The sequence below is a fragment of the Periplaneta americana genome, chromosome 7 (genome assembly GCF_040183065.1).
Source record: "Periplaneta americana isolate PAMFEO1 chromosome 7, P.americana_PAMFEO1_priV1, whole genome shotgun sequence".
NCBI lineage: Eukaryota > Metazoa > Arthropoda > Insecta > Blattodea > Blattidae > Periplaneta > Periplaneta americana.
Genome location: NC_091123.1, coordinates 117,568,690 through 117,632,815, shown reverse-complemented (window position 1 = coordinate 117,632,815; position 64,126 = coordinate 117,568,690). Strand labels below are relative to the sequence as shown.

The window sequence follows — 64,126 nt, the reverse complement described above, 5'->3', positions numbered from 1 at the left end:
TGTGAGCAAAACATATGTGACATATGTGTATCTTATCTGTCGCCTTCCATACAAGATAAGACATGGCGGTGAGCTGACCTTTACCGTGCTTCTATTTATTACGAGCGTATCACGGTCGAACTTATCTCACTCGAGGGTGCGACATTCGACCGAGATCAAGCGAGCGATTTAACTCCAATGCAGCACTCTGGTGGATATTCTTATCAAGGGAAAGAAAGAATGTTTGCCTCTAGCTTAGAAATTTGTCGGTACAGAACTAGGACGGTGATTTTGGACTCCAGACTAGATAATCGTTGCATCATTTGCATCGTTTGCGTGTCAGCCGCCGCAACCATGCCCACGCACGCCATCACCATCGATAGCTTAATGCTTTGGGTAAGACTTCAACGTGCATGTAGTAGCGACTACATATTTTTCCGATCTCTGACCTAAACTAACTCTTTGATCTGTTACCAAGTTATGTAACTCGTCGAGTATACCAATAGATCGGGATATTTCGCTCTCGTATAGAACATCTGATATTATGATTACGTCGGCACGTAAACGTGATCTGAGTATGGATGCTAATCTTAGGTTCGACTCCCTGTAGGAAGACGTTGATCGATCCCTTCCCCAAAGAGACTGGTTCGTGTCTCGTCCTGCATTAGGCCTACTTTGTAATATCTCATACGGAGCTCTTGATCGCGAGGGACGTCTTTTAAGTGATTTAAAATATAAAACAATGATTATAAAACATGCCTGAAAAGAAGAATAAATTAGAGTCATGGAGATGACACATGCTTTATTATTATATAGGTTGTCAAATAGATTGATCCTTTCGGATGCAACTAATTTAATAAAAACAAATATTTTCTTGCTTATATTTTATTTTATATTGAAGGGTACTGGTCAGAGTGCTACATTGGGGTTAAATCGCTCGCTTGAACTCGGCCGAATGTCGCACCCTCGAGTGAGATAAGATCGGTCGTGATACGCTCGTAATAAATAGAAGCACAGTACAAGGTCAGCTCACCGACATGTCTTATCTTGTATGGAAGGCGACAGATAAGATACACATGTTTTGCTCACACGGTAAAAATAAGGCTTTATTTTCTGCGTTTATGACAAACGTTTAATGGAACGTACCAAAACAGTATGAAAAACTTCGATATACAGTTATTACGGTTAATTCATAATTATTCAATATGTGATTTACCACATATATAATATGATAGTTCCATACAGAGTGTTCCGCCTATATACTGCGACAATGTAGAAACGTTTTACAAAATATTATTGATATAGCAGTAGATTAATAACAATATTAGTACAGAGATAACGTCACAGAAAATATAATAAAAACAATAATCATGTTGCACAACTGTTACAGGCGCAAAGATTGATACACTAATTATTAGAGATTATTATTATTACTAGAAAACTTGATACGGTTCTTGCATTATCGTGATTGTGTTCCTCGTTTATAATAATTACATTTACACCCAATAACATCTATCAGATGTGGCAAAAACAAAATCACTCCTGTTGGGGGGGGGGGAAACATTTACCTACAAAATTTGTATTACATTTGAAATGAATTTTTGTAGTAGTTGTACTACGGAGAGGTTAGTTAAACACTGCAAAGTTTTGAAATGATAAACATCTATGATGTTATTATACAGTTCATCACTGTAACAAGAACGAATGTCTAACGCTCGGCTTATACCGTTCGAGGATTTATCGCTCGCGACAATTTTACCCATCATGCATGTGCGCTACCTATCGTATTATGCTATGAACTACCTGGCGCTCGAACGAAAACGTCCCATGGAGACCTCTGGTACTGGTTTACAAAGATGTAAAAACTACCATACGAGCTACAAGTAAAATAGTTTTCATATTTTTATTTTTCCATATTTAACAGCTACCAAATACCTTACTACAATAATACCGGGCAGCTGTAGTTATACTAGTAGCATTGACGAGAGTGTGAAATCTCGCGGAGCTGACATCTAAAGGAGCGGTGTGAAATTACGCCCATATACAGGGTGTATCAAAAGCTCAGGTCAATCCTTAAAGAGATGATTCAGGACCTTATTTGCAACAAAAATCCTAATACACTTTTTCAATATTCATCCCAGTTTCCGAGTTACATGAATATCACTTACCGTATCTATCCCCATTTGATTCCACACCTAACGGACATGATGCTTGAGAGAAGGTAGGCTAATTGTCAGTTGTCTAGAGCAGATGCTCAAAATGTCCCCCTCTCGCAAGAACACACGCTTCAGCACGTCGTCTGACCTCTCGCTCCACATTATCCAATCCATACTGGTGTATCTCCATTGCAGAAACTACGGTATCAACTAGACTGTGCTCCAGCACATTTCAGACTTCCAGTACGCCAATGGTTAGATCACCATTTTCCAGGTAGATGGATTGGAAGGGTCATCCCATTGCCTGGCCAGCGCAGTCCCCAGACCTAACATCATTGGACGTCTTTCTCTGTGGCTTGCATGAAGGAGAAAGTGTACCAGACGGAGACAGCAAGCAGAGAAAAGTTCGTTGCAAAGAAAATTCTGACTTAGGCAGCATTACGAACAGTTCGATTCCTGATTTTGTTGGAATCTGAGTGGCGTGCTGTTCAGTAGATTTATGAATTCAAGCTATAAGCTTTCAGGATTTTCTATCGGCTGTAAGCCAAAATAATTTCAAAAAATTTCAATTCCTTGTCAATTGTCATTGTTTCTCTAATCTTACCAGTGAATTCTGCTGTAGGTATTGAAGTAGAGTCTTATATTTGATAATAAGATTTTCTTATCACTCTTCAAGATAGTTTATAGTCAAAGAAAGTGAAGTTTTCTGTGTTCTACATGATAATGGCACATTTCAAATTTATCCATAAATGCTCTTAGCTAGTCGATCATATTCGTGCACTTCTGTAACTCCCACGTGCTAACGATATTTGATATCAGTCTCACCTTGTTGATATCCCATTATTACATTTAGCTGTTCAGAAGCAGATCTAGAAAATACTCCTTTACTCAAATCTTCACTGTGTTTATTTGTAACATAAAATGTCTTGCATAACAAAGTGTAATAGAACATAATAGAAGCTTTATCTCTCTCCTTAATAAAAAATCTTTCTCTTCCGACCCATCTTTAAATGGAAATGATCTGGAGATTATATTGTTTTTCACTTAAAACGAGCCGCCACTTACAGCAGACGCGAGCAAACTTGCGTCTTGCAAGAACCGCATGCAGACACTACAGCTAGTACACAGTTCGTTCTACCTGCACTGAGATTGTGTTGACACTTTGAGAGCACGAGTTGCCCACCCATGGGCATGACTAACTCTTACAGGAAGCAACTCCCAATTCAAAAGTTGCTCGTCTATCCACGTAAGCCAGTAATGGATATTCAAGCCTGTACGGGCAAGCTCACGCCACTGACAGATTGCTCTGCCCGCGGTCATTTCTCTTCCCCTACGACAGTGATGTCAAAGCAAGCGCATTTTTCTGACCTTAACGTCGTGCGCGGGCAGCAAGCGCAAAGAATGGAAAGAGGAAGGGTTGTGTATATGAATAAGCAGCCTGTTGGATTAAGAAAACAGTGGTGCACAAACTTCAAACGGAACGTGAAATTTTATGTCGTTATTTTTATATGGCTGCTTTCTGTTTGATATTATCTATATTGTCTGTAAAACAAAAGTACTAACACTGATTTCTTAATATTGCACTTGTGTTTTAAATGTTAATAACATAATAGAGAGTTAAGAAGTAGGGTAAGGTGGTACATTATGGATCACTAAAGACAGATTTTATTGTTCCAACCAAAATGCATGTCCGTGCATTATGATTTTATGTTTATATAATCTTTGGACATTTTCTGATATGATAGAAGTGTTTAAACAAAATTATTACACTTAAGTTAAGCACTGAAAAATAAATTACATTTAACAAAAAATGATCCATAATGTACCTCAGTGGGTACAATTCGGATCCCTACATAGTACATATAGAATCACTGACATTTGCCATAAATAAACTGTTTTTTACCTTTTATACCTACGTACACAGATTTCATGATAACACATTTGGCACCCTTGACAACAAATCCAGTCTCCTTTCCTTATGGATTTCGGACTATAATAATTCAGCAAACATAATCTACATACATCTTTTCTTTTTGGTGATTCCTTGATGACATCAACACACTTCCTTTTAGCACTGTTGCCCTTCTCGCCTTGGATTTTGGTTTTATTTGTGGTTTCATTGCCACATATCTTAACACGAGTGGTGTCAATGTTTTGTGGGAAAGGAAGGTGGACAGAGGTCTGCAGTTTCCGTTTTCGGCACGACTCCTTTCTAGGTAGAAAAGGCAATAATTTTTTTTATTGTATCCTCTGGTGACGAAAAACAACTTTTATGACTTGAGAAGTTGCCGCTAGTTTTGGTGGATGATCCAGTTTCTGAAACTATAGGCTTGGTCGCATTTGTGTGCCTGCTTGAGGGCTCTCCAGAGGTTTGGGGCCTACTAGTGCTAGCGGTTGCATGACCAGCATTATTTTCGGTATCATTATTTGATTATATAGACGTAACTGCACGTTCAAATTTTTCCTCCGGAACAATGTCATCGTTGAATGGGAACATCCCAGTACATTGAAACGTTTTAACAGTTGCACCTACGGAATTCGTGCTGTTCCAAGCCATGCTGAATATGGGACAGAATCTTTTCTTCGACAGATTTTCATTTGGATGAATCCATTCAATTGCATTCTTATGGTCTTTGGTCTTCAGTGACTTAAACATTGTTCTGTCTAATGGTTGTAAGACATGAGTGTTAAGTGGTGGTAACCCTAAAAATTCATCTCATTCATCTGAAAATATTCCAAGGCTTGCAAACTTACATGGCTTGAATGATTTCCCAGAACTATCAAGACTCTGCCTGGGGTTTTGTATGTATTGAAGTGATTCAACCAGGCCAAGAGAGATTTTCATTTATGTACCCTGACTCGATCATTGCCACTATCGAGCCTGGAGGCAAGCTGTCCTGAAATTCTGGGTGTTTCCTAATACTTTCAAAAATGACTATTGGAGGGATGAATCCACCGGATGTATTACAACATGCAACGATGGTTACATTTTCCTCTCTTTCTGCGTTGGTAATAGCAACAAATTTTCATTTCCCCTTTTGATATACTATCTTAGAAGGCCTATTATTAAGTGGAAAACCACATTCATCCATAAAGGACACATTATAAGGCTTGTCACACAATTCAAATTGGTCCGTAACTTCTTTCAAGTTGCCGAAAGAATGCGCAACTGATTGCCTATATAATCCTTGAGCTCTGGCACGTGACGACACTCGGGTTCCCTTACACTCGAATTTGAATGCCTCGTTAGAAATGCGAGAAACCTATCAATCCTTGCAACTCTGTTCTCCGTATTCCACCTGACTTCCCTCTGCAAAGTTAAATGCGGCTTGCCTCACCTGAAGATGTGTTAAACCAAGACTATTGCGTCTATTGCGTCTCCTACACGAAGCTTTCACCCAGTAGCTCTGTGTTCTTCAAGCTTCAGTTTTCTATGGAATGCAGTAAAAGTAACTCGAAAGCCTCACATATAAAGAAATACCCTTCCTTGACGCTCTTAATTGCAGTGTTCATTACTGATGGCTTCCACTTTCGTCTGCATTTAGGTTCTGTTTTTACCCTTGACATCTACCCATGAACATGTAAGAAAAAAATATTAAAATCAACAACAAAACGAAAAAAAAAAATTGTAATATATAAAATATACGCGTAGGACTACAATATATATCAAAATAATTACAACAAAAAGTAATCGTCTAACTTCTCCCGATCCCATTTGTACTACTATAGGCTATATCCATATTGTAGCTAGACTACTGATCCATATTGTACCTAGACTACTGATCCATATTGTACTTCAGTAATGTTAAATGTATGGGGCTCATTCATTGTTACAATGCAACAATAGGTGACAGCACTTGCACCTACAGTCGTCTATTTCATGGCATCATAAGACTGTATAAAAAGGAAAATGATTCTGCTATGTTTGAAGCTACACCAGGAACTTAAATACTGTGCAGTTTTATAAATTGAATATTTTCCATGTGCAAGTATTTACCTTCCTATGCAAAATAAATTGTAGAGCTCCAATGAAAGGCACAGCTGTACTGAAACTCACACCATAAACACAACAAGGATCCTCCTTTTTGATGCACTGCTCAAAACAGTTCTACCAACAATAGTCTTGTAGAAAATTACGCTAATCTTAGCGTGATCCGTATTGTACCTATATCCATAATGTACCTTACCCTAATATTCACTTAAATTCCATAGTAGTATAACTATACTGTACTTTATTAATTGAATGAAACACATCATTCATAAAGAAAGTGATATTCCAAAGAAAGAGACTGAGTATGACATGAAAAGTTAGAATTGATATTGATGGTATCTTTAGCGTTACAACAGTAATCAATAAGCTAATCAAAACAATATTACAGTACAAAGCAAAGTTACCTAGGTACTGTATCTGTTTTAAGTACGTGTATAACTAATACGTACATAACAAAACTCTTACCGCATTATGCTTTTAAGGTGATATTAATTGTGAGCAACTTCCTATCATCAGAATATTAAATTATTTTCTCGAAATCTGCTGAAGCTAAAGAGCTGACATTTTTACAACACATGGGCACGCATCTTCTGCTTATGATGTAGGCCTAACAGTAGTTGCTTTGTTAATTGATATCCCTACAAACAATTTCCATGCGAATATTTTCAAAATTTTCAATACACTATCTTCAGTAATACGTATATACGGTATATTAGATTTACGAAAACAATCTGTAGGGCTACTAAATAAATAGGCCTATAACTGAAAATTTCACTTTTCTATAAGAAAAGTTGAGAAAATGCTTCTTTTCAATAAAAAAAATCAAACTTGTGAAAAATAAGCATTAAAATTAAAACTTACATTCTTATAATGCACTTATACTTCTCAGACAAATCTAAAAACTAACATGGATATAGTTTAAATAAGTTCTCTCCCTTTTATCTATTGAATCAGTGCTGGCCATCCCTGAATATAGCTCGACCAAGCGGCATATTCTATCTCTTTCGTCTGTCTCTTTCCTTTCCGCTGCAAAGCCCTCAGGCTCTCCTGAGCACTTAAGCGCGCGCTTGCTCCTATGGGCATCAATTGACATGCCTTCCCTACGGGGACGCACCGAAAGAGGAGAAGGGAAACGATGCAAGGGTTGTCCATGCACAAGTCAGATAGAGCAGGACAATTGCGTGCAGAATTGTAGCTGGAAATAATTGATATTTCACGTACTACACTATTGAAATGGACGTATAATGACGAAATGTATCCGAAGATTCTTAAATTTGCAGCAAAAATTAAAGTACCACGATTTTCAGCAGGACAAACGTAGGCATACGTGTAGGTGAAGCATATGAAAGCCAAGAGTAAGGGTGAAGCTGTTCGATTATGCTATGCGCGTGTGCTTACGTAAACTTACTTCTTCAAACACTATTTTACGAGACGTAAAGGCTAGTGTCAGACGGTAATCGAAGAAGTCATTCTGGCGAAATTACGTCTTAAAATGTTTATTCTCGCATAACAGTATCGTTATTATATTGGCAATTATATTATACTTCAGCAGTTAGAGGAATTTTATAATGTAACTCGATTTTATTTAAAGTTCATTTTGTTCACGCTTGTCCTTTAGTCACTGCTATGTGTACAGCACTATATAGGGACATTTCACGATAAAGCGGACATAAATATACAAAATTTAAGTCTTCGGCCCATCAACTGAAAATTATTAATAATAAAATATGTTACTAGAGCTTCATTAATCTGATAATACCGCATAAAAGAAACACACTGTGACGCTTCATTCCTCTAGGAGAGTGGCGTGAGTTATGAGTACGTTTAGCACCGTAACTAATAACCTTTCTAACTGCAAGATAAAAATCACACGACTTGATCGTTGCTGCAAAACTATGCCCTTTACTGCTAGCACAGGTATTGTAATTTGTGGTTGTACTTGAATACTGCTCTGAATCAGTAAGTACTTGTAACATGTTGAATACAAACTAAATCTTGGGTGTTACGTTAGTCACAAAAATGAAATATTTTTCAGTTCTTGAAACATGTATAACATTTATCGAACTAAAATTCTACATTCTCTTAGTACTACATATACTGTGTGCCATCAGCCATAAATTAATTTTAAATTTAAAAACAGTTTTTAAGTATTAGTGTGACTAACGTAACATTCAATTGCGACTAACGCAACATTAAAATGTTGTTACGTTAGTCACGCCTCATGTTGAAAAGTTATAAGCTAATAGACGTACTCTTCCTGTGAAAGTCTTGCTGTCGTTAAGTACTTTATTTAATAGAGGGTTCTAGAGCATAGCAAATACTTCCAAGGGAAGAAAACAAAACAGTCGTGCACTCAGGACTGCAGATAAAATAGCCGAAGAAAGGCAAAAAGCGAAGGAAGTATGAGACGATACAGAGAAAGAGGAAGAAATAATGAGTTAAAGAAGGAGGAAGCAGATGTAGGAAAAATCTGTATGCGTAGTATGAGAGAGAAGAAAGCTAATTAAAGAGCATATATCCATAGCTCTTCATTTCCTATACAAATCACCACAAACATTAGGGAAAACTCTAAGCGGAGTTCACACTTCACTTCCAGCAAGACCATGCAAGAGAAAAGTTGTTCTGAAAAAGCTTGTGTGGAAAATGAGGAACAAACAAAAACTAAGAGAGTTGCCTCCATAACAGAAGACGTTAAAAATTGGTACAAGACTTTTATCAACATGTTTATACAGGGACATCATTTTATTTTTACTTCAATTTTTATTGTACCTGAGTTTTTGAATGTACTTCACTCCCATCCTTTCTACTAATGAAGTTTAACCGTCCTCCACACAGATACAAGACCCCATATACAGTAATAGCAGCCTTACGGTCATAGTAAACAGTACGTTCCAAAAATATGTTCGCATTTTCCAGTGACGAAAGAGCTTTCAACATTGCATCATTTTCGCACAGATACTGTCGTCCATTTGCCAACGTCGCATTCCGGTTTCCCCCACCTACTTCTATTCGCCTCTCTGTAAAGGCTAGTGGCTGGGCTGCCTTAGTTCTTTTCTGAGAACATTAATTTCTGTTAGGAAATGGACGTCTACGTAATATTATACCCATAAAACTGTTTAAAATAACTTAAATAAAAGGGCCTCGTTAAGTAATTAACTGTCACGTGATTTCCCCCCTTTCTACGATCCTGCGACATAACCACTTGGACAGACAGTAGATAGCATGTCTGAGTAATTTCATCTTTTCGGATCGAGCAGATTGCGAAGATTGAATTTACAGTACGTAAAGTACTCTTTTATAGAGTAGATACAGAATTATTTCAACATGAGTTACTAGTACGAAGGACGAAACTGGTAATTGAAATTACACACATTAGAACTGAATGTCTGTATCGAAATGAACGGCCACCATTTTGAAAAATGTGTTTAACTTCATTCTCTATAGTGTACGCTAATGTGCTGTAGACTGTATAATATAGGCCAACACTGCATAATGAATACGTCCGCATGGACAGCTCAGTTCGTGAGTAAAAACACCCATTGTCAATACTGTACTGTAGTTTGATTAAACAAAAACCTAATCAAAATAATTATCAAACTCAAAAGCGTGATATTTCCTAGTTTACGTAAATGGATGAACTACTTTTCTTCCCTCCTATACCTAGTAAAGTGATTTGTTTGTATATTACGCCAGTATCATTGAACTCCAGTCGTGGAAGGGGGTAGCAAACGGTGTTTCCGGTTCTCAACCGTTGATCCAAAAGTATAGCCAGGTTAATATTAGAAATGTTAGTAAAAATAAAATGATGTCCCTGTATATCACGTCAGTGTCCTGGCAAGAAAGACTATAAAATTGTAACAAATAGAAAAAAAAATGTAGTTAAAGATTAAAAAAAAAGGGTCTTGATGTTAAATTAAGTCAGAGTATCCCCATATACAAAATAGCTTCAGAAACTTTCAGGAATTAAAACCACTACATGTAGAACTGTCATGTAATTATCAATCTGTATGCTGCTGTCCCTATTGTGAGAATTTATCATTCCTGTTAAAAAGTTCTGCTTTCAAAATCAAACGCTATAAGCATTAGAGAATTAATTTGTATGGTTGTTGTTCTAGTCAAAGTAATCCAGAATGCACGCTGACACGGACTTGTCAGGGCTGTAGTAATAAACTTGACGATATTATTTCAGTTGCTATAAAGAACAGAGACGATTGCAATGAAGCCATTGACATTTATCAGTGGGTTGGAAGAATAAGATGTTGAAGAAACATATATTAAAAATTCTGGATCACAATTTTCACACAAAATGACAAGTACTCGAACTGAGAAAACAAAAATAAAACTGGAAGCATGTGGCAACAAGACAAAATTGTCTTGAGAGATTTTACCGAAAAGTACCATATTAAGCACCAGATTGAAGTTATGGTTGCCCATTGAACAATAAATCAACATAAATGAATTACAATTTACACTGATGATATATATTACAAGACCGATGAGAATGACGATTTACAAATTGGTAAGTTGGTCCTCAGTATTTGGGTAGTTGGAAGCCACTCCTTTGAATTCGAAACACAACTATCTGCTAAAGAAAATTTTAAAGACATATTTTACTTTGTTAAGGAAAAATTACATTATTTTAAAGATATTTTATTTTCTGTCTGTAGAAAATACACCTAATATAACATTGACAAGTATCAGCCTTATTTCACTATCTTAAAATGATGGTGTATTACGTTTTTGTTTTACATAATTTTTCATTTCATATATTGTTGCAGTGAATAACAAACCACATTTTCAAATTTTCAAAGGAGAATGATTACTTTTGCTACAAAACACAGCCTTACATCTAGAAAATCTTCGTTGAACTTCTGCAGAAACAATCATATATTTGAAATATTTTACACAGACATTATCTATCTCAAAATCTGTATCATCATTAATAAATTTTCTCATTTGAAATTAAGTAGCAAATTTTACATAGAGCTAAATATCCATAATGTTTTTATCCAGTATTTTTTCATCTTGTTTGCTACATTTTTTCTTATTTCGTGTTCCAACTATTCAGTTTCACCATAATGTCACTGACTACATGTTATTTTCTGTCTGTAGAAAATACACCTAATATAACATTGGCAAATATCAGCCTTATTATTTCACTATGTTAATATGGTGGTGTATTACGTTTTTGTTTTACATCATTTTTCATTTTAGTGAATAACAAACCACATTTTCCAATTATCAAAGGAGAATGATTGCCTGTTACTAGAAAACACAGCCTTATATCTAGAGAAACTTCGTTCCACTACTGCAGAAACAATGACAGAATATTTTAAATATTTTACACAAGCATTATTTATTTCAATATCTGTATCATTGTTACAAATTTCCTCATTTTAAATTAAGTCACAAATTTCGTCGTCGGCATCTCGCTACAGTGTTATTCATCTTTACAACACCTTGAATGTTCTTTTTTAGTAGGTTATTTTACGACGCTGTATCAACATCTCTGGTTATTTAGCGTTTGAATGAAATGAAGGTGATAATGTCGGTGAAATGAGTCCGGGGTCCAGCATCGATAGTTACCCAGCATTTGCCCCTGTTAGGTTGAGGGAAAACTCCAGAAAAAACCTCAACCAGGTGACTTGCCCCGACCGGGATTCAAACAAGGGCCACCTGGTTTCGCGACCAGACTCGCTAACGTTACTCCACAGGTGTAGACCGTTGAATGTTGCCTGTTACGAATAGCAGTAATCGGTCGTAATGTAACCGATCAACTAAAGTTTACTGCTGAACGAAACACACTGAAATCCCCCACCTCAACGCAAGCGCAATGTAACGGCATACAATTCTTAGCCCTAGTTATATGTGTAGGCAGAGTTAGCGTTAAGTCGTGGGTTAAAAAAAAAAAAAAACCTCGTGTCATGACGTAGGTACTATTTCATGTTATGCGCTTGAGCCTCTTTGTTAAGGGGACTTGGTAGTCTGATCGATGGCTGGCTGTTGTGTATAAGTGAAACAAGTGGAGTAATTTTACTGTTACTCTCAACTTTTGAATAAATTGATTTACAAATTTTACAGCATACACACAATATTTAGAGGTAGGGTATATATATTAGATTATCTTTCTACCTCGTATATTTGATTTTATAAAAAATTTTAAACCTGAAAAATATTAATTGAATTTAAGTTAAAAACATGGATATTTTAGGAACATTTTTCTTAGAAACTACAGGGGCCAGAATGCTGAAATTTTGCATACTCCTATTTCATATTTTAGTGAAGAAGAACAAGTACCTTCATATGGTTATCAAAATTATTATGTAATTTACAGCCACAAAAGTACGAAAAAATATGAACATTTTTAAATAAGTTTTTCTCAGGCTGGAAAATAGCTTTTTTTTTCTATTGAACGAATACTCATAATATGATGCAAATGGCGGTAAATCTAGTCAACTGCATTGGAAATATTCTTAAATTTTTAGGAAGCTGTAGTGCAAAGATTTCCTTAGCAAAATGTTCCTAAATACTTATGTTTTTAACTTAAATGTAATTAATATTTTTTTTAGTTTAAACATTTTGATAAAACGAATTATATGACGTAGAATGATATTTTAAATCCAAATTATATCCGCAAATATAGTATGTATATTGCAAAAATGGTAATCACACTACCCAGCCTTTTAATAGCAATAGTAACGTAGGAGCTTGCATAGTTACTAAGAACTGCTATGACTATGTATGCAAATGTTCGTATTCCAACACTATATCAATTTGATATTGTATTCTACACTGGTCAAAAAAAGTTAAGCATAATTAGGCATATAACTGTTTTATTAATTAAAATGAAATAGATAAATTATAATTGGGTTTCTTGGTTCCACAGAATAAACTTAAAAGTAGAAATACACTATTTGTTAACAATGGACTCAATATGAAATGAAAAAGTTGCATTGTTTGGAAACAACGGAAAAGATAAGGGAAGTTGAAATTCGTACATCATCAAAGAAAAGGAGATGGTGCTTTCAGTACCCTGTTTAATAACGTGTTGTTCCTCCACGAACCCTGAGGCACTCTTGTATGCGACGGGGCATACTCAGTACCAATGCATCTAAGCTCTCCTGAGGCAAATTGTCCCATTCTTCCAAGGCAGCATTCCTGAGTTCTTGAATCGTTAATGGGTGATGTGGACGATTGGAAATGGCTCTCCTGAGAAAGCTCCATGCATGCTCTATGCAGTTCATATCCGGTGAGCATGCTAACCAATCCATTCTTCGGATCCCATGTTCTACAAGATACCGCTGCACACTATGAGCACGATGAGGCCGAGCATTATCGTCCTGTGGAGTGAACCCTTCTCCTACAGTCTCTGCAAAACCACTTACTATGGGTTGGAGGATGTTGTTCTCATACACGGCAGCAGTCATGTTTCCCTCTATTGAAACCAGTGGTGTGCGGCGGCCAAACATGACACCTGCCCAAAACAAGATTGAACCACCAAACTGTTGGTGACGTTCCACGGTTATTGAGGGATGATTTCGTTCCCCTGTTCGTCTCCATACGCGAATAGAGTTGTTGTCAGGGTGTAGGCCCATTCTCACTTCGTCTGAGAATAAAGTTCTGGTCCATTGGTCTTGTGTCCAATTCTCATGTGCTCTAGCCCATCTTGCACGAGCACCCCTGTGATGTGGACGGAGTGCTGGAGTCTTGAGTGGTCTTCGAGCATACAACCCTATGTCATGAAGTCTATTGCGCACAGTTTGGCTACTTACAACAACACAGTGGCTTCGCGCAGGTCATGGCGCAGAGTTGTAGCTGAGGCTATAGGGTTCCTACGTGCAGATAACCTTACATACCGGTCCTTACCTGGTGTTGTTTTGCGTGGACGGCCTTCGCGAGGTCGATCTGCTATTGAATGGGTTTCCTGGAACTATCCCCACAGTCTGGAGACAATACAGATTCACATGAAGGATGTTAGCAACATCAACTTGTCTCATGTTTTGTTCCATCAAAGTGATGATTTTGATGCGGTCTGCCATTGTAAGGGCGTTCCGAGCCATTGTACTGCACTATGAAGCACTATGAAGCAAAACGACACTGATTGAACTTTGCTCGAATTACAGACTTTGTTTACTGCACTATGAAACACTATGAAGCAAAATGACACTGACTGAACTTTGCTCGAATTACAGGCTTTTCTTTACTAGCCGTGATTTGGACGTTACCTAGTGATGCAGACTAAAACAAATGAAAGAGTTTGAACTGGTAAACATAACACGTGCCACATAAAACCAAAAGAAACATAAATATCAGGTATTATTGGGTAAACTGGAAATATGCTTAACTTTTTTTGACCAGTGTATATTATTTGATATATGTTGCCAGTTATACAATGCCTTTGAATGTTTAGGCTCACTAATTATTTAATTTCTGTAATTTATTCTGCTATTATCTTCATTTACATAGTGCAAAATTACTAGAACATTTTGGATTGCACTATGCAGACCAGTGGTCATCAGCACAGAGCATCCTCTGGCTAGCGTCTCTTACCCGCGGATAAGAGACTGCACTATGGTGCATCCGTGACTGCTGGCAGCCATGCTCTTTCCCTCTCTGCCTGCTGCACGACGGGTATATGATGTTGCACCGAATACCCTTTACTCATTTCAGCGAGTGCTGACGACCACTGATATAGACCATTAAAATTATTGTTGACAAATTATAGTAGAGGAGAAAAGACCTGTTCTGTGACCTTGACAACGCGCAGTGGTTATATCGCCAGTGGATATGAAGGGAGAAAATAAGTTTTCTGTCTGAATTGAACTTCCTAGTCGTTAGATTCGTGTAATATTAACCAAACCGAAACAAACTTTGTTTCTGATCTCCCACCTTTTCCCTTTTCGCGTAACTTACATGTCAGGTTTCACGTCTCGATCTGTAGCAAGATATGTTCAGACTACACATTTGTAAATGGACGTAATAAATTACATATCCCACACATTTCAAGTAACTCAAATTAAAAAAAAAGAGACATATCACTAGTAAAATTCCTAACATATTAGATATGGTACTCTTGCATTTAATAATATAATATGTTATTGTTGAATCAGATTTAGGAAAGAGTTGGGTAGTATCGGACATCGGGTAATATCGGACATTACGTATCTTTCATCTACCACCAGATGATAGTACCTGAATGACATGGTTACGTTTCTGTATGCGACATCACAGAAACGTAACCATGTCATTCAGGTACTATTATCTGGTGGTAGATGAAAGAAACTCACTGTCCGATATTACCCGATGTCCGATACTACCCAGCTCTCCCCTATTATCATAAACTTATTAGCATTTTCATGGCTCATAGGTTGATGCCCCTGTAAATGCAGAAGGATAGAGGAAGCAAGAAAGAGTTATGGCCGCGTGTAGAATAATACTTGTACAGATTCAGAAAAAAAAAATGGGCTGCTTAATCTTAATAACGTAAGTTCTAGACACAAAGCGATGCATATTTGCAGTAAATAAGAACGCCTATATGTATGCTACTTGCGGGCAGTCTTGCGAAGCTTGTTGCCTACCTTCGCGAGAACAGGGATGAGACGATATTAGCTCCCAATCATGGTAGAAGAGCTTGACCTTGATCACGAGCGCATAGGCATCCGCTATATAGCGTCATAACGTAGACGTCAGGGATGTACATGCACATGCAGTGAATAAAGGCAGCAATTATTACAATAACTTGCGTTACTAAATTTCTGGCTATGTAATAGTGCTAATTATTCAGTTGTTTAATATACATGTACATATATAAACAAATCGGAAAGGGAAGGATTTTTTTAGGAACAAAAAGTGAAATAGGAACAGTTAATTGTATGTAAACCATTTTCTTGTTATAAGCAATTATTTATTACGTAAATACTTCACTTCATTGGTTAGGAGAAATTAATAGGGTCTACCTGCTCGAAGTGTGTGATCTCTAAGTACTTTTGAGTATTTGTTGAAAAAATAATAATGACAGTATTGGTTGAAATAGAGTATATTGATTGTGTGATTGTAAAAAATTGTCGTTACTTTCCAGTCGTGATTATGTAATGAGTTTTCTTAGAGCGATTTGTGAGATGCACGTAATACGAAAAAACAAATTGATTAAATTAAGATGTTGAGAGCCATCGTAATTTTTGGGGTCAATCATTTAAGGGGATATGTATGATTTTTAAAACTTCCACAATTTTCGGCCAAAATTTGTGAAATCTAAACTGTATAAACAGATCTATAATAATATCATCGGTACAAAATTTGATGCAATTAGGTCTAACAGTTTTGAAATTATATTTTTAAGTATATTTTTATATTGACGTTACTAAAAAAGCTCCTTGCATTAAAGTTTTGAAAATGTTTAGTTCATATTTGCTCAAAATCCTGAAAATAGTTATTGGAATGGAAGTGAATTAGCTTTTTGAGCTTAGAAATAGTATAAGTTAAAGTGCAATCAAAGGTAAAATATTATTTCTACATTAAAGAACACGTAGTCTAATGAAAGTAAATATCCAGAAACAAGCAAGAAGTAACAAATAAAATAAAAAAATAAAAGGAATCTAGATACAGTCTACTGACCCAAATGTAAATTAATTTACCTTCGATGTCAATTCCGAAAGCAATTTATTTCTCCCTTCTCCTGAATAATGCCTATATATTTTTTTCATGTTGCGTCTCATAATGCCGTTTTATGTTGCTTTTTTTGCAAATGATATATTTTTTACACAACAAACACTGGACTTCATCACCATGTTCGAAGCATAAATATTGTATCTTCCACTCTTCCTTGAAAGCTTTAAGCGCTTCCGTTCCGTCATGATGCGCTGTGTTCTAAGATCTGTGCATCCTTTAGCAATGTTTACAGGTAAAAGAGCTCCGCGCGCGCGCAGCGGGCAGAAAAGAGCTCTCGCTCTAAAGTACTGGTCGCCATCGCAAGGTGGTGTAGGCCTACTGTACTTGACGGGTAAAATTACCGAGGAGTTTCTGCAGTAGTCAACCATTTGGTCTCACCTTCGACTCTAAGGAATATGGTAATCTTAATTGAGACTAGGACAACAGGTTATAATCTCTTACGAATCAATGCAGTTAATAATGAATTTGAGTCGAAACAATAAATTCCTTAGGTTTCTATAAAACATCCAAAGTACCTTGTCCATTGCAGTTCCACATAGATTATTACTGACATTACTCGATTATATTTGTAAGACTTTTTAGTACGTTATTTTACGACGCTTTATCAACATCTTAGGTTATTTAGCGTCTGAATGAGATGAAGGTGATAATGCTGGTGAAATGAGTCCGGGGTCCAGAACCGATAGTTACTCAGCATTTTCTCATAATGGGTTGAGGAAAAACCTCGGGAAAACCTCAACCAGGTAACTTTTCCCGACCGAGAATCGAACCCGAACCATCTGGTTTCGCGGCCAGCCGCGCTAACCAGCTACTAACAAATGAAGACCTTCCCGCAAAAAGTATGTAACGTAAGATTCTTGAAATAGCCTATGTGATGTAGGTGGAAAAGCAATTTCGAAGCATTCATTTATAACAATAAATTATTGAATTCAATAGCTGAATATACTTGTATCCTTGTTTAGTCAACTGATTGTCATAGTTAATATAGGCGTAATGATGTACTCGTATGTCCATGAATTTATGTTCGTTTCTGATGAATCATGAATTAGTTATGTTGGGTACATCCTTATTCCGAGGATGTCTTCAAATAATAATGACTTAGCTGAAATACTCAAAATTATTTCATTTCATATTCTTACAGTTAGATCCAGAAGAAACTTGCTATTTAATACCTACAAATTGAGGAACGTATTTCATATGAACTTACCATTAATTAAAAAGTTATAGAAGTTCAACTCACTGAGGAAATTTATTTATTTTCCCATACAAAATATTATTCCGAAGCCAAATTTATGAAAAACTATCCACGTCATTCATGTAACAGCACATTTTTGTTACTTGGAATATCTCATATTTTCCATTGTTTCGGTCCCACAATAATTTATTAAATTTATGTTGTTATGTCAATCTAGATTCATTATAAACCACGCCTCTCTTTTTATTCCTAATTTATAACTGCCGCTCATGTAACTCATTATTAATAATAGTACTTAATTAAATTCTTCGTTTACATTATTTATATGAGTGAAGTGCTTTGATGTACATTTAGGCTGTTTAATTTGCTATAAGTCATACTAAATAACTAAATAAGTAAATAAATAAATAAGCAAATAAATAAATGAATAAATAGGTAAAGAAATAAATGAGTGAATAAATAAATGAGTAAATAAATAAATTAATATGTGAGAATATAAATAAATTAATTAATAAAACAAAATTAAATCAATAAATAAATTAAATAAATAAAACAGTGTCAATAACGTAGTAAAGGAAAGTATGTTCTGCATATTGTGGTATTTTGTATTTACAAGTTACCCTAATTCTGACTTTTATATTACACGTCTGAAGTCATGAATACTTCAACAAAAAATGTAGATACGTAACCCCGTTCTTGGAAAACAAGTGATAACGATATCTGAAAGAGTGAGGCAAGGTATCAGTACCTATATTTTACCAGTGATCATTGTATTTCAAACTTGAAATTCAAGAATGCAGCAGGATATTGTTGCTTCATTTTTTACTTAATTATATGTTATGTTATCAACGTGCTTGAAAGTACACAAAGAGTTCGTTTTCTAGCAACATATATCGTTCCTATCAAATAGGACAGGTAATTGATATGCAAATAGCCGCTTTGAGGACAAGCTAATGACAGTTTTCCCTGTTGCAAATTAAATAAATAGCCGAGGAGTGCCCGTTAGCAATCAAGAGCAACCGCCACGATGCCAGCCTTAACCTGCGCTGCCGTCAGTACGCTGCAGAGCTTCGTGAGCATCATGGGCGTCTTCTTTGCGACGCAGACCCCGGCCGATTTGTCGTCTCCGAAGACGCTTAAAGACGGCGAAGTATTCGATTTCATCATTGCCGGCGGAGGAGCTGCAGGATGCGTTCTGGCAAACAGGTTCGTAATTAATCCTACTCTGTTTAACCATTCTGAGATATTTAGGAAACCTTCACGTAAAAATCTACAATAGAATACCTGCCAACAAAAAGATTGTGACGCGCAATTTTTTTTTTTTTTTTTTTTTAGAAGTATGTCTCATAACAACATAGTACGAAATGGAAATATAACAATTTGAAATTTGTCCTTTGAAAAGGTGCGAAAATTCAAATATCTTGGAGCAACAGTAACAACTATAAATGACACTCGGGAGGAAATTAAACGCAGAATAAATATAGAAAATGCCTGCTATTATTCGGTTGTCATTTAGTCTGCTGTCAAAAATACTGAAAATTAGAATTTATAAATCAGTTATATTACCAGTTGTTCTGTAAATTTATAAGATATGGACTCTCACTATGAGGAACAGAGATTAAGGGTGTTCGAGAATAAGGCGCTTATAGAAATATTTGGAGCTAAGAGAGATGAAGTTATAGGAGAATGCACAAAAGTTGCACAATGCGAAACTGCACACATTGTATTCTTCACCTAACATAATAAGGGTAAACTCAGAAATACGTATAAAGTGAAACCTCTCATTTACGGACATCGAAGGGACGTAACAATCTGTCCGAATTTGGGAGGTGTCCTTAATTGAGAGGGAGGCTCCCCAATCTAACAGTAAATTTATAATATGCATTATGTATACCTTCACGCTTTAAATGAAATGTATTACTGTAGATTAATTCTAAATACAGCCTACTGCACTACAGTAAATTATTTGCAACTTTGAACTACAATAGATGTGACCGCAAAAGGAAAATACAGTACTGTGCAAGGCAATTTTATTCTAGGTCTACAGTTACGCAGTACTGTAATTTACAGTTTTCAAATTAGCCTTTACGTTCAGGTGCCATGTCTCTCGAAACAATACAACTGATTGAAGTGAAGACAATAATCCTATTAAACCTTGTGTCAAATACAAATTTAGGCCCGGATGGCTCAAGCGGTAGGGGCACGGCATGCCTCTATCGCTTGGTCCGAAGGGTTGTGGGTTCGAGTCCCGCCTCGGGCATGGGTGTTGTGCTTGTATTAGTGTAAGTAAAACAAAGGAAACAAACGAAAAAGTAAAAACAGAAAAATAACGCTAACTTTGGTAAACGGCCTCTGGCCGGTCTAAAAAAAAAAATTCACGATCGCGGAAACCTTGGACCCATCAGATAGGTTCAATTTTATGGTTTTGTTTATCCACCCGCTTCCAGCTAACAAGGGTTAGCCGGCTGGGCTTTCTTTTATTGGGTTATTTTACGACGCTGTATCAACATCTAGGTTATTTAGCGTCTCGATGAAATTAAGGTGATAATACCGGTGAAATGAGTCCGGGTTCCAGCACTGAAAGTTACCCAGCATTTGCTTGTATTGGGTTGAGGGAAAACCCCGGAAAAAACCTCAACCAGGTAACTTGCCCCGACCGGGATTCGAACCCGATTCTGGTCTCGCGGCCAGACGCGCTGACCGTTACTCCACAGGTGTGGACCCGGCTGGGCTAGTGGTAGCCTACGAGACCCTTATTATCTTCTTTCATGTTAAAGAATTTCTGTACAGTTTTCAAAACTAAATTTTCCATTTTTGTAACACATTATGTCTTGAAATCAAAGTTTTGTCCGTAGTCAGTAGGTAAAGCAATCTTTAGGACTGTGAAACAGTAGTCCGTGTCCGTGTCTGAGAGTGTCCGTAAGCGAGAGTTAAATTCATAATTATTTCTATATTATTTCAGTTGGGACAGAAAAATCTATCCGTATATGAGGAGCGTCCGTATCTTGAGGGTGTCCGTAAGGAGAGGTTTCACTGTAGTGTGTTAGTTGGGAGACCTGAGGGAAAAATACTGTAACTTTGGGGAGACCGAAACGTAGGATAATATTCAAATGGATTTCAGGAAAGTGGGATATGATGCTAGGGACTGGATTAACCTTGCTCAGGATAGGGACCGATTTCGAGCTTATGTGAGGACGGCAATGAACCTCCGGGTTCTCTAAAAGTAAGTAATTTTTCCATTCAGAACTGTATTATTATTATTATTATTATTATATTCTTGTCATAAACAACCAATAGATCACTATAGACATGGTCCCGAGTTCGATTCCCAGTGCCGGAACGAATTTTTCTCGAATAATATGTATCTACATGTCGACTACTTATAGAAAGTAGTCTTGATTATTCAATGACGAGGGCTAGGACTCATATATGAATATATACAAATATAGTAACATCAATTAAAATACATTAATCCTTTATACCTGTCAAAATTAACTCAAAACATAAAACGGATTGTCAATAAGCGATTTCTGTATTGTCTTCTTTAAATTTAAGAAGCTAACGTAAGGAGATGGCAATCGAGTTGTGACAATTGACACGTTCTTCTGCCCATGTTAGACTCGCTGCCCGATTGTTTCTCCGAAAGGCTGGCATTCTGAGAGGGCGAGAGAAAAGTGATGCTCCAGGAAGTCGGTTTCTTATAGTCTGGTCACTTACAACTCCGTGAGTGCACTGGAGGACAGATACAACTTGCCTGGCAGTAATAATCCGCTGAACCTTAATGTGCAGAACCAGAAATTGATCCTGCCGTGCTTTAATTTTCCTTCCTCGCCCTTGATAACGTTTCTTAACCTCACCTGTGACTTGATAACATAGCCACAATCGGTTAATAATACTTCGTGATGTGTTCAACACTCGAGGAACACGAGCCTGGCTTTGACCACCTTCTATCATTCCAACAGTTCTGAGCATTTCAGAAGTTGTGAAATGACGACGTTCCATGATTAAATAAAATGACTTCGTATGATTCCAGTAAGAAAACAAGAAGATATCTTAAAAATGTTACATTTAAGAAATAGGCATAAAGACCTTCAACAGTATAATATCTATAAAATAAACGATTAACTGTTCAAAATGCTGTTATGGCAATGACAAGGAGTAAGTATTTTACTGATGTAATAATAATCACAAATGTAGCATAATAATACATTATGCAACGAGCCTATAATGGTAGTAATTAAGACGCGAGTATGTTTGTTTATGAAACGAGCGCAGGCGAGTTTCATAATTTTCATACCAGCGTCTTAATTACCATCATAGGCAAGTTTCATACGACTTTTTATGCTCGACCATATTTCTAACTTGAAATTATTCATATGTATTCATGTTACGGTTATGTAAGTGAGGAGCGGAACTGACCTTCTAAATTGTGAGATGTGCGCAGATGCGAAAGTGTTAATTTTTTCCGAGGAACGAATGTCATTGATCTTGATATAATCTAGAGAATAACATGAACATTAATCTTGATATAACTTGGAAATTGATTTAGAATTGAAAAACGAGATGACAAATTGAATTTATTTGAATATTTACAATTAACGCTAATTATTATAGTAACAGAACAGTATTGGATTTCCACCCTCCGTGGCGTTTCGCTAGTTGTGTTTCGATTGCATATCCGAGAATAACCGATACTCGCGCTTTTATAATGCTACAATGGTGATTGCTCATTGGCTGAACTGAACTATAACGAATAGGTGTACTTTAATGAGGTGCATTAAAGGGGTTACTACCAGGTGTATAATTACTACATTTCGGCATGGTCGAGCATAAAATACACGAGAAATGTGGTACAAGTTCTAATTGTCCCTTAAACCCGAGTCACATGGAGATAGTTTACAGAAATCAAGTGCTTGAAGCCTCTAAACTTGATGCTATATTTGTGATCATACGGAGGCATTAAACTTGAAACCATGTTTGAAAAAAAAAGCGCGCGCTGAATGTTGTATTCGTAGTGGTGTTCGAATTCTTGTATTCTGTTATAGTTAATAAAAATGAATAGTGAACTGGCATTTTTAGTTCGGTGAAACTGAAGAGTTAGCTGAAGAAGGTCCTGCAGAATGCAGGAAACATCTCAGAATGAGTCCTGTTTTAAGGGTTTTTAACTTTTTTCGAACCACTTCTATATATACGTCTATGTTTTCGAAACCTTGTTCCATGAGTTCGCTGACTAGTTTCTGGAATAATAATTCCCGCTTGTTTTTTTTTTTAAGGTATTCTTTGTCACGTATATTCCATAGAAGTTCATACTTCTCATACACTTCCAAAAACTTTATAATATCGTTGGAATTCCACTTAGGGGCGCTCATTATTAATAATAATTAATTTACTTCGACAATAGGCCTACAACTACAAACTTTCTACTTGCCAAGTTGCTACAAGTTCGCATTCACATGCGGGAAGTGGTGAAGTCAAGTTGGTCACGTGACGGGAAAGTGGACACAAAAGTTGACGGGTCGTCAACTGAAATTCTGATCGACCGCCAAGTCACAACTTGACTGTCTGGATCATATCACACGGGGAAAGTTGAAGGAAAGTCGACTTGCTCCAAGCACTTGACTCCTGTAAACTATCCCCGTGTGAATTAGCCTTTAGACTTTTTTGAGCAGTGTATTACGATACAAGGTTGGGAAGTGCTTTTTATAAAATCGAGAAAGAGTTTGAAAAACGAGCAGAGCGAGATTTTGTAATGCACTTCACAAACGTGTATTTTACAACATTTTTTGCTCGATCATATTTTTAAAATTGCAACTAGCCTACTATATATTTTGCATTGAAAATTTAGAGGAATTATTATTCCAAAGCCTTCGAAAAACTGCACTGTATGGGTAACTAAGTAACAATAAATACACTGTAATGGATCCATTTCCGTATAGTTTTATGTTAATTTTTTATTATAAACTTAACATGCATTTCATGGCCTGCCATAAGAGAAAGTATACTGATCAATTATAATATGAAATACAGTAGCGTGCAAATTAATCCGAACACGACATATTTTTACATTTTCTGTCATTGTTGGCCCCACAGCTGCTCATACCGCTTTAATTGACATCTGTAGTACGTGTAATTCCATTGTTGAAGGTCTGTCGTTATTGTTTTTTTATAATATGTGACATTTTGCCTGTCGTTTTGTACTTATAAGCATTTCAGTTGTGTTGAAGACTTAATACTGCAATCCTGTGTACATTCTGTCGTCTTCACAAATGAATACAACTCCACGAAAACGGTCTAAAATTATAACATTAGCAGAGCATTCTTCTATGACACAGAGGCAAATTGCTGCACAATGTCACATCGGTTTGGCTACTGTTAATTCGATCATAAAACGATACAGGGAGACTGGATCCATCACACCCCAGAAAAAAGGAAACTGTGGCCGGAAAAGGAAGACTTCACCTGCAGATGATCGTTTAATTGTCAGGAAAAGTAAATTAAATCCTAGACTAACTGCTGTCGACTTAACCCGCGAGTTAATGGCTACCACTGGGGCGAATATTCACGTCACAACAGTGCGGCATAGGCTTTTGGAAGCTGGACGAAGGGCTCGTAAGCCTATTAAAAACCAAATGCTAACCCCTGTTATGTGCAAAAAACGCTTAATGTGGGCAAAATTACATCAACACTGGACAGTGAATGACTGGAAGAATGTACTTTTTTCCGATGAGTCTCATTTCGAGATCCACGGCCACCGTGTTTCTTACGTACGGAAAGGATCCGAAAAAGTAACAGCAGCTCATCTCCAACAAGCACCCAAATACCCCCCTAAAGTAATGTTTTGGGGTTGTTTTACACATGAAGGGCCTGTAGCATTAATACCTATCAAGGGAATGATGAATTCTGACAAATATATTCATTGGAAACCAGAATCGTACCTCAGCTGCAAAAATCATTTCCGGATGGCAGAGGTGTGTTCCAACAAGACCTGGCACCATGCCATACGTCTCGAAAAACTACAGAATTCTTCAACAAGAAGAATATTCAGGTACTCCCCTGGCCAGGCAACTCACCCGACATCAACCCCATTGAGAACTTGTGGTCAATTTGCAAAAGAAAAATGCAAAAAATGGATTGTTCTACAAAGGAGAAGATGATTTCTGCCCGCATTGGTGTATGGTTTCGCGATGAAGAAATGAAGAATATTTGTGGGAAATTAGTGGAATCCATACCAAATCGTCTCAGAGCTGTTATTTGGAACAAGGGAGGCCACATAGATTACTGAGGTATGTCTTAGATCCTTTTTTTTATCCCGTTTGAGTGTTTTTGCATAAGTAATTACGTTGTTCGGATTAATTTGCACGCTACTGTATGATACTGAACTTAACAAATGCGATTGCAATTATATATCAAACAAACACTACTAGAGATAACAAAAGATGTAGAAGAAAAACATTCTTAAATTAAAAATAGCAAGAAATTGAAAATGATAATTTGTGAATATAGAGTTCAGATTTTAGAAGCTACTTTCTTAAAAACAGAAGCATTTATTTAATTTTATCATTTTTTCTTTGTAACTACTGAAACATATTTTTTTATTTTATGTTCAATGTAGTTTATATTTCTAAATGTAATATAAATTTATGTTAATAACGTAAGATTATATTATTTTGCAAATCATCTCGCAACTCCCTCCCTAAGCTCTTTACAGGACTCCTCCCACTTTGGGAACCACTGATCTACGTATAGTATAGGCCTAGTAGACCTACAACTTTCTATAGTAATTTTATTTTATTTTTTACTAGACTTGTCAACTTCATTATATTTCAAGAATAAAGATGCTTCACGCAATTCAAGAGATTTTAGTAATCTCCCGACATTTTGTAATCCAGATTTTCAAGACTTTTGTAAAAGAATTTTTTGGGTAACTGAGTAGGTTATATTTCGAAACATTGAACTCTTTGAATGGAAAAATGCAGAAAACGTTACAACTACGTAATAATAAAATGTAGGGTAAAGTTGTCTAATTCCGTGATACTCCTAATTCACGGAATTAGGCAACTTTACCCTGTTCAGTTAGTGACCAATTGTACAGGGTCAATTTGTTCTACTTTCCTTGTGCTACGAGTTGTGGATACAAGTTGAGTCAAAGTGAAAAGGATCACTAGACAGAATTTATTTCAAAACATAAACCTGAACTACAAAACTTAACTGATATATTACTTTCTTGCCCTTTTCATGCCTAACGTGAGCAATTTCCCCTCTAGGCACGACGAGCGAAGATAATATTAAAAATGTGTCGATTTAACCTTGAAAAATATGATCTATTACCTGAATGTAGGCTAACATGAAAACAAATTTGTTTCAGTTCCATAACCTCCTTTCGGATGAGTATCCAGTGATCACAAAGAAAGTCATAAACGTTCTGCTATCTTTTTAAAAGTCACCGAACGGCGTAGTTCAGGTGGTAATAGCTTTTATCTGCTGATACAGAATAGAGCTATGGCACGAGTTCAATTCCCACTTGGACTAATTACAGGTTCAGGGTGTTTTCGTTGTTTTCTCAAACTGTAAAGCGAATGTCAGGCAATTCCATAGCGAATTCTCGACCTTATCTTGTTAGATTCTCTCTCAGTAGCACCAATTTGACCGACGCTAAATAACCTAGTAGTTGATAGACATAATTAAATCACCTACTAAAGAGAAATCTTGTTACACGTCATATTTGAGTGTACGCTACCCATAAGAAAACCCCGAGAAGGAAAACGAACTTCAGCACCTAAAGCGTGATGTCACGAGTTGATGGATACCAGCGTTGATCTAAGAACATTTTCTTCAGTATGTACAGATTCTGCGTCATAACAAACACATTTAGATCTACTTTTATTTTTTAAATGCTCAGTTTCGGTTAATGTTGCAATAAGTTGGTGATGAACGTTTTCACAACAAATGACACCCAAACTTCTTGACTGTTAATACAAGTTTTACAGGGACAATATGAGAAAATATCACTCCCCCCCCCCCCAACTAATAAGTCGGGTGTTTTTTTAAGAAAAGGAGATACTATCTGTTAGATAATACAAAGTCCTATAGCAATTCAGTTATAGCTTTCAAGAGTCAATTTGAAAATAGGATCCATGTGCTTTAGTTTCAGCATAATCACGGAGCTCTCTCTAGCACCTCCTGGCTATGGATCCAGAATCTTCGACTAGATAAAAAATATATCAAGTTAGAGAATATAGAGGTACTGTCACGGAGGATGACTCTACTGGCCTTTTATTGGAAATAGTTGCTGCCTACTGCAGCCGTGGCGAAAATGTGATCGTGCGCCGAGCCACTGCGTAACCTGCAACGTACATAGCGTCTATGAAAAGAGGCGGAAGGGAGGCGGACACCCGAAGGGGAAGTGAAGCAACTGTCTGACTTATTAACGGATTTTCATTTTCCTTACGTCAAGTACTTAAATACAATTTTATACAGTACAAGGCTACAAACTAATGTTTAGTACGTGTAACGAAAAAAATTAACAATAAAACATAGGACACATTATCACAATCTAAAATTAACTGTCGTCAGTATGTCTCTGCGACAGAGTTTCAAAATCAGGAATTATGTCACTTACTGCTAGTCGTAGTTGATCACGAAGGTATTTGTCTGTCAGTCGTGATCTAAATTTGGTTTTTACTATTTCCATTGTTTAAAATAATTTTTCACAAACGTAAGTTGTAGCGAACATGGCTTCAACAGAGCAAACGAAAGAACGAAGCTTCGGATATTTATTTTTTGGCAGAGATTGGAAAAGTTCAACATTTGCCAAGTCTTTAAATCTAGCTTTCATTTAACATCACATTGTAAATCTGTGAGTTTAAATTGAAGATCTAACCGCATTATTCGTACATCTGCTGAAAAAGGATCGACGTACAGAGATGATGATGATGATGATGATAACACTTAACCTTTTAATGTTTCATCAGTAACACGTAGTATAATGCCGTTTTATGTTGTACAACCGTTTTCCTCTTAATACTTGTGAGCAAATTATACATTTAATATTCTCATAATATTGGAATGAAAAAAATGCGTCCTCACATCCTATTTAAAACTTTCGTTTTTGTAGAGGTACATGGTTTCGAGAGAGACATTGCGACGAAACGCCACTCGCAGGTCAGAGACAAATACAAATGGAACGGAGTTTGACTCCAGCGAGTGAGAGGGTGGGGGTTGTGGGAGGTAGGAAGCAAGAGAAATGCATCATTCCGAGCCACAATGTGCTCGTGAGTCACATTTTCGCCACGGCTGGCCTACTGAATCACATTGGAAATCAAGGACATGAGGAATGGAATTTGTTGTGGATAAGTTTCCTCGAAACATTCCAATACATTTGGCATAATTCCACAATTTCTCAATCCTATTCTTCCCTTGAAACATACTCCTCGATGACTTAGCCTACTATCCTGCTTAGCTCAGGACCTGCATGTCGCTGATTCAGACGCTATCGAGACCGACTAATTTTTGAATGAAAAAATACGAAACACGTCTTCTTATAGAAGAAAAGCAACGACGAGATCATATGTCAAATTTTGTGTAATAAAAAAATCTTATGACGTTCATGAAAAAATTATATCCTTCAACTGTATTTCATACCGGAGTGCAGATGACTACCCTCTGAATGGTGTTCTATGACGATTTTCACGCGACTCAGTTCATAAGCCTCACTTTCTTCGTGGCCACAGTGAACGGTTGGAATACTTAAATTACCACTTCTAACAGCGACTGAGTCTTAACATTACAACTAGGCAACGTTGCTTAAGCTATAATGTCTCATGTTCTGTACGACTAAGAAGTAGCGACCTCTATGGACTAAGTTTCGTTAATAGGAGTATAGAAATTTACATTTAATGCTAATGTCCCTGAGTTCTAACGTCACAATACCACAGATAATAAATTCTACGTTGTAGGCGAGGGTGATTAAAAAAAAGAAACCTGACATCGTTGCGAGGACTAGCTAGTAGAACTATCTGTATGTTCGACTGTCTGGAGGCCGTCGAGAATTTTGTTTAAGATAATCAGTCTAATGCCGAGCAGACGGAGTGGAACATAGATATATACATAGATAGAAACAGAGATAGAGGTATAGAGAGAGGAATAAAAGTAGGGATAAAGGCATATGGAAGTAGGGAGAAACACGAATGCAAAAAGACAAAGAGGTACATTGAAACAACCATGCAGAGGGGAAAACAAATATTTTCATAAGTAATACCAGGAGTGAATTTCATCTCGTCGATAATTTCATGATATTTGCTAACAGTATTTTGTAAATAGAATATTCAATGTCCTCGGAACTAAGCTCCGTGAAGGACAGTAAATCCTCGTGAATCACCCTGTATAAACCTAGAGTAGCGCCCGGTCTAAAAACGTAAGTCACATTAATTTGATATGTTTCAGACGAAAAAATGTTAAAATGTTATGTTTTATTTAACGACGCTCGCAACTGCAGAGGTTATATCAGCGTCGCCGGATATGCCGGAATGTTGTCCCGCAGGAGTTCTTTTACAGGCCAGTAAATCTACTGACATGAGCCTGTTCAACCAGGTCGACTTCCAGACGATCTGTAGTATTTTTATACATGGGATCTTGCTTGTAATTCATTAATGAAATGTATTCAAAGTATGATAAGTTATTATGTACCGATTGTAGCCACAGTGATGGCGAACTACTGCTGTTGCTATGGATGCAAAGAAAAATACCTGAAAGGAGGAAACATATCGTTCCTCTCTTAAGTATCGCACACACGTGACCTCACTTGAAATTTCATATTGAAGATTTAGTTTCTGATTCTCGCCTAAACTAAATGAATTATTACAGTTTGTACTTCATTTTTATAGTTTTTTTAGAAATTTATTCCAGGATTTATTTTTCTCTTCCGTGATACATTTCTAAAATATTGCTGATTTCTTCTTCCAGTTCTAAAGGTTTCTATCAGTTTTCTTTGTCGCACGGATAGAAAGAATTTCTTTCAACGTCTCCATTATTTGCGTTGTCACACTAGTTTTGACATTTTGTAAGATCTACCGTACCTTCCTCTTTTTTTTCTTTCTTACATTGTGCTTTTGAACTTCTTTACATGATAGGCCTACTACTTTTCTACCATTTTCTGCAGCTGCTTTCTCGCAAAACTGTCAGGAATTTCGTTGCCAACAATTACGGGTATGAGCATCGATCCATCCAAAATGTATAGTCCATTTTTTCTCGGGGACTCCTTTTTCTATTTATTTATGCATTATGTAGTCTTGTTTAAAGTTTGTTTTTTTAAATAGATCAATGGCAATTTGACTATCTTTGAAGACCGCTACTACTCTTTCACCAATTCTGTTGTCCTGTAAAGTTGCTACTTATATGATTCTGAGGCTTCTAGAATTGATAACTGTTCAGCTTGGTTTTGCGAACAGTGGCCTTCTAACTTAGTTTTTAAGCCATGTTTTAATTTTCCGTTTTTTCAAGATACAGCTCCTTTATAAGCCACATACCTGGTCTGTTATGTAATAACCATAATACTTATTATTACAGCCCGGATGTTTAGCTATTTATTTTGGTTAAAATAGACAGGCATATAGGCACTATAATAGTAAAAATAGGCAGTGAAATAGGTATTTATTATTCATGGAAACATAAAATAATAGAGAAATACTTGATAAACTATCCCATATGGTACTCACTTTCCTTGGTTACATGTCACAACAAGATGCTTTTTAAGTTGTCAACTGTCATAGTGAGCCGCCTGTCAGAAAGAAAGTTTTTCATGGTGGGAAATGATCTTTCTACTTCTACTGAATTGATTGGAGCAAACTTAAAACAACTTATTTCAGGACTGTCTCTACTTTCTTTCAGAGATCGGGAAAAACAGACTGTGTATTGTCTCAAAAGGAAGGATGTGAGAAGGGATTAGAGACTTCAAAATACGCGTGACTTGTGCGTGCAAGCGACAATAGTAACGGGACCTGGAGACTTGCTTTTAATACTTCTCTCATCCCCTTTCTTTCGCTGGTAAACCCCGAAGTGACCTCAGCACTGTGAATTAAACTGTTCAAACATCTTTGTTAAGTGACATAAAAGATGGAATCGGTAGGGGAGAAATGTTTAGGACTTCTGGAAACATATGTATTGCTGGAGAATAAACAAATATTTGTGTGAGGTGAATATAAATTTTTATCCATTTCGAATCTTGCGTACATTGCTTTTAACCCTTGAATATAAGTAATTGATTAACTAGCGGACTTATTCGTGTTAATTATGTAAGTTTGTGCCGCTTACAGATCAATTTCAGTACACACATTATTCGACTCCACTTTTCAACACCTTTCAACAATCAAACGCACCCACATAACAGGCATAGAAGTTCGAGATGACGCCGGGATCTAGTAGGCTTTGAGGATGGTGTGATGAAACACCGAAACAACTGTAAGCCGCACAAACTTACATAATTAACACGAGTAAGTCCGCTAGTTAATCAATTACTTATATATTTTTAATCTGTACAACTGTTCTTTTTATGTTTGATGTAATTTATGTGCGGTTTACTTTAAATGCCTTAAAAATTAAAAAATGTACAATAACGACGATGTAAAAAGGTTTAAAATGGCATTTAACCTTAAAATAGGCAACGGGAGCCAAAAAAGGCAAAATAAAAATTGGGCCTATCGTCTCCATATGTGTGGAAAGTGTTTGTCTCTAATAGGTTTTTCATACATATACTCAGATTAAAAAAAAAAAGCATTTTGCCTAACATCCGGGCGCTAGTTATCATTACATTGATTTTGAAAACTTATGTTTAAAATTCTAGTTTTCTGTGAAATAAATGCCCATAGTGGAGGCACACACTTCGATTATAATCTCTGTTATTACAAACATGTGAATGATTGCAGGTTGAGTGAAGTGGAGGATTGGAATGTCTTGTTGCTGGAGGCAGGAGGTGAAGAACCGTTCGAATCTCAGATACCGGCTTTCGGAAATAATCTGAAATTAAGTTATCTGGACTGGCAGTACACTACAGAGCCTGAGAGCACGTCCTGCGGGGGAGAACCCTGCCAGTGGCCCAGGGGCAAAGTCTTGGGAGGTGGCAGTAGCATCAATGACATGATATACAACCGTGGAAACAGATACGATTATGACTTATGGGAGCAGTGGGGTAAGTTTTTAAATTTGTAACAAACCTGTGGCGGCTCGCCCCTAAGGCTGTCTGAAGTCTCAAAAGAAAACTAAGTACTGTACTTGAATAATGTTTCGGGAAATATGCACAGTACCAGAAAAAAGTAATCGGCTGTTTTAATATTTTAACTGTCACACACAAGACACTGCGCATACTCACGACACCTAGAGCACACATAGGCTACACAAGTTATTGCTGACGGAGTTATTGAAATTCGTTCTATTTCAGGTATTGTCTTAACCTGCTCTGAAACGCACTTGAAAGGACACAAAAAAAAATGGATTTGCGCGAAGAAAAATTGAAATTTATAACTTCGTGAGGATAATCGATTTTTAGAGTCTTGGGACCGCTATTTCACTTAGGTTCACAAAAAGTGGAATAATTACTGGCCAACTCCTGTTAGTTATTATTCGGTTTCACCTAGTCCAAAAAAAAAAAAAAAAAAAACAAAAACAAAAAAAAAAAACAAAAACGAAAAAAACAAATTACCTATTAATTGGAAGATAGTTTCTCTTTCTCAAACAAAATAACAATAAACAAACCTAAAAATAAAGTAAATCTATGGCGGTACAGCCCATGAACGGCCAAGACCGAACAGCCGGCTACATGCCGAAGCAGAAGTGGAAGATCATCAACCAGAATGGAGATATCGTGTGGTTAGCACGATGATTCCCCCAGACGTTACAGCTGATACATAGTGCACTTTGATTATGAAATCACTCACTACTGGTCTGTCACTTTTCGCCGCAATTCAACTGTCGGTATGATTCCTGACGCACATGACGTCATTCAAATTCGCTATCGGAGATCGGAAATAACCCTGTATTTCGGAAACTGCAGTCACATATTCAGTACTGACATTGTGGAATTGCGAAAACAAAGTCTATTGTTAAAATCGATCTATTTGTTGATAATTTATAGTTATACTATCTTAAAAAACTTTGAAATATTTGAATGTAACACAATTGAGTTCTACTCTATAGTTTATTGTTATATTAACAGTAATAATAATAATAATAATAATAATAATAATAATAATAATAATAATAATAATAATAATAATAATAATAATAATCCTTGGCGCTACAGCCCGTGAAGGGCCTAGACCGACCTGCCGGCTGCTGGCCTCACGCCCACATGCCGAAGCAGAGGTGGACGATCATCCAACCAGATTGGAGGTATCGTATGGTTAGCACAATGATCGCCCCAGCCGTTATAGCTGGCATTCGCAACCGGATTTCGCTACCTATCGTAGCTCTCCAAGTGCATCACGATGCTGGGTGGGCACCGGTCCCATACCCTGGCCGAAATTTCATGAGAAAATTTCTTTCCCCATAAGGACTCGAACCAGCGCGCATTCCGTAACGCGAGTCCTAGGCAGGATGCCTTAGACCACGACGCCACGGCGCGGGACATATTAACAGTAATGATTATAAAATCTCCTTTCATTCCCATAGTTCTCTTTTCTCCTTCTTTTCTACTTGATTTCCTTGTATTTTCATTGACTTTCCTGTGTCACCCTGGTTCTCTTCATATTCCCCTTGTTCTCCTTGTCTTTCCCTTGCTCTATATGTATATCCGTTATTCTTCTTGTTCTTATGTATTCCCCTCGTTTTCCTTTTGAACGACTTGCTCGCCTCTATTTGTACTTGTTTGCTTTCTTTTCGTATTCTTCTCCTTAATATTTGTGGAATACAAGGAGAACAATGGAGATGGTCGCATTTTTATGTGACGGTCATTTTCGAAGTTACCTGAAGAAGAGAAAATAGCTCTAAGTCTGCCACCCGCGTAGCTCAGTCGGCTAAAGCGCTTGCCTGCCGATCCGGAGTTGCGCTCGGACGCGGGTCCGTTTCCCGTTTGGACTGATTATCTGGTTCAATTTTTTCCGATGTTTTCCCCAACCGTAAGGCGTGTGTCAGGTAATCTATGGCGAATGCTCGGTCTCATCTCGCTATTACCAATCCTATCGACGCTAAATAACACCGCAATTGATACAAAGTCGTTAAATAACCAAGTAAAAAATTCTAAGTCAAAAATTTCACCTTTTCCTAAAGAAGTCATGGTTAAGATTTTATCGCCATTGAGAATAGATGTGGCTGCATGGATGTCTATTGACTGGAATGTAATAATAATGATTACAAGGAAATTGTATCACAAATAATATTTCACTCAAAGTTCAATCATAAAGATAAAGAAGATTTATATGTAATCATAATCGAAGATCACATAAATGTTTAATAATAATCTTTAAAAGACCGTTTGAGGTTATAATTTTTGTCATTATTTTCCGCCTTCCTCTTAAGTCCCCGCATAAGATCCATAGGCCTATATCTCAACGTTGTCTATCATCTGATATCTTCTTCTTGTCCGAAATTGTCTTCCGTTCACCATTTCTTCAGGAGGCAATTTCTTATTAGCCAATGACAAAGCCATTCCTTTGTCTCTTCCTGATAGTTTCAGCATTATTCGTTCTTTCTAGCTCAACTTTGTTTCTTATTCTAGGTGTCCATTTCACACTAACCTTTCCTCTTCTTTGTACACATACTTCTAGTCGTGTTTCTTCGTGGTGATACTTACGCATAGTAACGGTATGCATGATCGTACCCATACGTAGATCTACGTACAGATATGCAGTATATTAAAGCCATTCATCTTTTCATTATTTTTATCCGATGCAATCAGAGTCGAACAAGTACATTATCTTCCTTGCAATCCAACAGAAGTAAGCTAGCTTTCTGAAGAGAAATGGGAGTTCGTGTAGTAGATTAACGGCGAATCAAAAAAGCCTTTCCGTCCACACCTATGGAGTAACGGTCAGCTCGTCTGGCTTCGAAACCAGGTGGCCCGGGTTCGAATCCCGGTCGGGGCAAGTTACCTGGTTGAGGTTTTTTCCGGGGTTTTCCCTCAACACAATAGGAGCAAATGCTGGGTAACTTTCGGTGCTGGACCCCGGACTCATTTCACCGGCATTATCACCTTCATATCATTCAGACGCTAAATAACCTAGATGTTAATACAGCGTCGTAAAATAACCCAATAAAAAATAAAACAAAAACCTTTCCCTACAACCGAGTTTAAAATGGTATTAGCTATTGTTATCTTTTGTCTATGGTAAGCTTCGACACTAATAACATCAAAAGAAGAAAGCGCCATTAAATAAAATATTACTGCTACTAATACAATAAATACTGCTAGAGTACTTCCTAATACTAACAGTAATAATAGAACTACTATTATTTATTAATACTACCGTTAATAATAGACCTACCACTACTTACTAATATTATCGACAACAAATCCACTACTTACTAATTCTACCGTTAAAAATAGCAGTACTTAATAGTACTACCCTAACAACAAGTAATTATTAATAGTACTACTAACAATATCGATATTCACTAATACTACAATACTACCTACTAATGCTATAAATACTACCTACTAATGCTAAAAATACTACCTACTAATGCTAGAAATACTGCCTACCAATACTAACAATACTACTCCCGAATGATAATATTACTATCCATTAATGGTAACAATACTAGCCCCAAATACTAAAGACACTACCCAATAATAATGACACTACTCAGTAGTACTAACTACTCTACCCACTAATACTAGCCACACTACCCACTAATACTAGCGACACTATTCAGTAATATTAGCGACACTATTCACTAATAATAGCGACACTACCCACTAATACTAGCGACACTATTCACTGATACTAGCGACACTACCCACTAATACCAGTGACACTACCCACTAATAGTAGCGACACTATTCACTAATACTAGCGACACTACTCACTAATACTAGCGACACTACCCACTAATAGTAGCGACACTATTCACTAATAATAGCGACACTACCCACTAATACTAACGACACTATTCACTGATACTAGCGACACTACCCACTAATACTAGCGACACTACCCACTAATACTAGCGACACTATTCACTGATACTAGCGACACTATTCACTGATACTAGCGATACTACCCACTAATACTAGTGACACTACCCATTAATAGTAGCGACACTATTCACTAATACTAGCGACACTACCCACTAATAATAGCGACACTATTCACTAATAATAGCGACACTACCCACTAATACTAACGACACTACCCACTAATACTAACGACACTACCCACTAATACTAGCGACACTACTCACTAATACTAGTGACACTACCCACTAATACTAGTGACACTACCCACTAATACTAGTGACACTACCTATTAATATTAAGGCACTACCTACTACTACTGGCGGCCAGGTAGCTCAGTTGGTAGAGCAGCTGGCTACGGACTGGAAGGTCCGGGGTTCGAACCCAGGTGGTGACAGGATTTTTTCTCGTTGCCAAACTTTCAGAACGGCCTCGAGGTTCACTCAGCCTCATATAGAATTGAGTACAGTGTCTTTCCCGGGGGTAAAAGGCGGTCAGAGCGTGGTGCCGACCACACCACCTCATTCTAGTGCCGAGGTCATGGAAAGCAAGGGGCTCTACCTTCATGCCCCCCCAAGTGCCTTCATGGTATGTTACGGGGATACCTTTACCTTTTTACCTATACCTACTAATACTAGCTACACTATCAATACTAGTGACACTATCTACTAATAATGGCAACACTACCTACTAATACTAGCGACACTACCTACTAATGCTAGCGACACTATCTACTAATACTACCTACTAAAACTAACAATACTATCTACTAATACTAACGACACTACCGAATAAGACTAATGACACTAACAATACTTGCAACACTACCAATACTTGTGACACTACCCACTATCTACTAATACTTGCGACACTGCCTACTAATACTATCGACACTACATACAAACAATTGCAACACTACCTACTAATACTTGCAACACTACCTACTAATACTAGTGACACAACCTACTAATATTAGCAACACTACTTACCAATACTATCTATTAATACCAACAATACTAACTACTAATATTGTCAATACTACCTACTAATACTCTAATACTAGCAACACAACCTACTAATACTAGCAACACTACTTACCAATACTACCTACGAATACCAACAATACTACCTACTAATACTAGCAACACAACCCAATAATAGTAGCAACACTACTTACCAATACTACCTACTAATACTGCCAATAGGACTACTACCTACCAATACTACCTTCTAATACTAGCAACACTACCTACAAATACTAACAATACTGCCTACTAATACTGCTAATACTACTTACTAATACTATCACCACTATCTACTAATACTAACAATATACCTACCAATACTACCAATACATGTACTAATACTACCAATATATCTGCTAATATTACCAATACACCTACTAATATAACCAATACACCTACTAAAACTACCTATACATCTACTAATACTACCAATTAATAGGCTACTATCAATACTTATTCTCTTACTTATGGTTTTTAAAGAACCCGGAAGTTCATTGCCGTCCTCACGTAAGTTCGCCATCGGTCTCCATCCTGAGCAGAATTAATCCACTCTCTACCATAACACTCCAAATCCATCAAATCCACTTTAATATCCTCCCATCTACATCTTGCCCTCCCAAAAGGTATATTTCCCTCTGGCATCCCAATTAACACTCTATATGTATTTCTGGATTCACTCATGCGTGCTACATGGCCTGCTCATCTGAAACGTCTGGATTTAATATTCCTGATTGTGCTATTTGAAGAATACAATACATGCAGTTCTGCGTTGTGTAACTTTCTCCATTCTCCTTTCTGACAATACTACTTACTAATACTAATAATATTGAAGTACTATTAAGATTAACAACAAAAACTACTATTGCTACTACCGTTACCGCAAATACAATTAGGATACTATCGCTACTGCTACTACTATTACCACCGCTACTCCTGCTGCTACTTCTACCACTGCTAAGTGCTGCTGCTGCTACTACCAATACTATTTCTAATATGTCTATAATAATTATACTATTACTACCGCTACTTCTGATACTACTACTGACACTACTGATACGATTAACAGTACTACTGTTACTGCTATTACCACCACCACCACCACCACCACCACCACCACCACCACCACCACCACCACCACTTGTACCTTTACCTCCACCTCTATCTGATAGAAACTGAGTTCTGTATTCGTTATCCTTCAAAAAATGTTGTCACCATAGAGTTTCCGTGTGTCATATCATGAATCCTATACATTCAAAATCCCATATATCCACTTTTACAAATTAAAGGATTTTTTACAGTAACTGGTTGAAAATAGCGCGAATTTGCAATCTAATAATAACATTTATTAAACTTTTTACTTCAAATTTAGTCACTTTTTGAATTCAAAATTTATAAATCATTAGTATTCATTTTTAGCAAGCAATATCTGGGTATAACTCAATTCTGAACAAAAGTGTCTTTGGGGGGTCTTGAACCTAGAGAATTCGTATGTGTACCCGTAATACCATTTTCGTTTGATTTGTTTCTGAATCTTGTTATGAACTGAAAAAATTAACTTCTTGTATGAAGCGTGAAAGCTCAACTAATAATTTTCCTTGATTGCAGGTAATACCGGATGGAGTTATAAGGATGTTCTTCCTTACTTCAAGAAATCAGAAAATAATCTGGATCCAGATATTGCTAATGACACGACGTATCATAGTGTTGGTGGTTATCAGAGCGTTGGAAGGTTTCCATATACTGACGGAAACCTTAATCCAATAATGAAAGGATTTGAAGACATAGGTTACAAAGTAGTCGACTTCAACGGCCGACAGGTCTTGGGTGTCGCTCATCTGCAGGCAACAAATCATTACGGAGTAAGAAGAAGTACAAACGAAGCCTTCCTAACACCAATCCGACACATTAGAAACAATCTCAAAATAGTTACAAATGTTAGAGTCACCAAAATTTTATTTGATGGAAAAAAAGCGGTTGGGATTGAATATGTTGGAGAGAAAGACAAATGTATCAGTGGTAAGCTTAAAGCTTCGAAAGAGGTTATTGTTAGCTGCGGCTCAATAAATTCGCCACAACTTCTTCTACAATCAGGCATTGGACCTAAAGAAACTCTTGAAAATCTCGGAATACCTGTCATTAAAAATCTGAAAGTGGGATATAATCTTCACGATCATACAGGATCTTTCGTCGTCAGCTACTTCGTGGGCAATTCAACGAGACCGAACAGCGATGACATTAATAGAGATGCCATATTGTATTCTCAAACTAACAGAAACGGACCCTGGTCAGGAATAGGAAGTCTTTCAGTGACAGCTTATGCGAACTCAAGATATGCGAACACATCAATTGATTTTCCTGATATACAGTTTTCAACGATCCCTTCCACAACAGATAGTAAAGAACCAGGCTATTGCGAAAATAATGCTGTCTCTCCATGGTGTTACTATAACAGGATAACCTTCATGCCAGCTATTCTGAGACCGACTTGTCGAGGATTGCTTACAATAAACTCTTCGGACCCCTTCGATAGACCACTATTATACCCTAATAACTTCTGCGACGACCACGACATGAATACTATTATTGACGGCTTTGTAGCTGCTACGAAATTGGCAGAGTCAAAATCATTCAAGGAGAATGGGTTCGTCCTGGACAAGACCCCTCCTCCGAAGTGTGCACATCTTGAGTATGGCACTGAGCCTTATTGGAGGTGTGGGGCGATGGTGGGAACGCACAGTAATTACCATGCAGTAGGGACGTGTAAGATGGGTCCGGACACCGATCCTGATGCAGTAGTTGATCCTAATTTGAGGGTGTATGGGGTGCCGAACTTGCGAGTAATAGATTCTTCCATAATGCCTCAAGTCGTAAGTGGCAATACTAATGCTCCTACTATCATGATAGCCGAGAAAGGTGCTGACTTGGTCAAGAAGTCGTATGGAATACCGATCCATTAGAAATGAGATCAATATATTAAGCTATATGAGTTATTATTTTGGTTATTAAATTAGAAAATGAGATCATTATATGAAACTGTATGATTTATTATGTTGGTTATTAAATTGAAATGAATAAATTAATAATCACATAAACAATATCTTCCGATCCTCCTCCATGCATATATAGAACCTTTCCTTCCAGATTTCTGCGTTTGGTTACCTAAGGCCTCCAAGCGACCCGCAATAGTGTAGGTACGTATGGAGTATAGATGGACGACATCCATGGTTATTTAATTAAGGTCTGCTCTTCAGTGAACATATGAAAACAAAACGAAGTTAGGCCTTTGAAATTGTGTGCTACAACAGAAGAATTTCGTAGCGAGCACGTCATTAGGAAAGAAAAAAATGCACTTAAAAAAAAAAGAACAAAAATTGGTTATCTGAAACACTTATAATGTTTAGAGTAATTGATTGTAATTTGTAGAGATTCGTAAAGCACGCACTCATAATGGGTCTTATTTTAAGTTTGTTCTGAAATTTATATTTATATTTTTTTACTTGTTAACCCCAAACTTTAATTAGATCTAAAGTATCTAGATGCGTTTTACATATTCTAAAAAATCAGGGTAGACAAATTTCGGGCGCCAGATAGCCATGGCGATTAAAAATTGTACGTGCAGCCTGTATTGATGTGAAAATATTTTAATTCCTAGATTCCATTTACGTCACTACGACTAATACATAATGTTAATAAAAGCTGTTTAGAAAGTAATTCGAATGTAATTTTTAAATTAATATCGTTACATTTGTTACTCATTTTAAGATATCGTCATACTTAGCTTGAAAGCGTCTCTGAGAGCCTGTGTGGGTATTGCATAGATATTTCATATTGTTTAATACTCTTCAGTAAATGTATGTTTATCTCAGCTCGATTGGTTTCGTCATTGCATATCTGGACGAAATTTGGTGGCTCCAGAAAATAAAGGGGCTGGCTCCTAATTATATTTTTTGTTTCGTTTTGTATATCCCTAGTGAAAATTATCTTTTATTTCGTTTAAGCTGCCTTTAACTATAAACTTTGTTATCGTTGTTTGTTATTAAGTCCAAGTGGTATTCCCATGGGTGGGCAACTCGTGCTCTCAAAGTGTCAACACAACCTCAGTGCAGGTAGAACGGACTCTGTACTGGCTGTAGTGTCTGTGTGCGGTTCTTGCATGACACAAGTACGCTCGCGTCTGCAGTAAGTGGCGGCTCGTTTTAGGTGAAAAAACTTATAATTCCCAGATCATTTCCCTTTAGTGATGAGTCGAAAAAGAATTTTTTATTAACAGGGGACGTAAATCTTGTATTACGTTCTATTATACTTTCTTACGCATGAAATTTTATGTTACAAATAAACAGTGAGTGTTTTAGTAAAGAAATACTGTCTGCATCTGTTTTAGAACAGCTAAAGGTAAAAATGGGATATCAACAAGTTGAGACTGGTATCAAATATCGTTAACACGTTGTGCGTGCAAGTTACAGAATTGCACGACATATGATCGACTAGCTAAGAGCATTTACGGATAAATTTGAAATGTGGCAATATCATGTAGAACATAGACAACTTCACTTTCTTTGACTATAAACTATCTTGAAGAGTGATAAGAAAATCTTCTTATCAAATATAAGATCCTACTTCAAGACCTACAGCAGAATTCACTGGTAAGTTTGGAGAAACAGTGGCAATTGACAAGGAATAGATATTTTTCTGAAATCATTTTGGCTTAGCTATAGCCGATAGTAAATGCTGAAAGTTTATAGCTTGAATTGATAAATCTACAGTACAGCACGCGACTCAGATTCCAGCAAAATCAGGAGTCGAACTGTTCGTATTGCTGCCTAAGTCAGAATTTCCAAATATACTCTTTGCTTCTACACACAGTATACCATATGTGCTTGAGGCAGAGTTTAATACAAGATAGAAGTGTAAAGGCTCTCAATGTACAGAAAGAGCTCAGAAGTAAGTTTATTTCATCTGCCGTGACATGTAAAAATACTTACCTGAATTTGTGATTGTTTGCGAATAAAGACTTTTACCTTTCTGAGAACAGAGGAATACTCTTTAATGTATAAAGACTTGTAAATTCTCGCGGTCTATGTTCCAAAGAAGACATGTAATAAGAAATATTAACAAATAGTGTAATAACAAATAAGTGTTGCAGCTATATTTGTTGCATCTTGAAAAGGTTATATTCAGTTTTTGTTTCCAGTACTAAATTAATTTACAAAGCTAGGAAATAATATAATTTTCTTATGTCTTTTAGGTACATTGTCTAAAATTACTATAATTATTGTATCATGCGTAATTCTGAAATTAAAATCACGGAGTAGATATCACGACCACCTGCATGAGCCGCCAGAACGTACCGTGGCTTTTGCAGCGAAACTACAAACAACTTGTATCTGCTGCCGGTTGGCTCCTTCTGTCTTTCTCTCTTTCTAGGTTTTTAGCACTTTGGGAGTACGAGCTGGCCATCCATGGGTATTCCTGTTGTTCATCGACTTTGACACATACGTGAATAAACAGATGTAGACACACAGTACCGGTGCAAGCATAGGAAGACTGCTTCGTTCACTGAAGCATGAACTGTTGACTTGCAACTTGCTGTCTCCGTAGGAAGCCACTATGATCGATGTACACCTAACTTGTATTCTAAGTAACCAAACGCAGGACTGTACTCATTACTATCAAAGAATATATTTATTTGAAGTATACTGTGATCACAGTCTACTCATTACTAACAAAGTATATATATTTGAGGTACACTGTGATCACAGTCTAGTACAGAGGTCGTCAGCGGAGTGCACGGTCGTGCTAGCGTCTCTTACCCGCTAGCCCTCTAGTGCATTTATGGGAGCGGACGGGTAAGTAACATATCAGTGGCGGCTTTTCGGTCGGACCATAATTTACGTAACTTAGTGGAATTCAATAGTACTAATAGTGTAATGAAGCACCCAATGTTCACATGCATATTTAAGTAAGCATATTTTACATAGTTAATAAATACTCAGGATTTCAGTTTTTAATATCAAATAACTTAAAAAAGTCACCTCTGAAATTGTAGAGTCCAGTCAAAGGAGGAGACAAGCACAAATCCTGATATTTCACTGGAATGTGAGGAAATAATTTCTCCGGACTAAATTCTATGACAGTACATTATTCTAATGGTAGGTAGCTGGTCAGGACAGAGTTCTTCGGCAGCGTTTATAATACATTCTTTAAACAAATCACCTTCTGAATGGTGAATGTGAATGGTCGGAGTTTTCTTCCAAGGCACAGAGCAATTTTGTAACTAACTCGAACACTGACATCGTCTTCATGAACGTCTTTCTATGAATAATACAAAGTACTAAAAAATCCTCAAGAACGCTAATGTGAGTAAGGCCGGCAGCATACGGCATGGAAATTCTTCCCGGTCAACGACGGACCGTCTAGGACGGTATCGGCCTGTGATGATACCTGAAGTTTCGTCCACTAGCGGACAAGATCGCACATTTCATTCTTCGCATGTGTGAAGTCTGGTGTCCACTCACTCATTCACGTGATTTGCTGTATATCCAGCGTGGGTTATGTTCAATAATATAATTTTATTGTTACATTGTATTTACGAGCATTTTCCAATTGAATTAAAAATGGATAGACTTGTTAGGTACCCTCACTTTTTGTTTTACATTGAAGAAAATCATTGGGAGAAATCTAATATATTAAGTACGGAAAGAAGTTTTGAAAGAAATGTATGTACTTAAACTTCTATTTATGTGATTTTCTTCTTTTAAACGCATAAAATAATCCATCATTGCTACGATTTTGTCGTCGGTTGCTATCAGGTTGCGATTGAGAATAGCAATGTATGGAAAACAAACTACAGTACGTACGTCGCGGCGAAACTCTGTTCGAGACTGTCGACGGTTCTAGAAAGACCGAAACAGTCTTGTCCAGAATCAGACGGTCCGAGACGAAACTGTCTCGTCCAAGACACGATGTCCGATACAGTATTCTGCGGGCCTAGGGAAACGTTCTCTAACTGCACATCAGTATCGGGATAATCCTAATAATAATAATAATAATAATAATAATAATAATAATAATAATAATAATAATAATAATAATAATAATAATAATAATGCCTGTCTTATATTGGTGTTTTTCAACTGCTCCACCATTTCGATTCTTTCGTCGTCTTTAATTTGTCGTATTATTAGCATGACAGTTGTCATAGTGACGCTGCAGGTTGTATTTTCTTATCACATTGAGTATCTTACTGCAAATTAAACATCTTGCTACATTTTCAAACTCTGTAAAAAAAAAATGCCTCCTCTCATGAAGGGTTAAACAACGTTAGGGCTGGAAGATCTACGTAAATCACTATTTGAACTTTCAGCCATCGTGTACGTACACAAACCACTCACAAGTACTTACTACTCTAGTCTCCACTGATCGTCCGCATCACCTAAGGCCAGATTCCTCCCTCTCCCTCCCTCGAAGCATGCACAGAGGTGCAGGCGTCCCTGCACTCTTTACCCAATACCCATTTCAGCGAGTGCTGACGACCACTGGTCTAGTATATACAGTCACGATGCTTGAGTTGTTGAGGGTACTAGGAACAATAGACTGTACCGGTACTAATTCTCATTGTGATGAGGCGATAATAGCGATCTAAGTGGTTAGCAACTATCTATGGATGCATATTCCCTATGTATTGAGTTTCGTGACTGTATATAATAGACTGTGCTGTGATGTTCTACTCGCCAGGTAGGATAGCGGTTGTAGGAAGAAATTCGAATGTGATTTTTAAATTAATATCCTTACATTTGTTATTCATTTCAAGATGATGTTCTACATAGCTTGAGAGCGTCTCTTGATGTAAAGTAATCATCACAGTAGTTCAGCCGTAGCGAAAATGTGATCGTGCGCCGAGCCACTGTGTAATCTGCAATGTGCATAGCACCTACAGAGGGAGGCGGACACGCGAAGGGGAAGTGAAGCAACTGTCTAACTTATTAACGGATTTTCATTTTCCTTACATCAAGCACTTAAATATAATTTCATACAGTATAAGGTTACAAACTAATGTTTAGTACGTGTAACGAAGAAAGAAATGAATAAAAAAACATAGGACACATTATCACAACCTAAAATTAACTGTCTTCAGAATGTCTCTGCGACAGAGTTTCAAAATCAGAAATTATGTCACTTACTGCCAGTCGTAGTTGATCACGAAGGTATTTGTCTGTCAGTCGTGATCTTAATTTGGTTTTAACTGTTTTCATTGCTGAAAATAATTTTTCACAAACGTAAATTGTAGCGAATATGGCTTCAAAAGAGCAAGCGAAAGAACGAAGCTTCGGATATTTATTTTTTGGCAAAGATTTGAAAAATTCAACATTTGTCAAGCCTTTACATCTAGCTTTCATTTAACATCACATAGTAAACCTGTGAGTTTAAATTGAAGATCTAACCGCATTATTCGTACATCTGCTGAAAGGGGATCGACGTACAGATATAATAATAATAATAATAATAATAATAATAATAATAATAATAATAATAATAATATTAATACCAATAATAACAACACTTAATCTTTTAGGGCGGGCTTTCGGTGCATGATCAGCGAACTAACGTTTTTCGTATTCATAAACCAGTGTCAGCGATATGATATGATATGAATCCTGTTTAGCACGCTCGTAGCTCGACCTAGCGAAATGTCTATGAATAGCACCCTTAATGTTTCATGAGTGACATGTAGTACAGGGACATCATTTTATTTTTACTTCAATTTATATTGTACCTGAGTTTTTGAATGTACTTCACTCCCACCTCTTCTATTAATGAAGTTTCAGCTGTCCTCCACACAGAACCAAGGCCGCATATAATAAACAGCACTGAGTTAGTGAGTGTAGTACGTTCCAGAAATATGTCACGTTTTCCAGTGACGAAAGAGCTTTCAATATTGAATCATATTTTCGCACAGGTACTGTCCATTTGTCTACGTCGCATCCCGATTTCCCCCACCTGCTTCTGCCTGCCCCCTGTAACAGCTGGGCTATCTTAGTTCTTTCCTGAAAACATTAATTTCTGTTAGGAATCGGACGTTTACGTAATATTATACAACTGTTTAAAATAACTTTAATAACGGGGCATCATCAAGTAACTGTCACGTGATTTCCTCCCTTTCTACGATCCTACGGCATAACCACTTGGACGGACAATAGATAGCATGTCTGAGTAATTTTATCTGTGCGGGTCGGGTAGAAGTGAAGATTGAATTTCCAGTAAGTAAGGTACTCTTTTATAGAGTAGGTACAGAATTATTTCAACATGAGTTACTAGTACGAAGGACGAAACTGGCAATTGGAATTAGATGCAATAGTCTATAATGCGATAATATGCCTGTATCGAAATGAACGGCCACCATTTTCAAAAATGTGTTTAAATATCCATATTATGATTATTTTTCAATTTAACTTCATTCTCTATATTGTAGGCTAATGTGCTGTAGACAGTATAATGTACACTGAATAATGAATACGTTCGCACGGATAACTCAGTTCATGAGTAAAAACACTTACTGTTAATACAGTACTGTATTTTGATTAAACAAAAATCTAATGAAAATTATCGAACTCTAAATCGCGATATTTCCTAGTTTACGTAAATGGATGAACTACTTTTCTTCCCTCCTATACCTAGTAAAGTGATTTGTTTGTGTTTTACGCCAGTATCATCGAACTCCAGTCGTGGAAGGGGGTAGCAAAGTGTGTTTCCTGTTCTCTAAAGGTATAGCCAGGTTAATCTTAAAAATGTTAGTAAAAATAAAATGATGACCCTGTATAATGCCGTTTTATGTGCTCGCGAGTTACATTTTCGCCACGGCTGCAGTAGTTTGTCAGTTTGCCGTTGAGGCCGGAGTACTGCTAACTGTGCTATGTTCTGGTGGTAATAATGAGGAAAATTGGTTATATATTGCATTCTGACAATTTAAACAGATATTAGGCCCATGAAAATTAGTTTTTTTTTACAGAATTTTCAAGTTTTATAAGATTATTATTATTATTATTATTATTATTATTATTATTATTATTATTATTATTATTATTATTATTATTATTGAAGGATATCGTCATCTTCTTCTATAGCCCATTTAGAATTTTAGTAGGTGACATAGTAACCATATTAGTTACTTCTGATTAGCTGGTCAGTGATTAGACATTGACGATGTTGCAGCGTTTGAATGTTGAAGACACAGGCCGTTGATGGGAACAGGTCGGGTAGCGAATGAAATGTATTGACACTGGTTTTCAGTTTAATTTTCAACTACGAGATTTATGTACATATGTTAAACAAAAACTATATTAGCCTATGTGGTATGCACATTGTGGTTAAACAAGTCTACAGGGTGTTTCGAATGTGATAATAAAAAATGTTGAGATGAGAAGTAAAAACGAAGATATGCAAAAATGTTTGAGTAAACATGGGTCCGCAAATCAACCGTTTGAATACTAAGTATTAATTACAAGAAAAGCAGTAACAATTTTATTTAATTTATCAATCACGAGACAATGAAATTCATAATTTTGGCTTCAACACGACAGAAATGTGGTTGAACATGCACATAAGAAACGTTTTTGTTTGAACAAACTGAAGTTTGTGGATAACCAAGGTACAATAAAGTAAGAACACTGTAACTGAAGAATTTTACAGAAGGTGTTGAAAATGCTGATCATGCACTTGAATGCGTCTGTATAGTCTTCTCACAAAAAACCGCGAATGCAATCCTTGGTAATTTTCTTTTCCTGGAAGACATCTACAATCTGATCCTGCAATTCTCTAGGTGTAGTGATTTATTATATTGTGTAAACCAGTCTTTTTACAGAACCCCATACAGAAGAATCCAAAGGATTTAAATCCGATGATCTAGGTATAGCTCATTCATTTTGTCCAGACACTTCCCCCACTCTTCCTACAGAGCTGCGCAAGAGATCGGATGAGTCTGCTTACGAATTATAGGGAAACCTGCCTTGAACTCGATAGACAATCGGCCGACCTTCCCTTCTAATCCCTTTACAGAAACGTTCCCGTACTGCACATCGCGAGTGTCTTGACAAAATGCATGAGCTGTAAAAGTCATCCTCTACCTATCCACAATTCACCATATCGTCTGTTTGGATATCATTTCACTCTTAGAAGGAAATTGAAAGGGGAGAGTTCGGCATACCTACGAAGCATGAACGTTACCGCTTACCGTATCCAAAGCGCTCGGTTCACTGGCGGCGCCATGCCAGAGAGCAAAAATAGCATTAGCTCGTAAAAGGTTAATTTGCGGACCCATGTATACTTACATACTAGAACATTTTTGCTTCTCTTTGTTTTTACTTCTCATCCCTAAATACTTAGCCATCACTTTTGAAACACTGTATTCATACAGAAATGATCGGGACGAAATATTTATACCCGAACCCACACTTTCTGAAGTCGAAATTGCGAATAAAAATCTGAAAAAGTGCAAGTTTCCAGCTATCGATCAAATTCCTGCAGAATTAATACAAGAGGGTGGAAGCGTATTATCTAGCGAAATTTAAAAGCTTGTATTTTATACTTGCTATTTGGAAAAAAAGGAAATTGTACCAGAATAATGGAAGTAGGCCATAATTTTATTGTACCTATTTTTAAGAAGGGGGACGAGACTAACTGTAGTAACTTTCGAGAAATATCACTTTTGTTGACGTGGTACTTTTGTTGACGTCGTACAAAAGTTTGTCCAATATTCTTTTGAGAAGATTAACTCCATATGTAGATGAAATTATTGATGATCAACAGTACGATTTTAGGCGTAACAGATAGACTATTGATCAGATTTTTTATATTCGACAGATATTGGAGAAAAATAACAGTATAAAGGTACAGTACATCAGTTATTCATAGATCTCAAAAAGGCATATGACTTGGTTAAGAGAGACGTTTTATATAATACTCCTATTGAATTTGGTATTCTTAAGAATCTAGTTCGATTAATTAAAATGTGTCTCAGTGAAACGTACAGCAGAGTCCGTATAGGCCAGTTTCTATCTGATGCTTTTCCAATTCACTGCAATTCATTGTCGTTAGGTCAAATTGCCGTATTGAGGCGTTACTGTAACCCAAAGTCGCCAGTTCCTAAACTTTCATATGGCCGCTTCTAAAGACATAATATACGCCTCATATATATATATATATATATATGCTATATGATATTACATCTATGTTAAAATATTCTAGATATGTGGCACATATAGGCCTCGCACGCACGCATACACACAGGGTGATCATTAAAGAAATTTTACTTCTGAATAGTTCATTCTTATCTGTAATATGCTTTCGCTCTTAAAATTAAAGAATAATGCTATTTCATGTTAAAAATACAGGAGTGACCTTGAAACCATCATATGAACTATATTTGTCTACTGTTGCCTTACCTGACACATGATACGTGAGCACTGCATCGGCAAGTGTGGAAGTGTATAAGAGGTTGAATTTCTCACTGTTTATTGAAGATGATAGTGATATGATGGCAGCTATAAATACTTCAGACTGTCAGTTTCAATTTGCATACGAACCATTTACAAAATAAGTTCATTAATAATTACATACATTGGGTTAAGTTTAGTAGACACTAATGAGATTATGCAGTTAATATATACGGTTATGTTTAGACTTTCAAAATGTCCTTCACGTTTCATCACGCTGATTTCTTCTTTGAGCTATCTATCATACCTTACAGAGCATAAACTTGAAATCTCAGTTTGCCCCTTTTGCTCCTTTCATGTAGGAAATCATTTTTCTGAGACGCGGTAATTTTCAATCCTATTGCAGGTGAGAGACGCTTATCACTTAACGAACTTTTCGAAGTGTTTCTGTCAAACAAAAATGAAGAGAAGTTCATTTATGACTTCATAATTTCAAATTAGGAATAGGTAATAATTATTCTGAAGAATTTTTTCAATATTGAAAGCTAAATCGGGTCATATTCCAATAACTTTAACACAAGGTGGCGAAAGTGCCACAGAATGAAAAATTTAAAAAATGTATGGTGACTGGTTAAGCAAGGAATTTGAAGCCTTAGCACTTGTAATAGATACTAAGCTGTCTAAACACCAATATTCTATCCTGAGACTTGAAGCCAAATGCATAAATGCAGATTTATACCCATATTATAACAATGTACGCGAGGCTAAGTTTCAGTGCTACCCAGATGAAGATTTAATTACTGTAACTGAAGTTTGCGCTGAAATAAGCTTACAAGGGTTGCTTGACAATGCAGTTAAACGGACTGTTAGAAGCATAGCAATAATCCCCTCTCATTTTTTTCAACATATCCTAACATTGTTTAGTAAATGGGGTTGTGATAGGTGCTCAGGCCACAATGAATTTAAGCAGAAACTTACTGACGGAGACTCTTTTACTGATAGTGAAATTTTCTGGACGTCATTTATATCGCTATTACTGTATTGTGAGAATGAATGAATGAATGTTAGCCATGATGGCGCAAGTTGGGCACAGGCCTCCTGTGATGGGGTTAGAACCCCCTCGACAGGGATGGCTCAAGTGTACTCTCTTGGTGAGCCAATCCAGGCGAGCTTGTCGTGTATACTACTTTTGTGACATGGTTAATAACCCTGTTAGACTTTAACTAGTCTCAGCACTCTCTACTTTGTTCATTTTTTTTGCACTACCCACATTATACTAACACCAGCACTTTGACAAACACTGATTGCTATTTACACTATTTACCTGACACTTTCTCAACACTGACTTTACTATTTACAAAACTTATCTTCACTTTCACTAATACTGACTTTACTATTTACAATATCTTAACACTGATTACGTTATCTATTTACAATGATCTTCCCTAGTTCTTTCCACAAAACTCTGTTCCTTGCTGTCCTCGACCATTGTTTCCCCGCCTCTTTGGTAAACATGTCAGACCATCTGAGCCGTGGTCTTCCTTGTCCTCTCTTTCCGACGTAGGGGTCCCACATCGTGACTGGATGGGTCCATCTTGTCTGATATAGTCTCGCCACATGTCCCCCCAGGTCCACTTCGTTGCCGTGGCTCGTTCTGCTGCGTCAGTAGTGTTCGTCAGTCTTTGTAGTGTTTCGTTTGTCATTCTGTATTGTGAGAAAGATGATAAAACATTGTGTACTGGGAAAATCCACGACCATCTTATTGCAGACCTATGAACATTAAACTGAAACGTGAATCATAAGAAATTAACTATATTAATAGACTAATCAAATGAACAATATTCAATAAAAAATAGTTGTCTTTAATAATACTGCAGTTGAAATAAAGCATGAACTGAAAATGACCATGGTTGATGGTACAACATGTAACACAGTAAGTTATGGAAAACAAATCTGCACAAGTGTGTTATATTTGTAGAGCGTTGCCAAAGCATATGAATAATATAGATTCTGTGCAACAAGGAACTGTGATTCACAAGTCATTTTCATATGGATTGTCGATTCTTCATGCCTGGATCCGTTTTTAGAATGCCTCTTTCATGTGGGCTACAGGCTCGATTTCAAGAAATGGCAAGGTCGTGGCAAAGATAATGAAATCATGAAGCTTCAAAAAGAATCAATCCAGAAAAGCTTTCGAGCCAAAATGAGACTGATAATAGATAGATCGAAACCGGGTGGGAGTGGCACCTCAAACGATGCAATACGGCGCGCCTGTTTTTTGCTAATCCTGAAGTAGCTGCTACAATAACTGGAGTTTATGTAGAAATTATACGTTTCTCAGTTATTCTTCAAGTTATTTCTTGTGGAAAAGATGTAAATAGTGAGCATTTTAATAACTGTTTACTTGAAACTGCAAAGCTCTTTGTACAGAAATACCCCTGCTATTATCTTCCTGTGAGTGTCCAAAAAGTGTTAATTCATGGCTCTCAGAGACGCTCAGCCATGCTTCTTATAGGACAATTATCGGAGGAAGCTCAGGAGGCGCGCAACAAAGACATTAAAAGGTTCCGAGAAAATCACATAAGAAAAAACGCTTGTATCAATATAATGATTTCGTAAACAATCTGCTAGTGTCGTCGGATCCTCTCATTTCTAGTTTAAGGAAGTCGCATGAAAAGCCTTCCAGTCCTCTCCCTGACGAGGCGAAAAGCTTACTGCAGTCTCGGAGTGGTAGAAATATAAATGAAGAAGAGAAAGAGCAAATTGCAGAGGCAGAGCAACTAAAGGAGGAGCATCAGCAGTCAACCAGTGGAGAGGAATATGACAGTGAATAGGAAGATAGTTTCTTATAGGTAAAATAATTAAAATATGAATTTTACCTTTCATCCATGTCAAAAAGCTGACGAAATACTTTTGTCCCATTTTTACCCCAGTCTGGCTCACTGTGCATTGGTGTGTTTAATCTTATACACAAAAACATTGGGAAGAGCACTGCAATATTGCGAAAGATTGATCTGTCCGTTATCTAATTGTTCAAAATAGTTCACTTTGCGTTTATAACTCTTTGTAGTTATATCTGAGAGGATAACGGCAGAATTTATTTTAATTTTGTTATCTGTCGGTACTTTTCATAAAACGTCTATAAACACAAAAATGTTGGAGTCTGACGTGTAAAAGCGGCTGTTAAATTTTGCGTGGAAACTTTCACTATTTATGTATATAAAGAAAGTGCAAAAATTGTTTAAAGTAGTCGAGAACACTGCTGTGAACCAATATGTTCTACATTTTTCTTAGTTAATATTAAATTAAAATATTGCTATGTTTTTAGATTCACTAACAGATGGACTGCTTACGTGGACACTAGTGTACTTAAAGCATGCATATCAGCAACGATATGTAACCAAAAACAGATAGACCATGACACCCACGCTCCCACCCAGCCAGCCACCCAGCCAGATTTTACGGGAAGAAATCGGAGTATTTAATTCCAGCAGTTCCTTTTTGGCGCTGAGGGAAACGGTATATTTACAATTACTGTTTCGGAGGGAATCGGGTAGAAAAATTAACCGCGGGAGGGAGTCGGTAGTCATCTCAAAATTTTACGAGTTTCTGATATTGTTCTCTTCAAAGTGTAAATCGGCTTAATCATCATTCCAAGTTTTTCCATGACATTCCAGACATTTCAGCACAATTTTTGTTTGTGTATCGCATTTCGCGACTATTACAAAGAGGTAAAGTAGAAATATACTTTCGCAGAATCACGAGTTCAGGCTCTCAGGCGGGAAGTGCCAGTAGCTAAACGTGGGAGAAGACGAGCACAAAATATAGGGGGTAGTGATTCATTTACTGGGCCCTAAAAGAGCTGCAAAAAATGCGCGGACACACACACAGAGTTTTGACTGCTTTATTGTTCAGACAATAATCAATGTAATTGTAATGTGTACTAATATTTATATTGAAAAAGTGAAGCGTAATTACGGACGTGACAGAGATTTCAAATTAACAAATGACGTTGATATTCTTGCATTCTTTGGTATTTTGCTAGCGCTTGAAATCGGGAAGACTGAACGTAAGAGAACTATGGGATAAAAATGACACAGGAATAGAGTCAATTTACCTGACTATGACCTACAATAGATTCTAATTTTTGTTACGATGTCTACTCTTTGATAACATATGACAAGCAGGAAAGGAAAGTAATTGATAAACTGGCTGCTATACGTGAAGTGTTCGAGTTATTTGTTCAGAAGTCACAAAGGTGCTACATTCCAAGCGAATATGTAACTACAGACGAGCAGTTGGTTGCTTTCAGAGGACGATGTCCCATGAAAGTGTATATACCTACTAAACCAGCAAAATATAGGATCAAAATTTTTGCTATGGTGGATGTGGAAACATATTACACTTATAACTTCGAAATTTATGCTAGTATTCAACCCATATGGTCCATTTCACCAAAGTAACAGTGCACATGCAGTGATGAAGAGGCTGGTTCATCCCATCAAAGGAACAGGAAGAAATGTGACCACTGATAACTGGTTCACGAGCATACCTCTGTGTTTAGATCTTCTATAAAATGACAAAATTACACTTGTAGGAATCTTGAAAAAAGAAAACAAAAAAGAAATCCCTCCTCATTTCACAACTACTCAAGACAGGCAAGTTAACAGTACATTGTTTGGATTCAATGAAAGCTGCACAATTATTTCGTATGTACCAAATAAAAACAAAACAGTGTTAGCATTATCAACCATGAATTATGATAAGGCAATGGATGAGCAAACGGGAGGAAGCCAGATACCTGAAATAATCATTCCATAATAGAACTAAATGTGCTGTGGATGTCCTAAAACAGTTATGCTCAGCCTATGATCTAAGCAGAAATTCACGACACTGGCCTCTATTTTCTTTGACTTACTAAACATAGCAGGTGTCAAAGCTCTTGTTGTTTATTTTGCAGATCAAAAAAATTCTACGGAAAAACTTCCTAAAAACCCTTGCTCTGGACCTAATGCAGTCTCTAATTTCCTAGTGTATAACCCCCCACAGACAATTACAATAGAAATAAAGAGAAGAGGGGAACTGTTAGGCATTACACGAACAGACCAAGAAGAAACAACACGGCCAGAAGGTATTGGCAGGTGCTACATGTTGTTGGTCCAATGCCAAAACCACGAATGTCCAAAATTTCGCGTTTTCACCTAAGTGCACTTTCTGAGTCTGTATGGTGTGTAGATTCTTATGCCAAAGTCACATAAGTGTATGATGATTCAATTCCGAGTTATTCACAATTCTTAAAACACTTATGTACTTCCAGATTAAAATATACAATGCCAAAAGTGCCACATTCGTGATTTTGGCACTGCGCACCAGAACAAACTAATAAGAGAGTATTAACGAATGTGCTACATTCGTGATTTTGGCATTGGACTTATAACAATGGACACATTCATTCATTTATTTTTACATTTTATTAATATCAGAAACAATGTGTGTGGTGCTATGTTGATCCCGTAATTATGTCATTAATATTGTTTCACGTATTTCCAACAAATATACCATTATTTTTTCATTTTAGTACAAGTCGTTCGGCTAGTAAGGATCAAAATGGAGTTAAGTAGAGGTGCAAAATGTGTCATTTAGACCTTCGTTGGTATTAATAAATACAGGTAGGTTATCAATGATTACAATATTACTCTATCTTCTTAAAAAATACATGCATGAATGTCGACTATAAGCCTCACATGGAAAAAAGAACTCTGAACGAGAGGCTAGGAATGAATACAAGGCATTGTCTTGTCAAGATCGGAAATATTGTTCTTCAATTTTGAACTACAAACAGTCTTAAATACACCAAAGGGACAGGCAGATCCAATATTTTACCTCCATAAATTGACTGTTTATAATCTGGGGATATACAATTTGGAAATCATGGTACAAATGGTTACATCTGAGATAAGACTCGACATAAAAGTGGGACAGTAGAAATTTCTCCCTGTGATTATAACTATGTGATGTCTCACCCAGTCTTCATGACGTTATGGGACAGTTATAGGAGACAACAAAATAATTCTTTATTGGTATGTGCATTCTTTTTCTGAACTAGCACTCTAGAAGTAGATCACAGATTTTTTCAGATGGATATATCGAAATTGAATGTGATTCTATACATTCCAAGATAGATAAGAAATCAAAACAAGTTCCAGTTTAGTCCTAAAGGATGGGCAAAACTGATTTGTATTATCAAAAAAAAAATCTTCACCATTTCTTCTTCATGATGACTTTGATAGCTTAAAGTCATTTTCGTAAGAAAGACTTTAAAACAACATTCCATGAACAAGTGTTCGTTGGTTGCAGTGTCTAAGAACGGAACGAAGACAAATATTTTTAAAGATAAATCCAGATCTGATTTCCATCAAGTCAATCTGAAGAGACCAAGTGGCAGATCAAGTGAGGATCCACTTCCAAAAAGTCTACTGTGCAGATCTGTCCATTGCTAAAGCCAAATTCCAGGGTCTCAAAATAATGTGTGAGGATCTTGCCTATACCGAGAGAGTACCATGGATATTGCAACTCATTGAAATACAACAGAAACATTCGTGATGACTTAACTGAACTTTATGCAGATGAGGACTCTAAGTATGAATAGTGACTGTGTTCTTTCATATTTCTAAGTATTTTCAATACTATGAGTTTGTCTCGTTACAAGAATAATATTATCCTCTTTAATAATAATTTATATTTTCTTGAACAAAATACGAGGCGCATCCAGAAAGTAAGTTTCCCTATTTTTTTAAAGAACATACACTTTCAGGAAAACATTCATTGGCAAGAGGTACAGCAATGTTTCAGCTACTTTTCAACATACCCACCATCAGAATTGAGACGCTTGTCGTATCGTGGGATCAACTTTTGTATTCCTCTGTCGTAGAACTCTGCCGCCTGTGACTGGAACCAGCGTGTGACAGACGTCTTCAGCTCTTCCTCGTTGCCAAAACGCTCACCGGAGGACAGGAATTTCTTGAGGTGCAAGAAAACGTGAAAATCGCTGGGAGCAAGATCAGTACTGTAGGGTGGATGATCAAACAACTCCCAACCAAATTCCGTCAAAACAGCTGCTGTGCGCCGAGCCGTATGTGGACGACAATTTCATGAAGGAGCACAACACTTGCAGTAAGCATTTCACGCCTCTCGTTTTGAATGGCACGTCACAATTTTCGCAGTGTTTCACAGTAACGGTCAGCGTTCACTATTTCACCTCTTGGAAGGAAGTCAATGAGCAGAATGCCCTTCCTGTCCCAGAACACCGTGCACATCACTTTCCGTACCGACAGCGTCTGTTTGAATTTCGTCCTGACCGGAGATCCACTATGCCCCCAATGCATTGACTGCTGCTTGGTTTCCGGGGTGAAGTGCGATATCGAAGTCTCATCGCCCGTGACGATCCTGTCGAGGAACTCGTCGCCGTCATCGTGATACCGTTGCAGAAATGTCAGTGCTGCTCCTAAACGTTGCATTTTGTGTTCGGGTGTCAGGTTTTTCGGCACACACCTGGCACACACTTTTTTTGAACAGCAGGTGCTTAGTGACAATCTCATGCAACAAGGATCGCGATATCTGGGGAAAATGGCTGCTCAGCTCCGTAATCGTGAAGCGACGGTTCTCCATGATGCACTGCCGCACCAGCTCAACATGATCATCATTGATGAGGGACGGTCGCCCACTGCGCTCTTCATCATGGACACTGACGATCTTCGGAAAACTGCCTACACCAGCGACGCACCATCTGCTTACTGATGATTAGACATCGGATTTTAGGCACTAAAATTTGCAGTTTTAGGCGCCTAAAATAAGCTCAAAGTTTGCAAAATTAGGCTCTATTTTTAATGAAAATAGGCATTTTAGGCACATCAAGGTATCATACTTATTTCTTTCACTGAAATTTTTAGTTATACACTAAAATACGCACAAAAATTATGTTTAAACATTAAAAAAGAATACTATATTAAGTTATATTTATAAACAGAGCTGCACAAATTTAATATATTGAAACTAATGAAATAACGATTATTGATATCAAGATTACTCATTTTAAGTTATTGAAATTCAGTTCCATGCTCAGACTTTATTATAATTATCTGCACAGTACACCACCAGAATTTTTTCTAAATTCTCCACAGTTAACCTTTGCCTTTTGTCACTGAGAATAATTTTGAAAGCAGAAAAACTTCTTTCAACCGAAACTGATGTGAGAGGCGCAAATTTTAAATTAGGTACAATAGAAACATCAATACTTACTGGAACATTTACACTTTCCCCCGATATCACTCTTGATACTTTTTCCAACAATGAAAATCCTACATTCTTATTTAATACGTTGTCCCACTTATTTTTAACTTTTTTCCCAGTTTCGCCCAAAGCAGAATGTGTATGTTCACTTGAGCTTCCTTTACTATTGCTATTTGGCTACAAAGAGATTGTTTTTCACGTTCTAATTGTTCAATGCTTGCAGGTATGAAAGAAAAGTTTGATGTTATGTAGGCAATATCGTTTTTCACTCTGAGTCATTCAGACAATCTTTCACTGCTTTCACACACGCTGCACTATCAGTTTCAGGTAATTTATCAATAACTGTGACCACTTCTTTAAAATACTTAGAATAATACACCACTGACTGAATCCAGGTTCCCCATCGTGTAACAACCGGCTGAGGTGGGAGTGGGATATCTGGAAAGTTCTCTCTGAATATTGAAATCCTGGATGGGGCTTTACAAAAACATTTTTTGTGTTAGAAATAAGCGAATTGACAAGAGGAAATTCATTCCGGATTGTTTCAGAAACCCTGTGAAGGTCATGTGCTAGACAGGTTACATGCGTGAGGTTAGGATAAAATGTTTTAAGAAGTGGAGCTGCAGCAACCATGTATGAGGCAGCATCAGTACAAAACAACAGAACTTTAGAATCGTCTATATTACCTGAGTATAAAGACTGTAGGCCTTTATTTACAAAATAAGCAATGGCTTGGCTATTCACTTTCGAAAGTTCCTTAACACATACGAGGTGTGGAATCGAAGGTCCATCAGGACTAAGTTTTCCTACTACCATATTTGCTATATACCTATTCATAGGATCTGAGGTTTCATCCACAGAGACCCATATGTAAGAATCACCTATATCCTCCCGAATGGAAGCTAAAGTTTCATTGTATATTCTGTCTAAGTAATTTTTTCTTAGGTTCGACTCAGATGGGATATTTTGTTTGCAGTATTTTTGTAAAAACTGCCTTAAAACCGGATTTTCAATTGCATTCCAGGGAATGTTAGCAGCAACAAACGCTCTGGTTAAATCAGCATAGAAATTGCTGCTGAGATTGGATGAAGTAGGCTGTGTTAGTAAAGTTTGTTGCAGTTGATTTTTCTGCTGAGCTTTAGCCATATGAGCCGCTCCTTGCACATGCTGCTTTAGGTGGCACTTCTTTTCTTGCGAAATCTAAAAATGTAAAGTAAACTGAATTAAAATAAAATCCTAATTGTTGTATTGCCGTATTTCTATCACAAAGTTAGTGGGTTCGAACAATCAAAATTTTAATGACCTGCAAATACTTTAACTATCGGAATTTAAAAGGTTAAAGTGTAGTGGTCTTAAAAAGAATTATACCTCAGGATAGCTCAGTCAATGTATAAATATTATAGGCCTACTCATTAAAATTAATAGAATTTATATATTTCAACTATTGTTACATACCTGTTTGCTACAAATCTTGCAGAATATTATTTTTCCATCATAAGTGAATTCTGAATATTCTGTTAGCCATTGCCGGATCAATGTAGATTTTGCACTTATATTTTTCGGCATTATCGCGTTAAACTTCACAGGAAAACGTCCTACCGCTCAAAACTTCTCAACAAAAATAAGGTGAGGGAAAGAGCAACTGTTAACGAGCATTCAAATGAACCGTTGTTATTGAGATTCAATTGGACAAAAATACAAAGTTCCACTTATTGTTGCATTTCCTGGTAGTGTTAACACTAGGAGGGCCATTCTTTTAAATATTTTGTAACGGTTTACCCTACTAATTCGCAGTTTTACGACTTTTCATAAATATTTCAAAAACACTCTTTCTCCAAAAATTGTGATTTTATGACACTCTGAAGGGCAGTACAGCTAATCGGTTTCAGACCGAAAACAGTCATTTTTATAGTATAGTATATCTCTGAATCGGTAGCAGCACATGTTGTGATTGTTGCCTGCTTCAAAACTAAGGTTGGTTCTTTGTCGGCATTTATGCCTCCAAACATGTTAAATTCGGTGAAATCTATTGCGAGTGTCGTGAGATTCAAAACATTTTGTTTCCTTTATCAATGGTTTCATGGCCGGTGTGAAGCAAACTTTCCACTTTTTACATGCCTTAAATTTCGCAGTGAATGCATGTATAAATTATAAAAAGTAAGAGTAAAATGCGAAACTTTACAGTGAGTTAGGCATTTTTAGGCGAATATTAACAAATTAGGCTCTAATAACCGTTTTAGGGCATTTTAGGGCACTATAAAACTCTTTGAATACCTTTCAATATCCATGAAACACAAATATTAATAATTATTTTTACTTTTCTCCTAAAGAAACAAAATAGGCATTTGCCCTAGAATCCGATGTCTGCTGATGATGTTCGGCCCATAGACCTGACAGAGCTGCCGATGAATTTCAATTGGCGCAATGCTTTGTGCATTAAAGAACTTTATCACCGACCGAACCTCGCAGGCGGTGGGAGAAGGAATAAGAGCTTCCATTTCGAACCACAGCTGCCACGCTACTGGCACCAGGCGGGACCTTCCGGCTGGCATATGATTGATACGTCATAGATCTGTTACGCATGCGCAATTGACACGGCTAATTACGTTTACTTTCAAAGGGAAAAAATCGGGAAACTTATTTTCTGGATGCGCCTCGTAGTATTTTTCCGGTGTATGTACCAATAACAGAATTCTTTAGAAAGTAAGAATGAAGAGAATAATTTCTATAAAATTAATTTTATAATAATAAATAAGTCCTCCCATAATCCTTGAAAATACTGGAAAACCATTTATTTCACAATTAGTTTATTAAGTCTGCAAACAGCACTTCAAACATTCTGCAATTCTGCCATGGCAAGAAAAAACTAATACGAACAATTATTTAAGGGGTTAGGTACAGCATACAGCAGTAATTTTTTTGGAAATATTCAACATTTTTTTTCCTCCATTACTGTATATTGTACAATAATTAAAATTGGTACGTGTAAAAACTGTCCTTCTGTTATATGAAAAAAACATTTTTAAGATTAAAAAAAATTATTTATATACATTTTTTCAAAATTCAAAACGGTGGCAGTTTAGTGTGCAGTGATGAAGAGTTTCCCTCATAACTCATAAACTTGTTAACTTTTTCATGTTCTCTCTATTTTATTTTATTGCTGAAACTCACGTTTACAATATCGTGATTCTTCAACTGCATTCCTTAAAAAGTAATATTTATTTTTTATTTTGTACTGAAATTTGATCATTTTTTAAAAGGAATTTATTTTTTATCAGACAATCTATCAAAGGTAGAGAAGTGATCTTGCACCACATTGCAGATATGACATGCATAAATACACAGAAAAAATTTCATTACAGAGTGTTGGATAGTTATTTTATGTGGGAAACGCTTCATCACTGCACAGTGAAATGAATTTTGATGAAAGAAAATGTAAATAATTTTTTTAAATCGTAATTTTTTTTTTTCATATAATAGAAGGACAGTGTTTTACACATACTAATCTCCAGTGTTGTACAAGATACAGTAATGGAGGAAAAAAATGTTGAATATTTCCAAAATTTTACTGCTGTAAGTTGTACCTAACCCCTTAAAATGTCATTAAAGTATGAAACAAAATAATGAGGTAATTTGTATGTTCTAAGAAATTGCATAACTAGTTACACATCTTGGCAGTGAAAACATAAATGTAACTATAAGACCTGATTTTTCCAAGCACTTTGAATATTAAAATGCGTTTATCTCAAAAGTAAGATTTTGCACGTTCGTGGTTTTGGCATTGGACCGACGATGTGTGGTAGAACAAGAAACAAGAGCACAAGTCAATCTTGTTCCCAGTGCTTAAAGAGAATTTGCCCTACTCATTCAGATGTAATTTGTTTGAACTATATAAAAGAAATTCATAGGTCTACTTAGATAATTGAATCAGATGTAGATTAGGCTATCATGTGCGTAAAATCTGAACTGCAAAAATAGAAATGAAAGTGCATCAATGTCCTTCTTACAATACACAAAAACATCTGCAAAATATTGTAAGTGAAGTGGAAATGATTGTTACATCCTTGAATTTTTTCATTGCTACACCCCTGAGTGAGATATTTAGTTATTAAATATGACGTAACAAAGGTCAGCAGTAGTGAACTTGCGTTTCCTGCGGGAGAGATTACATCAAGAGTTCAAGTGACCATCAAACAGCGAGTGAGCAACAATGCTAGATATCCTACATAATTATGATGATAGTGAACTAACTCATAACTATGGTGCAACAATGACTCAAAGACACGTCCAGTGTGGAAACATTATGCAAACATATCACTTAAATGCAATTTGTATATTATATATTTAATTATTATTATTATTTATATTTAATACGTTCCGCAATGCGTAAAATAACCATTCTCATTACAGTTATAACTGAAAAGAATATTATTTCTTAACATTTAAATCTAATCGCTATGTTTAAACCATGTCTGTAAACAAAACAAATGTGGATTACCATTGTAATCCAGGTGAGTACTGGTGTTACGAAATTTAACGCGAGTAAAGAAGGGTTAAAGAAACTAATAAACTGTCAGCAATTGGATTCTGAATGGAAAAATCATTCGTTGCTTGAACATCAAAAACTCGGGCCTAGATTCATCTAAACCTGCTGAAGAATACTGGAGAAAATGAAATGAAATCTCCAACAAATATTCCCATTTTCCCAAATTTACAGAAAACCGTTTTCCTCCTCCTTAGTCTCCCCTTTTCTAATACCTCGGTCGAAAGAGTGTTTAGTGTCTTAAAGAACTTGAAAATCGCACATAGGAACAGGCTGAAAACAGAAACAGTGGTAGCATTGATGGCTGCAAAGGAGGGGATAGAAGCCAAAGGAGGATGTGTTTCCTTTGAACCAACTAAAGACATGATGAGGAGCAGTGTGTGGTAGATACGGTATAATGATCAGACATCGGATTCTAGGGCAAATGCCTATTTTGTTTCTTTAGGAGAAAAGTAAAAATAATTATTAATATTTGTGTTTCATGGATATTGAAAGGTATTCAAAGAGTTTTATAGTGCCCTAAAATGCCCTAAAACGGTTATTAGAGCCTAATTTGTTAATATTCGCCTAAAAATGCCTAACTCACTGTAAAGTTTCGCATTTTACTCTTACTTTTTATAATTTATACATGCATTCACTGCGAAATTTAAGGCATGTAAAAAGTGGAAAGTTTGCTTCACACCGGCCATGAAACCATTGATAAAGGAAACAAAATGTTTTGAATCTCACGACACTCGCAATAGATTTCACCGAATTTAACATGTTTGGAGGCATAAATGCCGACAAAGAACCAACCTTAGTTTTGAAGCAGGCAACAATCACAACATGTGCTGCTACCGATTCAGAGATATACTATACTATAAAAATGACTGTTTTCGGTCTGAAACCGATTAGCTGTACTGCCCTTCAGAGTGTCATAAAATCACAATTTTTGGAGAAAGAGTGTTTTTGAAATATTTATGAAAAGTCGTAAAACTGCGAATTAGTAGGGTAAACCGTTACAAAATATTTAAAAGAATGGCCCTCCTAGTGTTAACACTACCAGGAAATGCAACAATAAGTGGAACTTTGTATTTTTGTCCAATTGAATCTCAATAACAACGGTTCATTTGAATGCTCGTTAACAGTTGCACTTTCCCTCACCTTATTTGTGTTGAGAAGTTTTGAGCGGTAGGACGTTTTCCTGTGAAGTTTAACGCGATAATGCCGAAAAATATAAGTGCAAAATCTACATTGATCCGGCAATGGCTAACAGAATATTCAGAATTCACTTATGATGGAAAAATAATATTCTGCAAGATTTGTAGCAAACAGGTATGTAACAATAGTTGAAATATATAAATTCTATTAATTTTAATGAGTAGGCCTATAATATTTATACATTGACTGAGCTATCCTGAGGTATAATTCTTTTTAAGACCACTACACTTTAACCTTTTAAATTCCGATAGTTAAAGTATTTGCAGGTCATTAAAATTTTGATTGTTCGAACCCACTAACTTTGTGATAGAAATACGGCAATACAACAATTAGGATTTTATTTTAATTCAGTTTACTTTACATTTTTAGATTTCGCAAGAAAAGAAGTGCCACCTAAAGCAGCATGTGCAAGGAGCGGCTCATATGGCTAAAGCTCAGCAGAAAAATCAACTGCAACAAACTTTACTAACACAGCCTACTTCATCCAAT

The 64,126-nt window shown here is 36.7% G+C and overlaps 1 protein-coding gene across 1 annotated transcript; it reads left to right on the top strand.

Moving 5' to 3' along the window:
* The first annotated feature begins 18,985 nt into the window (after window positions 1–18,985).
* Window positions 18,986–40,272, top strand: LOC138703384 (glucose dehydrogenase [FAD, quinone]-like). The gene is made up of 3 exons (XM_069831210.1): window positions 18,986–19,195; window positions 31,909–32,171; window positions 38,783–40,272. The coding sequence occupies exons 1-3, from the start codon at window positions 19,017–19,019 to the stop codon at window positions 40,132–40,134; spliced, it is 1,794 nt and encodes a 597-aa protein (XP_069687311.1). The 5' UTR covers window positions 18,986–19,016; the 3' UTR covers window positions 40,135–40,272.
* The last annotated feature ends 23,854 nt before the right edge of the window (window positions 40,273–64,126 follow it).

Coding starts and splice junctions, on each gene's coding strand:
- LOC138703384 (XM_069831210.1), top strand. CDS start 19,017: ATGCCAGCCTTAACCTGCGCTGCCGTCAGTACGCTGCAGAGCTTCGTG. Junction 19,196..31,908: donor GGATGCGTTCTGGCAAACAG/GTTCGTAATTAA, acceptor GAATGATTGCAG/GTTGAGTGAAGTGGAGGATT. Junction 32,172..38,782: donor TGACTTATGGGAGCAGTGGG/GTAAGTTTTTAA, acceptor CCTTGATTGCAG/GTAATACCGGATGGAGTTAT.